General features: G+C 47.5%; 1 protein-coding gene across 1 annotated transcript; it reads right to left on the reverse strand.

The window, feature by feature from the left end:
- Nucleotides 1–3,791: 3,791 nt before the first annotated feature.
- LOC143933512 (uncharacterized) lies at nt 3,792–48,622 on the reverse strand. The gene is made up of 6 exons (XM_077456427.1): nt 48,482–48,622; nt 24,491–24,569; nt 19,522–19,887; nt 11,543–11,818; nt 4,945–4,971; nt 3,792–4,237 (listed from the first exon to the last, which is right to left on the reverse strand). Exons 2-6 carry the CDS (start codon nt 24,534–24,536, stop codon nt 4,062–4,064), a joined length of 891 nt encoding a protein of 296 aa, XP_077312553.1. The 5' UTR covers nt 24,537–24,569; nt 48,482–48,622; the 3' UTR covers nt 3,792–4,061.
- Nucleotides 48,623–72,089: the final 23,467 nt, after the last annotated feature.

Raw genomic sequence — 72,089 nt, forward strand, 5'->3', positions numbered from 1 at the left:
GTGTAACATCATCTTTCACATTACAAAAATATTGCAACAATCGCCATTTTATTCTCTAGATTCTCTGCTAAAAAATATATATAATGTTTGGGGGGCTCTAAGTAATTTTCTAGCAAAAAATAACTTGTAAACACCAAATGTCAGAAATAGGCTTAGGCATGAAAGTGTTTAGGTCTGACCTCATATTATTTGGTTTTGGTACATCTGAAGGAAAATTGTATAATGTATGGCCAGTCTAATTCCATTTTGCTCAGCAAAAACCCCCCTTTTTATTTGCTATTTTTTTCACACAAAAGTGGAGTTACCCTTTAAAGCATTAACTGAACTTGGGGATAAGTAAATATTGTCTACATCCATTGGTTATGTGTATTTCTTCCAGATCTGTGCAGTAATCCAGTGTGAGACTTCCTGTAATAAAGACCGCCCACTGCTGTCCTTTCTCCTTGTGCAGGATGACTGGTCTTGTCTCCGCCCTCTCCTGCAGTTTTCTGCAGGCAGCCTGTAATGGGTTGAGCCTGATGGACCCCTCCCACAGCTATGTTCTCTCTCCTTGTGCAGGGTGACTGGTCTTCTCTCCGCCCCCTCCAGTAGTTTTCTGCAGGCAGTATAAAAGTATGAAATTCCACCCATTATCCACATGTAGAAGAATAATTATATGCATATTCTTTTCAGAAATAGGTTAAATATGTTCCTATATATGTTTAACTACAATATTCCACCCATAATCCCCATGTAGAAAAATAATTATATGCATATTCTTATCAGAAATGGGTTAAATATGTTCCTATGTATGTTTAACTACAATATTCCACCCATAATCCGCATGTAGAAAAATAATTATATGCATTTTCTTATCAGAAATAGGTCAAATATGTGCCTATATATGTTTCTATCTATAATATTCCACCCATAATCCGCATGTAGAAAAATAATTATATGCATATTCCTATCAGAAATGGGGTAAATATGTGCCTATGTATGTTTAACTACAATATTCCACCCATAATCCCCATGTAGAAAAATAATGATATGCATATTCCTATCAGAAATGGCTTAAATATGTCCCTATGTATGTTTAACTATAATATTCCACCCATAATAGTGATACAAAAAGGGTACACCACTTGCCCCCATCTATAGCTGACTATCACGGTAAGAAGCATTGGAAGGCTAACAGCAGTTATAAACAAGGAAAAAAACAAGCTTAACTTACCGACCAGCCCGCAGACAACGAAATAAACCTGTCTAACAGTATGCGTTAAAAGAAGGCGTTTCGTCTGCACACATTTGCAAATGCATGCATAAGCCACAGAGCCTTGTCAAGGTTGGTGTGACTGGTCTTGCCTCCACCCCCTCCAGTAGTTTTCTGCAGGCAGCCTGTAATGGGTGGAGCCTGCTGCCCCCCCCCCCCCAGCTCTGCTCTCTCTCCTTGTGCAGGGTGACTGATCTTGTCTCCACCCCTCTTGCAGTTTTCTGCAGGCATCCTGTAATGGGTGGAGCCTGCTGGGCCCCTCCCACAGCTCTGCTCTCTCTCCTTGTGCAGGGTGAGTGGTCTTGTCTCCGCCCCTCTCGCAGTTTTCTGCAGGCAGCCTGTAATGGGTGGAGCCTGATGGGCCCCTCCCACAGCTCTGCTCTCTCTCCTTGTGCAGGGTGACTGGTCTTGTCTCCGCCCCCTCCAGAAGTTTTCTGCAGGCAGCCTGTAGTGGGTGGAGCCTGCTGAGACCCTCCCACAGATCTGCTCTCTCTCCTTGTGCAGGGTAATTGGTCTTGCTCCACCCCCTCCAGTAGTTTTCTGCAGGCAGCCTGTAATGGATGGAGTCTGCTGGGCCCCTCCCACAGCTCTACTAGATTATACTGCAAGGGGTGGAAGCTGGTCGACCTTACCAGAATGGGTGGAAACTGATTGATTTTACTGCAATAGGGGGAAACTGGTTGACCTTACAGCAATGGGTAGAAACTAGTTGACCTTACTGCAATAAGTGGAAACTGGTTAACCTTAGTATAATTGGTGGAAACTGGTTGACCTTACTACAATGGGTGGAAACAATTCAACCTTACTGCAATGGGTGGAAACTGGTTGATCTTATTGCAATGGGTGGAAACTGGTTGACCTTAATGCAATGGGTGGAAACTGTTTGAACTTACTGCAATGGGTGGAAACTGGTGGACCTTATTGCAATGGGTCGAAACTTGTTGACTTTAATGCAATGGGTGGGAACTGGTTGACCTTATTGCAATGGGTGGAAACTGGTTGACCTTAATGCAATGGGTGGAAACTGTTTGAACTTACTGCAATGGGTGCAAACTGGTGGACCTTATTGCAATGGGTCGAAACTTGTTGACTTTAATGCAATGGGTGGAAACTGGTTGACCTTATTGCAATGGGTTTAAACTGTATGAACTTACTGCAATGGGTGGAAACTGGTTGACCTTATTGCAATGGGTGAAAACTGGTGGACCTTACTGCAATGGGTGGAAACTGGTCAACTTTACCGCAATGGGTGGACACTGATTGACCTTACTGCAATTGGTTTAAACTGGTGGACCTTATTGCAATGGGTGGAAACTGATTGACTTTACCGCAATAGGTGGGCACTGATTGACCTTACTTCAATGGGTGGAAACTGTTTGAACTTACTGCAATGGGTGGGAACTGGTGGACCTTACCTCAATGGATGAAAACTGGTTGACCTTACAGCATTGGGTGAAAACTAGTTGACCTTACTACAATGGGTAGAAACTGATCAACCTTACTGCAATGGGTAGAAACTGGTTGACCTTACTACAATGGATAAAAAATGACCAACCTTACTGCAATAGGTGGAAACTGGTCAACTTTACTGCAATGAATGGAAACTGTTTGACCTTACAGCATTGGGTGAAAACTGGTTGACCTCACTACAATGGGTGAAAATATGTTGGCTTTACTACAATGGGTGGAAACTGGCCGAACTTACTGCAATACAGTGCCTTGAAAAAGTATGCATATTCCTTGAAATGTTCCACATTTGGTCATGTTACATCCAAAAATGTAAATGTATTTTATTAGGATTGTATGTGATAGATCAACACAAAGTGGCACACAATTGTGAAATGGAAGGAAAATGATAAATGGTTTTCAATTTTTTTTTTACAAATAAATCTGTGAAAAGTGTGGTGTGCATTTGTATTCAGCCCCCCTAGAGTCAATACTTTGCAGAGCCACCTTTTGCTGCAGTTCCAGCTGCAAGTCTTTTTTGAGGCTGTCTCTACCAGAAACAAGGCAAGGTACAGTATATTGTGTTTTTTTTTGTACTGATATTCTATTTTTTGTGGCTTACCAGCTACTGTTTGTGTTTATAAAAAATATTTGAGAAGTGGATCCTGAAGAAGCCCCTTTTTTGGGGCGAAACGCTTTGATCCAGACCCATACATCTTCTAGGATTCATCCCGATGTGCGAAATTTATGTCAATAATGTGTAACATAAGATACCCCTTTTGTGAGAATTTATTCCCTCTACTGTTTTAAAATTTTATGTATAAAAAAAGTATTGACTTTATATGGATCAGTAATTATTAGTATTTGGGGACTGTAAAATTAACATTTCCCATGAACCCCCTGTATAGGAGATTCATGGGAAATATTTCTCTTTTCATTGCATTATTATAGGGGATTGTGCCAGAATTATAAAAACAGGTTCGCCCCCCCCCCCCCCCAACATTCTTTTATTAATCATAATTTACATTTGCTGTACAAAGAATAAATGATGGAGACGGCTCAGACGAGGAATAAACCGAAATATCCAAACAAATTCCGATTTCATTTTTAATTATCTAAGAGCACTTAGAAAAATAAAAAATAAAAAATGTTTGGAAGGTCAGCTGAGAAGTACAAGTCCTTTTCTTCATTCGGTGATTCATTTCCAACTGGCACATTGACTTCCTATACACTTTTTGCCATTTTTGTATACATAGTTATCGTCCACATGCAGTAGGCTTATAACATGTAGCCATTATTCACAGTATTTATAAATCCTTTTTTTAGTAGGCTCCTCAATGATTGTATAATCCCAGTATATCCTCTATAAGCAATACGTTCTTTTTAAATCAGAAATGTTTGTATAAAGTGAGCTGTCTGGGTTTGTCCTGAAGATAAATTTGTTCTTAATCCAAACCAGAAGGAAAATGAGGAGTATAAGGAGGGAACTTCCCAGGATGAGACTATATAGAAGTACAGGCTGATGGGCTGTATGCAGACCTGGGTAAAAAAGAAATAAAAAAGAAATACATAAATCAATAAAAAATAAAAATAAAAGATAAAGAAATACATAAATCAATAAAAAAATAATAATAAAGAAATACATAAATCAATAAAAAAATAAAAAGAAATAAAGAAATACATAAATCAATAAAAAAAAATAAAAAAATATAAAGAAATTCATAAATCAATAATAAAAAAAAGATAAAGAAATACATAAATCAATAAAAAAATAAAGAAATAAATAAAGAAATACATAAATAAAAATATATATAAAGAAATACATAAATCAATAAAAAATAAAAATAAAAGATAAAGAAATACATAAATCAATAAAAAAATAATAATAAAGAAATACATAAATCAATAAAAAAATAAAAAGAAATAAAGAAATACATAAATCAATAAAAAAAAAAAATATATATAAAGAAATACATACATCAATAATAAAAAAAAGATAAAGAAATACATAAATCAATAAAAAAATAAAGAAATAAATAAAGAAATACATAAATAAAAATATATATAAAGAAATACATAAATCAATAAAAAATAAATAAATAAAATATAAAGAAATACATAAATCAATAAAAAACAAACAAAAATGTATTAAAAGACCAAGCTCACCTAAAGGCAATCTTTTATTTATAGGTGGGCCATTTCAATAAATGTACATAGACTGAATTTATAGAACAGCTTTTCCTTACCTGTATGGTTCTTGCCAAAGGTTTCACCTAAAACGTGTAAAATGTATGGTTAATAATAAAATGTCACACGCAAATAAAGAAAATGAAACTTTGTAACAATTGTATCTTATGTCATAAGTGCTGGATACAATTTAATGTAATGTAATGTCTGGTCTGTGAGCAAGTGCTCTGCAATCGCCATCTAGTGCTCACAAAAGGTACTTTAATGCCGCGTACACACAATCAAACAATCGGATGGAAAAGTCCGGCAAACTCAAGTCCGCCGGACAATCCCCCCGTGTGTAGCCTCCGGCGGACTTTTTTTACCCGAAAGTACGGCGGACTTAGAAAGTATTTTTGCACTCCAATCTTCCCACGGGATTTGCATTTTGGCGGACAATTCGGCCGTGCGTATGCCAGTCCGCCGTTCTTTTGAAATGAACTGACTTTTCCCGCCCGGAGAAAAGTCCGCTCATTTTGAGCACGTCTCCAGGTAGGCGGGGCCTGCGAAGGATGCGTCGCTGGCCCCGCCACCTGGTATGGACTTAAAGGGAAACCCCAACGACGAAAAAATCGGTGTGGGGGTCCCCCCCAGGTCTACATCAGACCCTTGTCCGAGCACGCTACTTGGCCGGCCAGGAAAGGGGGGGACGAGCGAGCGCCCCCCCTCCTGAGCCGTACCAGGCTGCGTGCCCTCAACATGGGGGGGACTGTGACACCATAATCGGCGGGGACATCATCCGGTGATGTCCCTATATAAGTCGCCACGCGTCGCGTCGGTGCCATTGTGAGCGGAGGATGCGACGAGGCAACATCTGAAGAGAAGAAGAGAAGAACAGAAGAACAGAAGACGGTGACGACAGCGGCGACAGAAGACCGGGCCACCGCCTTTAAAAGAGCTAGAAGAAGGAGTGGTGGCCCGGCAGAAGAACCGAAGAGGGGAACAAGACCCCTGAAGTCGGAAGAAGAGGGCGGCGGCAAGGAAGAAAGCCGGGCTCCTCCGCTAGTAAAAGAGCTAGAAGAAGATAGCAGAGGAGTCCGGCGAGAAGACCCCCAAAGACGGAAGACCCCCGGAGCTGTGTAATAAACTATTTTAACCCTTGTGTGTTGTGTTTTTTTATACTTTATTTTACAGGTGAATGGGTAGGGGTACATTGTACCCCATACTCATTCACATAGGGTGGGGGGCTGGGATCCGGGGCCCCCTTATTAAAGGGGGCTCCCGGATTCCGATAAGCCCCCCGTCCGCAGACCCCGACAACCAACGGCCAGGGTTGTCGGGAAGAGGCCCTTGTCCTCATCAACATGGGGACAAGGTGCTTTGGGGTGGCGGGGGCCGCGCGGCCCCCCCTTCCCCAAGGCACCCCCATGTTGAGGGCACGCGGCCTGGCCGGCCGGGTAGCGTGCTTGGACAAGGGTCTGATGTGGACCTGGGGGGGACCCCCACGCCGATTTTTTCGACGTTGGGTTTCCCCTTTAAGTCCATACCAGGTGGCGGGGCCAGCGACGCATACCCCGCCTACCTGGAGACGCGCTCAAAATGAGCGGACTTTCCTCCGCATGTGTGGGCGAGTCCGTTCATTTCAAAAGTACGGTGGATAGTCCGGCGGACTTAGTACGCCGTATTAGTCCACTGAAAAAGTGCCGTGTGTGGGCAAGTAGCCCGTTCGGAAAGTTCGGCGGACAGTTCCGGCGGGAAGTCCGCCGGATAGTCGGCTACATGTGTACGCGGCATAAGAAGACGCAAAGATATTATTTATCTGTCTATTGTTTGTGCTTTTTTTTTTAATATTTTTATTTTTTTTTAAATGTTGAATCCTGATAATAAAGATAGCATTAAAGTGTACCTTTTTTCATTACTCAGATGACTAAAGTCTTCCCTATGGGCGATCCTATTTTGGTATATCATATAAAAGTGGAAGAGTTGCACTATCAGGTTCCACCAGCAGATGGCAAGTAAAATATTATAGTAAAAAAAAAAAAAAATTCTTGCAAAATTTGGAAAGGCTTTGGTTCCCTGTCAGGTTTTTATTGTTGTCTTGCTGCTTGAGTCTGCTGAATACTGGGACCAGGGGGCAGGGGCGGAGATGAGTGGGTGCTGCGGCTGCACAGAATGGTGCTGCATCTGTAAGAGGAGTTCTGTCCTCTTCTCTGCTGCTGAGTGCTGGGAAGGGGGGCAGAGATGAACCTCTTTGTGGCTGTGCAAAGAAGTGCAGGATCTGGAGGAGGGGTTCTGTCCTCTTCTCTGCTGCTGAGTGCTGAGAAAGGGGGGAGAGGGGGAAGGGTGGCAGAAACAAACCTCTTTGTTGCTGCGCAGAGAAGTGTGGGATCTGGAGGAGGAGTTCTGTCCTCCTCCCTGCTGTCAACTGCTGGGAGGGCTGAAACTAGGGGGGGGGGGGGTTCTGCAGCTGCAGGAGAGGCGCGAGGGCCACCTAAAATGGCCTGGAGGGGCAGATTTGGCCAGTGGGCCTTGCGTTTGACACATATGTAATAGAAAATTCAATCCTTCCTTACTCTACCCAAAGTTAAGATGCAATACTCATCTTCAATCTGGAGCTATCTCTGCTACAAGGTGTTCTCATTTCAGGATGACTGGTGCTGGGCAGCTGAGGACATACTGTGAGTGCAGGGCCTTACAGATTTACCCTCTGAGGGGCAGTGCTGATAAAGTACTGCTCCCAAGATCGTGGGGGACTTCAACCCCCCCCCCCCCACAAACAACATTATTGGGGATTGAGTGGTGTCAGCCCTGCTCAGTTGTCTTTCGCTAAACTACTTAAATCTTCCCACTCTTCTTTCTCTAAAACATAGGCGCTAAAGGGGTCTAGTTATAAAAAAATTGCTGGATGAATGCAATAAGCATTTGCACAGCCATAAGAAATGTTCCCTGTATTCTGTCTTATGGCCTGTACACACGGTCGGACTTTCCAACGGAAAATATGCGATCGGATCATGTTGTCGGAAAATCCGATCGTGTGTGGCCTCTATTGGACTTTTTTCCGACACCAAAGTTTGAGAGCAGGATCTAAAATTTTCAGATTAACAAAATCCGATCGTTTATTCCGATCGTGTGTAGACTTCTGATGGACAAAGTGCCGCGCATGCTCAGAATAAATTACTAGACAAAAGCTATTGGCTACAGGTCTCTTTATAGTCCCGTCGTACGTAGTTTACGTCACCTCGTTCTGAATTATCGGATTTTCCGACAACTTTGTGCGACCGTGTGTATGCAATACGAGTTTGGGCCAAAATCTGTCGGAAAAAATCAGACGGATTTTGTCGTCAGAATGTCCGACGGTGTGTACAGGGCATGGCGGTGGTGTAGTGGGTAGCACTGTTGCCTAGCAGTAGAAAGGGTCACTTGTTTGAATCCCAACCACAACACTACCTGCCTGGAGTTTGCATGTTCTCCCTGTGCCTGCGTGGGTTTCCTCCGGGTACTCCGGTTTCCTCCCACACTCCAAAGACATGCAGGTAGGTTAACCGGTTCCCGACCAGCGCACGCCGATGTACGTCGACAGAATGGAACGGGCAGGCATATTGGCGTACAGGTACGTCCAATCTTCAATGCCGCCCTGCCATCGGGAGCATGCCGGCGGCGGCACATTTCCGCGCTGGTCGGGACCCCCGTGAGTCCGGTCGCGGGACCCGCGGACTCGATCGCCGCGGGCATCCCCGCGATCATCTCACGGGACGGCTGAATGGAGGAAATGCCGTGTAAACAGCATTTCTCCATTCTGCCTAGCAACTAGTGACGCTGATCTCTGCTCCATGTGATTGGAGCAGAGATCAGTGTTCACTAAATGAAAGCCCAACCCCCCCACAGTTAGCAACACTTAACCCCTACACTGCCACCCCCTGGTTAACCCCTTCACTGCCAGTGTCATTTACACAGGAATCACTGCATTTATATAGCAGTGATTACTGTATAAATGACAATGGTCCCAAAAATGTGTCAAAAATGTCCGATGGCTCTCCCACAATGTCGCAGTCACAATAAAAATCGCTGATCGCCGCCATTACTAGTAAAAAAAAAAATTATAAAAATGCTATAAAACTATCCCTATTTTGTAAACGCTATAACTTTTGCGCAAACCAATCAATAATCGCTTATTGCGATTTTTTTTACCAAAAATATGTAGAAGAATACGTATCGGCCTAAACTGAGGGAAAAAAATGTTTTTTTTAATATATTTTTGGAGGATATTTATTATAACAAAAAGTAAAAAATAATGCGTTTTTTTCAAAATTGTCGCTCTATTTTTGTTTATAGCGCAAAAAATAAAAACCGCAGGGGTGATCAAATACCACCAAAAGAAAGCTCTATTTGTGGGGAAAAAAAGGACATCAATTTTGTTTGAGAGCCACGTCGCACGACCGCGCAATTGTCAGTTAAAGCGACGCAGTGCCGAATCGCAAAAAGTGGTCCGGTCTGTAAGTGGTTAATTGGCTTCTGTCTAAATTGGCCCCAGTATATGAATGAATGTGAGTTAGGGGACCTTAGATTGTAAGCTCCTTGAGGGCAGGGACTGATGTGAATGTACAATGTATATGTAAAGCGCTGCGTAAATTGATGGTGCTATATAAGTACCTTAACCACTTCCTTACCGGGCACCTAAACCCCCTTCCTGCCCAGACCAGCTTTCAGCGCTGTCACTCTTTGAATGACAATTGCGCGGTCATGCTAGAGTTTACCCAAATTAAATTTTTTGCATTTTTTTTTCACACATATAGAGCTTCCTTTTGGTGGTATTTATTTACTGCTGGGTTTTTTTATTTTCTGCTAAATAAAACAAAAAGAGACCGAAATTTTGAAAAAAAAAAAAAGTTGTTTCATAGTTTGTTAACAGATAATTTTTCTCCTTCACCGATGTGCGCTGATGAGGCTGCACTGATAGGCGGCAGTGATGGGCATTGATAGGCGGCAGTGATGGGCACTGATAGGCGGCAGTGATGGGCATTGATAGGCGGTAATGATGGGCACTGATGAGCATTGATAGGTGGCACTGATGGGCACAGATAAGGCAGCTCTAATGGGCACTGACAGGTGGCACTGATAAGCACTGATGAGGCAGCACTGATAGGTGGCACTGATGGTTGGCACTGATAGGTGGCACTGATAAGTGCCACTGATAGGTGGCACTGATGGGCCTGATGGGTGGCACTGATAGACACTGGTAGGTGACACTGATAGGCAGCACTGAACTGTGGCACTGATTATTAGACAGTGATGGGCATTGATTGGCAGCACTGGTGGGCATTGATGGGTGGCACTGAGGGCACTGGTAGGTGGAACAGTAGGCACTGGCAGGTGACATTGGTAGGCACAGCTGAGGTTTTCTGAGTGAGGGACTGATGTCCCTCTGACAGAAGCCGGCGATCGGCTTTTTTTCCCTGTCATGCTGACAGCGTGAGGGAAAAGAAAATACCGATTTACTGAGCTTCTGTTTAGATCATGTGATCAGCTGTCATTGGTTGACAGCTGATCGCGTGGTAAGGAGCCAGGAACGACCCCTTACTTGGATCTGGGATCAGCCAAGTCTTGCAGACTCAGTGATCACCGAGCACGCTGCGCGCAACCAGACTGCGCCCTCCCGGCAATTAAGGCCCGCGCCGCAGCCGTCTTTCGGCTATAGCGCGGGCACCAAGTAATTAAATAATTATTATTAATAATAATAATAATAGATTTAAGCTCCATCTAGTGGCTGTAATGTGGTATTTTCCTCATTGAGATACCCCCTATATCAGTGATGGCGAACCTTGGTACCCCAGATGTTTTGGAACTACATTTCCCATGATGCTCATGCACTCTGCAGTGCAGCTGAACACCATGGGAAATGTAGTTCCAAAACATCTGGAGTGCCAAGGTTCACCATCACTGCCCTTTAAATAGACTCCTAAGGATTCTGTGGTCACAAGATAAGAACTAGGAGGGCTAATTAGACTCCTTGAGATAAAAAAAAAAAAGTAGTGTTTACAGGACAGCTCTGATTTTTTATTTTTTTTTGCACTTTTGGCACAGATATAACAAAACACTTTCAACGATTTCATTAACAGACCAAAAGGAAATGAGGGTTTATTGTTTTGCCGCGTACACACGATCGGACTTTCCGACAACAAAACCGTCGATTGTTTGGCTCAAACTTGTCTTGCATACACACGGCCACGCAAATGTTGGCCTAAAATTCCGAACGTGAGAACGCGGTGACGTACAACACATACGACGAGCCGAGAAAAGGGAACCAGTGCGGCTCCTTCTGCCTGACTCCGAGCATGCGTGAACTTTTGTGTGACGGACTTGTGTACACAAAAATTGGAGTTTCCGACAGCAAAGTGAAGGAAAAAAAAAAAAAAAGGAAAAGGAAGGAGAGACGGAAAATTTGAGAACCTGCTCTCAAACATTTGTGGCCTGGAAATTCCGAAAGCAAATGTTCGATGGAGCGTGCACGCGGCCGGACTTTCCAACAACAAGCTTCACATCCGACATTTCCCGTCGGAAAGTCCGACCGTGTGTACGCGGCACTAGAGCCTACACTGTAAAGTTTCCATGTCACTCATTATTTGGGTTTATAAACATTCCACGACAAAATGATGGTAAACCAGAAAAAGCTGAGTGTACCTGCACAGGGGACTTCCGTCCTTTTCCGCGCTACAGTTTCCCCCTTGTATTGGAGAAGACAAGTGAAGGTGGCGTTCTGCGAGGACTGACACAGGGATGTGCTGTTGGGAAAGGTATTACCGATCCAATATGAATTATCTGTATTGGCGAGCCAGCCAGGATCGCCGTCTACCACCGCGCCATTCTCAAGTTCCCAGACGAGAGTCACATTTGCCAAGGTCTGAACGTTTGTTGTACAGATAAGGTCGGTTTCATTGAGACTGATTTCTAGAGGTTCTGTAGAGATGACAACAATAAATAAATAAATAAGGAAAATAAGAACGCCTAGGTTCAATTGAAAACTAAAGAGCGCATTACTTATTAGTTTACCCAACAATAAGTCAGATAAGGACTCGATATGAGGTGTGTGGGCCTTGGCATAGACAGAAAATATTTTTTCCTGGCCTTTAAAATACCACAAAATAGTACAGGGCTCCAAGTGATCTCAGAGGGGGAACAGACACAGAATGAACGGGATGCATTTAAGCTGATAACTCTCCAGTTTTCACAGATTTTGTTGTGGGACTTACTTCTGTTCCTTCAAGTTCTTTATGGACCTTGCTTTGGGCACTGGTGGAGGGGGGGTTGTTTTTCAAGGGTTAGGTTTGGCCCCTTAGTTCAAGTGAAGGGAAATCTTAAGGCGTCAGCATACCAAGGCATTTCGGACAATTTCAGGCTCTCAACTTTGTGGGAACAGTTTGGGGACGGCCCCTTCCTGTTCCAACATGACTGGACCCCAGTGCACAAAGCAAGGTCCATAAAGACATGGATGAGCGAGTTTGGGGTGGAGGAACTTGACTGGTCACCCCAACCTCTCCCATCCAAGCCTGGTCTGGAAACGCATCAAAAACATGCATGCCAAAAAGCATCTGGAACGGATCTGGAGTCCGTTTTTGTGGTCTCTTCTGCAACACAGAGCCTGCTGGCAATTTGTTTTTTTTTTTCTCTTTGGTTCCCCTGGACAGGGCTGGTGTAAGGATTTTTGACACCGTAGGCGAAGCCTCATTTTGCCACACCCCCTTGGCTCCGCCCCTGACTAATCCACCTTTCCAGTGCCCATGTAAACCTCACCTTTTTGATGAAGCGCCCATTAAATGCAGCCCACCAGAGCCCATCAATGCAGCCATATCAGCACCCATCAATGAAGCCTCCCCAACGCCCATAAAATGCAGTCTCACCAGCGCCCATCAATGCAGCCTCGCCAGCACCCATCAATGCAGCCTCACCAGTGACCATCAATGCGCCTCCCCAGCGCCCATCAAATGCAGCCTCACCAGCACCCATCAAATGCAGCCTACTGGTGGCCATCAATGCAGCCTACCAGCAGCTATCAAAAGCAGCCTACCAGCAGCCATCAAAAGCAGTCTCACCAGCGCCCATCAAATGCAGCCTCACCAGCGCCAATCAATGCAGCCTCTCAGTACCCATCAAAAGCAGCTTCACCAGCGCCCATCAATGCAGCCTCACCAGCACCCATCAATGCAGACTCCCCAGCGCCCATCAAATGCAGCCTCACCAGTGCCCATCAATGCAGCCTCACCAGTGCCCATCAAATGCAGCCTCACCAGCGCCTATCAATGCAACCTCAGCAGCGCCCCATCAATGCAGCCTCTCCAGCCCCATCAATGCAACCTCAGTAGCACCCATCAATGCAACCTCAGCAGCGCCCATCAATGCAGCCTCTCCAGCGCCCATCAAATTCAGCCTCACCAGCGCCCATCAATGCAACCTCAGCCGTGCCCATCAATGCATCCTCTCCAGCGCCCATCAAATTCAGCCTCACCAGCGCCCATCAATGCAACCTCAGCAGTGCCCATCAATGCAGCCTCTCCAGCGCCCATTAATGTAACCTCAGCAGCACCCATCAATGCAACCTCAGCAGCGCCCATCAATGCAGCCTCTCCAGCACCCATCAAATGCAGCCTACCAACGCCCATCAAATGCAGCCCACCAGTGCCCATCAATGCAGCCTCACAGCGCCCATCCGTGCAGCCTCACCAGCGCCCATCAAATGCAGCCTCACCAGTGCCCATCAATGCAGCCTCACCAGTGCCCATCAAATGCAGCCTCACCAGCGCCCATGCAATGCAGCCTACCAGCACCAGCGAGTCGGGACACAGACAGTCCTGCACCGCTGACACTATGTGCAAACAGAGTGGCAGCTGCCTGCTGATGCTGAGACTTGCTTGCTGCAGAGAGAAGAGAGTAGGAACCAGTAGCCGGGAGCCCTAGGCAGCAGGGCGTCCTAGGCAGCTGCCTAGTTTGCCTAGTGGTAGCAGCGGCCCTGCCCCTGGAACCCTCACAGTGCTGAGAAGGGGGTGGGGGGAGCCCCATTACCTGGATATTTTTTCATATCCCCGGAAATCAGCTTCAAAAATCTTTTAGAGCCCCAATCAGATCATACATGTTCAGCGCTATAAATAGAAATGACAATTTTTGGTTTCGTTGATAACAATTCTTCTACTTTATTTTAGACGTCTGGTCTCAGGATCCGGCTTCTGTATCAGGGTGATGGAGGTGTGGAAAGACTTGACACAGCTCTAAATCTTTGTTTTCAATCTTTTTTCTCGGAAAGTTACTTTGTAACATCGTTTTTGCAGGGGAAGGAAACCATAAATCACACATCACAGCAACCTACGGGGGAAGGTCAGGTGTTTTGTTTGACTTGCACATCCGGCACGCATATAACAACTCGTACGTCTTTTGGTTTTGGTCCCAAACAAAAGCAACTTTTATAAATATTGCTTATTGATCCGTGTCATCTATCTTGCATGGTTTGGTCATTGACCACCATCTGACCACCCTCCTGCTTCATCCCAGGTTCACACTATTGCGGTGCGGGAGACTGCATGTGATTCGCACAAGAATTGAGACATTCATTTTGCAAATCTCACCGGACCCGTAGGAAAGGTGTAAGCACGTTTTTTTTTTTCCCCGCACTGGAATCCTATCGCAGGGGGTGTGAACAATCGTACATTCAGCCAATCGCACAGCAACTGTTTTTTGACACTCGCTGCGGTTTGCAGGAACGCAGTGCAATTGTGATGCGGTGCGGGACATGCACAGGAATCACTGCGAATCCCGCACAGTGTGAACGGGGACTTTATTAATTAGTCTACTAATTGGTTAGAAGACTTCACTTAAAGGGGCACTAAACTCTGGTTAACAAACAACCCTATTCAAGTGTTTTCCTAACCTTCTATCACGCTCAGCCTCTTCCAAATCTACAAATTACTTTTTTTGCTGCTGTGATCTGACTTCGTCCTGGAGGATGGATACTCTCATCCTCCATGGTCCCACTGTATGTAGGAACATAGCCACAATGTCTTGGTTCCACTGCATGTAGGAACGTAGCCAACCTGCCTTGGTGCCACTGTAAGTAGAAACGTAGCCACCCTGCCTTGGTCCCAATGTATGTAGGAAAGTAGCCACAATGTCTTGGTCTCTCTGTATGTAGGAACGTAGCCACCCTACCTTGGTTCCAATGTATGTAGAAACGTAGCCAACCTGCCTTAGTCCCACTGTTTGTAGGGGCGTAGCCATCCTGATTTGGTCCCATTGTATGTAGGAACATAGCCACAATGTCTTGGTTCCACTGCATGTAGGAACGTAGCTATCCTGCCTTGGTGCCACTGTAAGTAGAAACGTAGCCACCCTGCCTTAGTCACACTGTTTGTAGGGGCGTAGCCACCCTGCTTTGGTCTCACTGTATGTAGGAACATAGCCACAATGTCTTGGTCCCACTGTATGTAGGAATGTAGCCACCCAGCTTGGTCCCAATGTATGTAAGAAAATAGCCACCCTGCCTTGGTCCCACTGTATGTAGAAACTTAATCATCCTGCCTTGCTCCCACTGTATGTAGGAACATAGCCACAATGTCTTGGTCCCACTGTATGTAGGAATGTAGCCACCCTGCCTTGGTCCCAATGTATGTAGGAACTTAGCCTCAATGTCTTGGTCCTACTGTATGTAGGAATGTAGCCACCCTGCCTTGGTTCTACTGTATGCATAAACGTAACCACCCTTCCTTGCTCCCACTGTATGTAGGAACATAGCCTCAATGTCTTGGTTCCATTGTAGGTAGGAACATAACCATCCTGCCTTGGTCCCATTGCTTGTAGGAATGTAGCCACCCTGCCTTGGTCCCACTGTATGTAGAAACATAGCCACAATGTATTGGTTCCACTGTGTGTAGGAGTGTAGCCACTCTGCCTTGGTCACTCTTTATTTGAGAATGTAGCCAATCTTCCTTGGCCCCACTGTATGTAGGAACAAAGCCACCCTGTCTTGGTCCCTCTGTATGTAGGAACGCAGCCATTCTTCCTTGGCCCCACTGTATGCAGGAAAGTAGCCTCCCTACCTTAGCCCCACTGTATGTGGGAACATAGCCACCCTTCATCACATGCCTGACGAAGGGGCCCTGCGCGGCTCCGAAACGCTGCACTATCTTTGTGTTGTGATCATGCAATAAATCGTTCGTTTGGATGCTATTTGTGTTGTTCCATGGTGTACTGGCAAATATCTTCACCATAGCCACCCTGTCTTATTCCCACTGAATATAGAAACGTAGCGACCCTGACTTAGTCCCACTATATGGAGGAACATAGACACTCTGTCTTGGTCCCTCTGTATGTAGGAACATAACCATCCTGCCTTGGTCCCACTGTATGTAGGAACATAGCCACAATGTCTTGGTTCCACTGCATGTAGGAACGTAGCCAACCTGCCTTGGTGCAACTGTAAGTAGAAACGTAGCCACCCTGCCTTGGTCCCAATGTATGTAGGAAAGTAGCCACAATGTCTTGGTCTCTCTGTATGTAGGAACGTAGCCACCCTACCTTGGTTCCAATGTATGTAGAAACGTAGCCAACCTGCCTTAGTCCCACTGTTTGTAGGGGCGTAGCCATCCTGATTTGGTCCCATTGTATGTAGGAACATAGCCACAATGTCTTGGTTCCACTGCATGTAGGAACGTAGCTATCCTGCCTTGGTGCCACTGTAAGTAGAAACGTAGCCACCCTGCCTTAGTCACACTGTTTGTAGGGGCGTAGCCACCCTGCTTTGGTCTCACTGTATGTAGGAACATAGCCACAATGTCTTGGTCCCACTGTATGTAGGAATGTAGCCACCCAGCTTGGTCCCAATGTATGTAAGAAAATAGCCACCCTGCCTTGGTCCCACTGTATGTAGAAACTTAATCATCCTGCCTTGCTCCCACTGTATGTAGGAACATAGCCACAATGTCTTGGTCCCACTGTATGTAGGAATGTAGCCACCCTGCCTTGGTCCCAATGTATGTAGGAACTTAGCCTCAATGTCTTGGTCCTACTGTATGTAGGAATGTAGCCACCCTGCCTTGGTCCTACTGTATGCATAAACGTAACCACCCTTCCTTGCTCCCACTGTATGTAGGAACATAGCCTCAATGTCTTGGTTCCATTGTAGGTAGGAACATAACCATCCTGCCTTGGTCCCATTGCTTGTAGGAATGTAGCCACCCTGCCTTGGTCCCACTGTATGTAGAAACATAGCCACAATGTATTGGTTCCACTGTGTGTAGGAGTGTAGCCACTCTGCCTTGGTCACTCTTTATTTGAGAATGTAGCCAATCTTCCTTGGCCCCACTGTATGTAGGAACAAAGCCACCCTGTCTTGGTCCCTCTGTATGTAGGAACGCAGCCATTCTTCCTTGGCCCCACTGTATGCAGGAAAGTAGCCTCCCTACCTTAGCCCCACTGTATGTGGGAACATAGCCACCCTTCATCACATGCCTGACGAAGGGGCCCTGCGCGGCTCCGAAACCCTGCACTATCTTTGTGTTGTGATCATGCAATAAATCGTTCGTTTGGATGCTATTTGTGTTGTTCCATGGTGTACTGGCAAATATCTTCACCATAGCCACCCTGTCTTATTCCCACTGTATATAGAAACGTAGCGACCCTGACTTAGTCCCACTATATGGAGGAACATAGACACTCTGTCTTGGTCCCTCTGTATGTAGGAACATAACCATCCTGCCTTGGTCCCACTGTATGTAGGAACATAGCCACAATGTCTTGGTTCCACTGTGTGTAGGAGTGTAGCCACTCTGCCTTGGTCACTCTTTATTTAGGAATGAAGCCATCCTTCCTTGGCCCCACTGTATGTAGGAACGTAGCTACCCTGTCTTGGCCCCACTGTATGTAGGAACGTAGCCATTCTTCCTTGGTCCCACTGTATGTAGGAATGTAGCCTCCCTGCCTTGGCCCCACTGTATATAGGAACATAGCCACAGTATGTAGGAGCTGTATGTAGGCACCCTACTTTGTTCCCACTGTATGTAGAAATGTAGCCACCCTGCCTCGGTCCCACTGTATGTAGGAACGTAGCCAACCTGCCTTGGTCTCCACACTTCCTGTCCTAGGTTGACAACACGGCCCCTCCATAGACACAGTGCAGTGAGCGAGCCATTCTTCCTTGGCCCCACTGTATGCAGGAAAGTAGCCTCCCTACCTTGGAACCACTGTATGTGGTAACATAGCCACCCTGTCTTATTCCCACTGTATGTAGAAACGTAGACACCATGCCTTAGTTCCACTGTATGGAGGAACATAGACACTCTGTCTTGGTCCCTCTGTATGTAGGAACATAACCATCCTGCCTTGGTCCCAATGTATGTAGGAGTGTAGCCACTCTGCCTTGATCACTCTTTATTTAGGAATGAAGCCATTCTTCCTTGGCCCCACTGTATATAGGAACATAGCCACGGTATGTAGGAGCTGTATGTAGCCACCCTACTTTGTTCCCACTGTATGTAGAAATGTAGCCACCCTGCCTCGGTCCCACTGTATGTAGGAACGTAGCCACCCTGCCTTGGCCCCACTGTATGTAGGAACATAGCCACAATGTCTTGGTTCCACTGTATGTAGGAGTGTAGCCACTCTGCCTTGGTCACTCTTTATTTAGGAATGAAGCCATCCTTCCTTGGCCCCACTGTATGTAGGAACGTAGCTACCCTGTCTTGGCCCCACTGTATGTAGGAACGTAGCCATTCTTCCTTGGTCCCACTGTATGTAGGAATGTAGCCTCCCTGCCTTGGCCCCACTGTATATAGGAACATAGCCACGGTATGTAGGAGCTGTATGTAGGCACCCTACTTTGTTCCCACTGTATGTAGAAATGTAGCCACCCTGCCTCGGTCCCACTGTATGTAGGAACGTAGCCAACCTGCCTTGGTCTCCACACTTCCTGTCCTAGGTTGACAACACGGCCCCTCCATAGACACAGTGCAGTGAGCGAGCCATTCTTCCTTGGCCCCACTGTATACAGGAAAGTAGCCTCCCTACCTTGGCCCCACTGTATGTGGGAACATAGCCACCCTGTCTTATTCCCACTGTATGTAGAAACGTAGCCACCATGCCTTAGTTCCACTGTATGGAGGAACATAGACACTCTGTCTTGGTCCCTCTGTATGTAGGAACATAACCACCCTGCCTTGGTCCCACTGGATGTAGGAGTGTAGCCACTCTGCCTTGGTCACTCTTTATTTAGGAATGAAGCCATCCTTCCTTGGCCCCACTGTATGTAGGAACATAGCTACCCTGTCTTGGCCCCACTGTATATAGGAACGTAGCCATTCTTCCTTGGTCCCACAGTATGTAGGAATGTAGCCTCCCTGCCTTGGTCCCACTGTATATATGAACATAGCCCTGGTATGTTCTACGGTATGTAGGAGCTGTATGTAGCCACCCTAATTTGTTCCCACTGTATGTAGAAATGTAGCCACCCTGCCTTGGTCCCACTGTATGTAGGAACGTAGCCACCCTGCCTTGGTCTCCACATTTCCTGTCCTAGGGTGACAACACTGCCCCTCCATAGACACAGTGCAGTGAGCGAGCGTTGCCGCCCTAACAGGAAATCCAATAGATTTTCAAATATTGCGCAGCTTTAGCTTACTTACCGTGCATGAGAAGAAAGGTCCCGCTCCCTGACACTGCGCTATTGTTCATACCGAACACCAGGGACACGTGACACACGTAGGTGTCCGTGTGGGCGAGCGTCAGGTTAGTCACACTCAACGACATGTCTGTAGAATGGCTGGGGTGGACAAGACTGACCGAAGATGCACTGCTGATGCTGCTGGTCACGGTCCGCGGAGGGTACAGGTACTTCTTTAACGTTCCATTTAGTCCTATACTAAACCAGTACAGGTTGATCCGCGTCAACTGTTCATCGTTTTTAAGGTGGCAGTTTAAACTGATGGTGGAACCAACGGTGGCAGACAAAATCGAAGGCTGGTCCAAGCCTATGGCACAATACCCGAAGCCTGCAGGATTAAGACATCCGGTTAGTAGAGGTTACAAAGGCCATGGAGGGCAACAAAGCTTTATAGGCCAACTGAACCTTCGGGGTTCATTTAACTAAACGCATGCCAGGCTCGCCAAAACAAAAGGTGTACATGCAAATATATTGGACGGGATGGGGATTTTTAAGGTGTTATATCAATTATCTAGACATGAGCTGTTAACTTGCCAACCGCTACATGCCAATATATACGTTGGCACAATGGCAGCAGTGGGCAAATGGGCGTACAGGCGTGACCGCGCCCGCGCCACTCGATGTCCGCCTGTGTCCCGGAGATTGTGTCGTGGAGCCGCAGAACGGGGCACTTCTCCGGCAAATGGGCGTACAGGCACACCCCCTTTAACCGTCAGGGCTAGAGGGCGCGCGCGCAGCATACAGCATGACCGCGCCCGCGTCACTCGATGTCCGCCTGCGTGTCCCGGAGATCGTGTTGTGGAGCCGCAGAACGGGGCACTTCCCTGGCAAATGGGTGTACAGGCACATCCCCTTTATCCGTCAGGGCTAGAGGGCGCGTGCGCCGCATACAGCGTGACTGCGCCCGCGCCACTCAATGTCCGCCTGTGTCCCGGAGATCGTGTTGTGGAGCCGCAGAACGGGGCACTTCCCCGGCAAATGGGCGTACAGGCACATCCCCTTTAACCGTCAGGGCTAGAGGGCGCACGCGCTGCATACAGCGTGACCGCGCCCGCGCACTTGATGTCCGCCTGTGTCCCGGAGATCGTGTCATCGAGCCGCAGAACGGGGCACTTCCTCATTCTGCCTAGTAACATGACAGAGATCACTGCTCCCTGTTATGTGAAGCAGTGATCGATGTCTTGTCAGTGGTAGCCAATACCCCCCCCCCCCCACAGTTAGAATCACTCCCTAGGACACACTTAACCCCTTGATCGCCCCCTACTGTTTAACCCCCTTCCCCACCAGTGTCATTTACACAGTACCACATGCCAACCAGCACACAACGATATACGTCGGCACAATGGCACGGCTGGGCAAATGGGCGTACAGGTACGTCACCTTTAAGATGCGGCATTGTGGGCGCACGCGCGTGCTCCGTGACTGCGTGTCCTGCGGACTCTATATCCATCGGGTGCCCGCAATCGTGTCACCACGGAGCGGAAGAACCGGGGAGACGCCTTTATAAACAAGGCATTTCCCCGTTCTGCCTTGTGACATGACAGAGATCTACTGCTCCCTGTCATCGGGAGCAGTGATCGCTGTCATGTGAGTAGTAGCCCACCCTGCCACAGGTAGAATCACTCCCTAGGACACACTTAACCCCTTGTTCGTCTCCCTAGTGTTTAACCCCTTCCCTGCCAGTGCCATTTACACAGTACTCAGTGCATTTTTCTAGCACTGATCGCTGTATAAATGACAATGGTCCCAAAATAGTGTCAAAAGTGTCCGATGTGTCCGCCGTAATGTCGCAGTCCCGATAAAAAAAAAAATCACAGATCGCCGCCATTGCTAATGAAAAAAAAAAGGATAATAAAAATGGAATAAATCTATCCCCTATATTGTAGATGTCATAACTTTTGCGCAAACCAATCAATATACACTTATTGCGATTTTTTTTTAACCAAAAATATGTAGAAGAATACATATCGGCCTAAACTGAGGAAGAAATTAGTTTTTTTTTATATATTTTTGGGGGATATTTATTATAGCAAAAAGTAAAAAAAAATAGTTTTTCTTTCAAAATTGACGCTCTTTTTTTGTTTATTGCGCAAAAATGTAAAACTGCAGAGGTTATCAAATACCACGAAAAGAAAGCTCTATTTGTGGAAAAAAAGGATGTCAATTTTGTTTTGGTGCAACATCACACAGCCGCACAGTTGTCAGTTAAAGCGACTCTGTTCCGTCGCAAAAAGTGCTCTGGTCAGGAAGGGGGTCAAATCTTCCGGGGCTGAATCGGTTAAAAAGACGTTTATTACTAATTCATATTGAAATCCAGAGTGAATTATAAACACAGAATGTATTGTTGCATCATCCCCTGGAATATATGGCGTTTCTATGGTCCTTTATGCATGTTCTTCTGCCTGTTTCGACATTTGGCTTCCTCAGGAAGTATGCATATAGGATACTAACAAAAAATATAAATAAACACCAGTAAGATTTACAGCACTTTGTATTAGTTAAAGAGGAAGTAAGCCCCGATGGGTTTTACTTCCTCTTTTTTCCCCTGCAAAGTAAAAGCATAATGGGCTAGTATGCATACTAGCATAATAGCCCATTATGTGGCACTTACCTGCAATAGAAGCCTGCACCAACCCCACTGGAGGCCGCATCCATCTTCACTCCTCTTCCTTTCCGGGGCCGCGGACTCCGGATATGTGACTGGCTGGAGTTGCATGATGTCACTGCCATCCATGTGCACGGGAGCCGTCAATCAGGGCACTTGCTAGTGAAGAAACAGCACGGAGGGCCGTTCCTTCACAGCGCATGTGCATGCGCTGATTACATCATTGGCGCACTACAAGGTAAAATATCTCCTAAACGGTGCATGTTTAGGAGATATTTGCAGTACTTATAGGTAAGCCTTATTATAGGATTACCTATAGGTATAAGTTGCACAGAGGGGTTTCCAACCACTTTAAATGAATAAGTAAATCACATGGGGAAATGCAATAGCAGACATATGCTCCTCACTTCCCTTTTTTTGGGCTCATAATATAACCTGCTAATTTTAGTGGAGCTCCTTTCTGTGTGATTTCGGGCATTGAGGTGGATGGTCCATTGGTGGGTTTTTTCATTGCATTTCCCGATGTGCAGGTAGACAAACTACCGTGGAAGTACTGAGCCAGGTGGCTGGACTGACAGACCAGATACTCCAGCAACGCGTTACTCGCTGTGTCTGCCGCAAGGTGGTCAGTTCAATGAGAGGGCAACACACATCACAAGGGGGTATAGGGGTATAGAAAGTATATTTTAGAGGTTTAGTAGCTGATCTTGCCTAGGGCGTAAAATAGTCTAGCACCAGACCTGAGAAGATGGGATGTTACACTGTGGTAAACATGGCCCAGCTTTTTTGAGATGTGTTGCTGCCATCAATTTCAAAATTACCTTATTTTCTTAACATGTTAATTTTTTTTAGGGGGGGAGAAAGAGAGTGAGGGGAGGGAGAGGCGGAGAGGTAGAGAGAGAGGGATAGAGAGAGGGGGTAGAGAGGGGGAAAGAGAGGGAGGGAGAGAGATATATAGAAAGATAGGGGAGGGGGTAGAGGGGGGAGAGAGAGAGGGGGGGAGAAAGAGAGTGAGGTAGAGAGAGAGGGGGGAGAGAGGGAGAGAGAGGGGGTAGAGAGAGGGGGTAGAGAGGGGGAGAGGGTAGAGAGAGGGGGTAGAGAGGGTGGTGAGATAAAGGGGGCAAAGGGAGAGGGAGAGAGAGATGGGAGGAGAGAGAGGGGGAGGTGGTAGAGAGAGGGGGTAGAGAGGGGGGAGAGGGAGAGGGAGAGAGAGAGGGATAGAGAGAGGGGGAAAGAGAGGGAGGGAGAGAGATATATAGAAAGATAGGGGAGGGGGTAGAGGGGGAGAGAGAGAGGGGGGGAGAAATAGAGTGAGGTAGAGAGAGAGGGGGGAGAGAGGGGGGTAGAGAGGGGAGAGAGATAGAGAGAGAGAAGGGGGGAGAGGGTAGAGAGAGGGGGTAGAGAGGGTGGAGAGATAAAGGGGGCAGGGGGAGAGAGAGAGAGAGATGGGGGGAGAGAGAGGGGGAGGTGGTAGAGAGAGGGGGTAGAGATGGGGGGGAGAGAGAGAGGGGGTAGAGAGGGGGAGAGAGAGAGGGGGAGAAGGGAGCGAGAGAGGGAGGGAGAGAGGGGGGAGAGGGAGGGAGAGAGAGAAAGAGAGAGAGGGGAAGAGATAGAGTAACTGAGATAGTTTAGAGAGGGAGAGAATATGGAGAGAGAGAGGGGGGGAGAGATAGGGGGCAGGGGGGACGAGAGGGAGAGAGAGGGGGAATACAGAGGGGGAGGAGAGAGAGGAGTAGAGAGAGAGAGGGGGAGAGAGGAGGGGGAGAGAAGTTAAGGGGGAGGAGAGAGAGGATCTGCGATGGAGAGAAAGAGAGAGAGAGAGAGAGAGGGAGGGGAGAGAGGGGGAGAGAGAGAGAAGGAGAAAGAGAGAGGGGGAGAGAGAGGGTAAGAGAGGGAGGGGGAAGGGGAGGAGAGAGAGGGAGGGGGGAGAGGGGGAGGGGAGAGAGAGGGAGGGGGAGATAGGGAGGGGAGAGAGAGGGAGGGGGAGATAGGGAGGGGAGAGAGAGGGAGGGGGAGATAAGGAGGGGGAGAGAGGGAGGACCAGTCAAAACAGGTATCCACCCCCTCTCTAAAAAACAAAAATCCACCGGCTGAAGAGAAGGGGGGAGATAAAGCAAAAAGGCTTCCACTTTCGGATGACAGTCCACTTTAAAATCTGAGAAAATAGGTTTGCTTTCCCCATAGCAGACACAAACTCTGGAGCCCCTGGAGCACCATACGATATAGGATTGCCTGAAGAAGAGGGTAGCCTGCCTCCAATGCTTAAACTACAATCTATTTAGTTGTCCAATAAACGGTATCACCCTAAACCCAAATTTCTACTTACCGAAATACAAAGCAAAAAGTACAGCAAGCAGGTTCTGAGACGCCATCACTTTCCTCCGAATTCTTCTCTACAATGTGGCCTGAAATAGAATAAGAGGGACACATCTTATATTTACAATTGACATTTCGTACTGAAAGTTTTGGTTACAGAATCACAGAAGGGTCAGATTCTTCCAGAGATTTAGGAAAATTCATCAGAATGTTTAAATATATTTTTCTTTTTAACTTAGGTACAGACCCTTTTACCAGACCGTTCAATGCAACAATTCAATTCCAATAATAGTATGTAAGCGGGTTGAATTAGCCAGATAGGTGCTGTCCTGGAGGGTAGGAGTTAAAGGGGTTGTAAAGGTTCATTTTTTATTTTCTAAATAGGTTCCTCTAAGCTAGTGCATTGTTGGTTCACTTACCTTTTCCTTTGATTTCCCTTCTAAATGTTTTTTTCTTTGTCTGAATATCTCACTTCCTGTTTCTCCTCAGTAAACTTCTCACCATCATCCCAGCTGGTGGTTAGTCAGCCAGAACAGCTTACTGAGGAGGAACAGGAAGTGAGAAATTCGGACAAAGAAAACAAAGAAAAAAAAAAACATTTATAAGGGAAATCGAAGGAAAAGATAAGTGAACCAACAATGCACTAGCTTAAAGGAACCTATTTAGAAAATAAAAAACGAACCTTTACAACCCCTTTATTAGAGAAATAGACAGGGAAAGCTTGTTTGGTTGTACTTCTCCTGTGGGTCACAGGAGTGCAGTTCGCAGGCTGAAGTCCACAGTTTGCTGATGTCACAGAGTCAGTCCAGACTGGGGAAAGATCATGACAACGGAGTCAGGATCCACACACATGCCTGGACCGGCACACGGCTCAGCCAGGCACTGAGAGCAGTGGCGTAACTAGAACCTTCAGGGCCCCGATGCAAGAAACCATGAAGGGCCCCCTGAACCCCAGCCAGGGCCCTTCCCTTCCGAGTCCAGCGGTGGAACTCCAGGGTGTGGTCACAGGTATGACCTTTGTGAGCCCTGTAGTTCCACCACTGGTATCAGTAGTTTTTTTTATTATTTTTTTTTTAGATTTTTAGGTGCCCCATTGGGGGACTGTCCCTAGGTAGGATGGGGTCCCTGTCCCCAGAAGAGATTAGGTCCTTTTCTCCAGGGCAGATGAAGTTACTGCCCCCAGGTGAGAAGGGGTCCCTGTCCCCAGGGGAGGTGGGGATCCCTGTCCCCAGGGGAGGTGGGGGTCCCTGTCCCCAGGGGAGGTGGGGGTCCCTGTCCCCACGTGAGAAGGGGTCCCTGTCCCCAGGGGGAGATGGAGGGGGTATGTAATGGTTTGTGGGGGATGGGGTCCTCTCACTCACCATGACCAAGCTGTAGGCCACGCACTCATCCATGCTGGCTTGGGCTCCATCCAGTGTGCTGGACGGGCGATGAGCATATCTACCAGAAAGACCTTTCATCATCTGTGTATGACGGGGGAGGAGGGGGGCTGGCAGACAAGCCTGCAGTGTCCTCCGGGGGGCTCTCATAGGGCTGCACTGCATCTGTGTGCTTAAAGTTTGTTTACCCGGGAGAAGTATGCAGTGCAGTGTGGGCCGGACTCGGGGGGGGGCGGGACTCTGGCTGGGGAGAACAGACATCGGACTGAGCGGCAATGCATGGAGCAGGAGAGGGGTACTCTTAGGAGTCGGCCGAGGACACAGGTCATGCGGGGAATGCACAACTAAAGAGCAGCCAGGGCGATAGTCAAGCATGGAGCTCTGCTAGTCACCCTCCACCTCCAGCCACCCGTGTGCATGGTGCACTGGTACCCTTAGCTGCCTATGCTGCTGCCGGCCATATGTAGAGGGGGCTGCATGCGGCCCCCTGCATCACAGGGCCCAGTTGCGGTCGCGACTGCTGCACACCCTATAGTTACTCCCCTGATTGAGAGCCTGAGCCAGCGACTCCTGCCCCTTCCACAGCCCAGCGCTTGAGGGAGTGATGGAGGGGGCAGAGCACAGAGCTTGAGACAGCCCTCGGCTCTCTGCTCGGGGAGCTGTGAGAACCAAGTGATCGGCTGTGTTTGATCACTCGGTTCTCAGTTTAGAGGTGACGGGGAACAGATGCAGCATCGGACCGATGCTGCATCCACCTAGGTAGGTATGATTCTTAAATAAAACGCAAACCCATACTTCTCTTAGTACTTCCTTTCCTGGTTCTTTGGTCTTTTTGGTGGGTTTTTCCCTGGGTCAGACCCACTAATCCAGTGGTATATAAATATGGGACAATGGTCCAATACCCCTATAAAGGTAGCCAGGAATAGTTTGGAGAACCCCCAGCAGGGCCGCTGATAGGCCAGTATAACTGGCCCTGTTGTACCGGGCCTGGCCAGCAGTATATATCCGTTGGACCCAATTTTCCAACATGTTGGAAATATTTCCCGACCAACTGGGCCGGTCGGACATACTCCGATCATGTGTAGAGAATTTTGATCGGACAAAGGGCCACGCATGCTCAGATCAAATTCCTACATCAAAGCTATTGGCTACTAGCCTGAATGTAGTCCCATCGTAACGAAATTACGCCATCACGTTCTGAAAGATCGGATTTTTAGCCAACTTTGTCTGACCGTGTGTATGCAACAGTTTTGGACAAGATCCGACGGACAAAATCCGACGGATTTGGTTGTGGAAATCTCCGACTGTGTGTACAAGGGCTTAGGACTCCCTGGCCAATCAGGGTTTAAAGCGGGAGTCCGCCGGCACTCCGCGTTTTTTTTTTTTTAAAGTCAGCAGCTACAAATACTGCAGCTGCTGACTTTTAAAATAGTGACACTTACCTGTCCAGCGCGCCCGCGATGTCGTCACCTGAAGCCGATCTCTAGATCGACACTCGAGTGCTGCCGCCGCCATCTTGGGTATGGGAATCAGGAAATGGAGCCTTTCAGCTTCATTTCCCGGTTCCCTACTGCGCATGCGTGAGCCGCGCTGCGCAATGAGGACGGTCCCCGCTGCCTCTGGGATCTGTGTGTTTCCCAGCAGGCAGCGGGGCACTTGCGGAAGGGGGCGGGCACTTGCGGAAAGGGGCGTAATGTACGCCCCTTTCCGCAGAGAGCTAGCCCGGAAGTGGGTGCAGTTACCTGGATTATCCAGGTAACTGCACCCCCCCTCCCCCCTGAAAGGTGCCAATTGTGGCGCCGGAGGGGGGGAGGAATCCGATGAGCGGAAGGTCCATTTTAGGGTGGACCTCCGCTTTAAGACCCACTTCTTGTTCAGCCGGGAGGAGAAGCCCCTGCTCTTCCCAGATCCTCCTGAAGCGAGGAGCACCGGCCCTACCCCGGATCTGTGTGAACTTCCTCCTCACAGTAAGGCCTCTAAACCCTTGCCTTCCAGTCTGTCTACTGGGCGGGATCGGGGGTTGGCGCGGGAGGCAGTTTTGTCTGCCCTCCTCCCCCCCCGCCAAAATATTGAGCACCAGCTCCCACTGGAGAGAGCTGAGATCGGTGATCAAAAGACAGAGAATGACACCCACGAGAAGCAAGGAGATGATTTATCACCATCGGGGTGTCAAGTCATCAGGACCCTAGGTTTCGTCCCAAACACATCTGCATGAGAGTGCCTATGAAGCACTGTCATTTCTTGGACTTCCCATTTACAGGTATGCAGGGACAGCACAAGCCCGTAGTAAGGAGTAAACTTGGAAAATATGTAAAATAAATATACAAACTCACGCTGATGGAGTGACAAAAAAGGTAAAATCAGTAAAGTGAAAAAATTGCAGCTGCTATACACAAAGTGCTAATCACTTGAAAACCATAAAACATATAAATACAGCGCTCGCAAACATACTAAATGAAAGTGAAAAAATATATGTGAAAAATATATAAGATGAACCAACACAAAGTCCAAAACAAATGACTGAAGGTGCTCCAATCCAAAGTGAATAAATGAAAACTTCAGGTGCGCAACACCCCCTTAAGAGTCCCCAATCGCCAGATCCACGTGGCCCCCAGCTTTTCAGTCTGGAGGGTCAGTTAAGGCTTGGTATGGATGTCTTTAGGATGGTGTGTGGAAAGCCAGGTCAGCAGATCCAGGGTTCCTCAATGAAGAGAGACAGATAGACCCGGACCCAGAAGTAAAAAAGGAACACTGCAATCCACAGGTGGCCTGGAGCCACTTTTTTTTTTTGTTGGGTCTGCTCCAGGCCACCTGTGGATTACAGTGGCAATTGACGGGCACAGTGCCTGAGTTTGGCACAGTGGGTGCGTTTGATGGCACAGTGGCGGCATTTGATGGCACAGTGACCGCGTTTGATGGCACAGTGGCTGCGTTTGATGGGCACAGTGGCTGCATTTGATGGGCACAGTGACTGCGTTTGATGGGCACAGTGGCTGCTTTTGATGGCACAGTGGATGCGTTTGATGGCAAAGTGACCGCGTTTGATGGCACTGTGGCTGCGTTTGATGGCACAGTGGCTGCGTTTGATGGCACAGTGGCCGCGATTGATGGCACAGTGGCTGCGTTTGATAGCACAGTGGCTGCGTTTTATGGGCACAGTGGCTGCATTTGATGGCACATTGGCGGCGTTTGATGGCACAGTGGCTGCGTTTGATGGCACATTGGCGGCGTTTGATGGCACAGTGGCTGCGTTTGATGGCACAGTAGCGGTGTTTGATGGCACAGTGACCGCATTTGATGGTACAGTTGCTGCGTTTGATGGCACAGTGGCGGCGTTTGATGGCACAGTGACCGCGTTTGATGGCACAGTGACCGTGTTTAATGGCACAGTAGTGCGTTTGATGGCACAGTGGCTGCGTTTGATGGGCACAGTGGCTGCATTTGATGGGCACAGTGACTGCGTTTGATGGGCACAGTGGCTGCTTTTGATGGCACAGTGGATGCGTTTGATGGCAAAGTGACCGCGTTTGATGGCACTGTGGCTGCGTTTGATGGCACAGTGGCTGCGTTTGATGGCACAGTGGCCGCGATTGATGGCACAGTGGCTGCGTTTGATAGCACAGTGGCTGCGTTTTATGGGCACAGTGGCTGCATTTGATGGCACATTGGCGGCGTTTGATGGCACAGTGGCTGCGTTTGATGGCACATTGGCGGCGTTTGATGGCACAGTGGCTGCGTTTGATGGCACAGTAGCGGTGTTTGATGGCACAGTGACCGCATTTGATGGTACAGTTGCTGCGTTTGATGGCACAGTGGCGGCGTTTGATGGCACAGTGACCGCGTTTGATGGCACAGTGACCGTGTTTAATGGCACAGTAGTGCGTTTGATGGCACAGTGGCAGCGTTTAATGGCACAGTGACCGCGTTTGATGGCACTGTGGCTGCGTTTGATGGCACAGTGGCCGCGATTGATGGCACAGTGGCTGCGTTTGATGGCACAGTGGCTGCGTTTGATGGCACAGTGGCTGCGTTTGATGGGCACAGTGGAGGCGTTTGATGGCACAGTGGCGGCGTTTGATGGCACAGGGGCTGCGTTTGATGGCACAGTGGCGGCGTTTGATGGCACAGTGGCGGCGTTTGATGGCACAGTGACTGCGTTTGATGGCACAGTGGCTGCGTTTGATGGCACAGTGGCTGCATTTGATGGCACAGTGGCAGCGTTTGATGGCACAGTGGCGGCGTTTGATGGCACAGTGACCGCATTTGATGGGCACAGTGACCGCGTTTGATGGGCACAGTGGCTGCTTTTGATGGCACAGTGGCTGCTTTTGATGGCACAGTGAATGCGTTTGATGGCACAGTGGTGGCATTTGATGGCACAGTGACTGCGTTTGATGGCACAGTGACTGCGTTTGATGGCACAGTGGCGGCGTTTGATGGCACAGTGGCGCATTTGATGGCACAGTGACCGTGTTTAATGGCACAGTAGTGCGTTTGATGGCACAGTGGCAGCGTTTAATGGCACAGTGACCGCGTTTGATGGCACTGTGGCTGCGTTTGATGGCACAGTGGCCGCGATTGATGGCACAGTGGCTGCGTTTGATGGCACAGTGGCTGCGTTTGATGGGCACAGTGGCTGCGTTTGATGGGCACAGTGGAGGCATTTGATGGCACAGTGGCGGCGTTTGATGGCACAGGGGCTGCGTTTGATGGCACAGTGGCGGCGTTTGATGGCACAGTGACTGCGTTTGATGGCACAGTGGCTGCGTTTGATGGCACAGTGGCTGCATTTGATGGCACAGTGGCGGCGTTTGATGGGCACAGTGACTGCATTTGATGGGCACAGTGGCTGCTTTTGATGGCACAGTGGATGCGTTTGATGGCACAGTGGCTGCGTTTGATGGCACAGTGGCTGCGTTTGATGGCACAATGGCAGCGTTTGATGGCACAGTGACCACGTTTGATGGCACAGTGACCACGGTTGATGGCACAATGGCAGCGCTTGATGGCACAGTGGCCACGATTGATGGCACAGTGGCGGCGTTTGATGGCACAGTGGCGGCGTTTGATGGCACAGTGGCGGCGTTTGATGGCACAGTGGCTGCGTTTGATGGCACAGTGGCTGCGTTTGATGGCACAGTGGCTGCGTTTGATGGCACAGTGGCTGCGTTTGATGGGCACAGTGGCTGCATTTGATGGCACAGTGGCTGCGTTTGATGGCACAGTGGCTGCGTTTGATGGCACAGTGGCCGCAATCGATGGCACAGTGGCAGCATTTGATGGCACAGTGGCTGTGTTTGATGGGCACAGTGGCTGCATTTGATGGCACAGTGGCTGCGTTTGATGGCACAGTGGCTGCGTTTGATGGCACAGTGGCGGTGTTTGATGACACAGTGGCTGCAATTGATGTTTTTTTCCCCAGAATTTTTCAGTTTGTGCCCCCCCCCCAAAAAAAAATGTTGAGCACCAGCCACCACTGCCTGCATGCGATGAGCAGAAATGTATGCACACACGGTCACACCTGTAGGTGCGAACCAAGCCTAATACTGAGTGCTAACAGGAGACAAAAGGAAATGAGTTGTACAGTTTGTTAAAGTATCATACAGGAAATGTAAAGGCAAAATGTGTCAATATGTAACCATTTATATTAATCCCCACTTGGTAAAACAAGATTTTGTGTGGTGAATAAAATACTGCAAACATGACAAAATCAAACGATTTTTACTGAAATTTTAAGTAAATGAAACCTCTCAGTTTTGCTCATTCCTGGCAGTTTCTATATATTAATATTATTATTTTACAGGATTTATATAGTGCCAACAGTTTGTGCAGTGTTTTACAACATGAAGGGACAACAGAAGATTTTGCCTCCAGAAATAATTTAAAGTTTGGGCACCATCATCCTAAATTTGAGACAGTGAAAAGGAGGGAGGGGATTGAAGAACATATTTGCCCTCAATCACCCAAAGTTGATTGGACAATTGCGGTACCTAGTAATACAAAAAAGCATGAATAAAAATGACATTTATTAGAAAATATACAGAACATTCAAAAAAATTACAGCAACAACATCAAAACAATTGTTACAAATACCAATACAATAAAATTCTTGGGTAGTAGCCCCCACAGGTATGTAGGGGTACAATTGGTGTTGGTATAGACGTGAACCTCGACTAGTTTCGCGGCAAATGCCGCTTCCTCAGAAGGCGTCAACCCAAACATTTGAAGAAGATACAATACAGAATTATAATAACAAAGGATCAAAAATACATGTTTTTTGATCATTTGTTATTATAATTCTGTATTGTATCTTCTTTAATTGTTTGGGTTCACGCCTCCTGAGGAAGCGGCATTTGCCGCGAAACTAGTCGAGAGGAGGAGACAAGGGAACTGGCGAGCAGCAAGTGTTGGGAGGAGCGGAGGGGACGGTTTGGATGATATTTGGAGGCAAGATTGGTGATGTAGCAAAGGGGCAGAGTTGCAAATGGCTTTGTATGCTATTGTTCGTGTTTTGAATTTTATTCTTTGGGCAATAGGAAGCCAACAGAGGGATTTGGCAAAGAGGGGTGGCGGACGCCGAGTGGTTGGTAAGGTGAATGAGTCTGACAGTGGCATTCATGATAGACTGAAGAGGGGGTTGCCTATGGAGCAGTAAAACAATGAATAGGGAGTTACAATAGTCAAGGCGAGAGATAACGAAGGAGCGAATAAGTTACTTAGTGGTTTCAACCGTTAAAAAGAGGCATATACACTATATTATCAAAAGTATTGGGACACCTGCCTTTACACACACATGAACTTTAATGGCATCCCAGTCTTAGTCCGTAGGGTTCAATATTGAGTTGGCCCACCCTTTGCAGCTATAACAGCTTCAACTCTTCTGGGAAGGCCGTCCACAAGGTTTAGGGGTGTGTCTATGGGAAGGTTTGACCGTTCTTCCAGAATCGCATTTTGAAGTCAGGCACCGATGTTGGACAAGAAGGCCTGGCTCGCAGTCTCCGCTCTAATTCATCCCAAAAGGTGTTCTATCAGGTTGAGGTCAGGACTCTATGCAGGCCAGTCAAGTTCCTCCACCTCATCCATGTCTTTTATGGACCTTGCTTTGTGCACTGGTGTGCAGTCATATTGGAACAGGAAGGGACCAACCCCAATACTGTTCCCATTAAGTTGGGAGCATGAAAATGTCTTTCTCACTGCTAGAACACCTTTGGGATGAATTCGAGTGGAGATTACAAGACAGGCCTTCTCGTCCAACATCAGTGCCTTACCTCACAAGTCACAAATGCACTTCTGGAAGAAGAATGGTCAAACATTCCCATAGACACACTCCTAAACCTTGTGGACAGCCTTCCCAGATGAGATGAAGCTGTTATAGCTGCAAAGGGTGGGCCAACTCAATATTAAACCCTACGGACTAAGACCGAGATGCCAATAAAGTTCATGTGCGTGTAAAGGCAGGCGTCCCAATATTTTTGGTAATATAGTGTATGTATACAGACTAGGGATGAGCCGAACACCCCCCGGTTCGGTTCGCACCAGAACCTTCGAACGGACCTAAAATTCGTACGAACTTTAGAACCCCATTAAAGTCTATGGGACTAGAACGTTCGAAATTAAAAGTGCTAATTTTAAAGGCTAATATGCAAGATATTGTCCTATAAAGGGTTTGGGGCCCCGACTCCTGCCGCAGGGGACATGGATCAATGCAAATTTTTTTTTCTAAATGGCTGTTTTTTCAGGACTACTGATTTTAATGATGATTAAAGTGAAAAAAAAAGTGAAATATTCCTTTAAATATTGTGCCTGGGGGGTGTCTATAGTATGCCTGTATTACAGAAACAGAACAACACCAGCAATAAGGGGTAGCATCAGGGCCGCTGATAGAAATCATGGGGCCCCGTACAGCCTACCTGACGGGGCCCCCTTCAGTTCCACCCTGGTCCCTCCTCCAGCCCCACCCCTCGCCCCTCCCCAGATGGTCAGAGACTGCAGATATAGTACAGGAGATGGTCAGGGACTGCAGACATTCCACAGGAGATGGTCAGAGACTGCAGACATACCACAGGAGATGGTCAGAGACTGCAGACATAACACAGGAGATGATCAGAGACTGCAGACATACTACAGGAGATGGTCAGAGACTGCATACATACTACAGGAGATGGTCAGAGACTGCAGACATACTACAGGAGATGGTCAGAGACTGCAGACATACTACAGGAGATGGTCAGAGACTGCAGACATACCACAGGAGATGGTCAGAGACTGCAGACATAACACAGGAGATGATCAGAGACTGCAGACATACTACAGGAGATGGTCAGAGACTGCAGACATACCACAGGAGATGGTCAGAGACTGCAGACATACCACAGGAGATGGTCAGAGACTGCAGACATAACACAGGAGATGATCAGAGACTGCAGACATACCACAGGAGATGGTCAGAGACTGCATACATAGTACAGGAGATGGTCAGAGACTGCAGACATACTACAGGAGATGGTCAGAGACTGCAGACATACTACAGGAGATGATCAGAGACTGCATACATAGTACAGGAGATGATCAGAGACTGTATACATAGTACAGGAGATGATCAGAGACTGCAGACATAATACAGGAGACGATCAGAGACTGCATACATAGTACAGGAGATGATCAGATACTGTATACATAGTACAGGAGATGATCAGAGACTGCATACATAGTACAGGAGATGATCAGAGACTGTATACATAGTACAGGAGATGATCAGAGACTGCATACATAGTACAGGAGATGATCAGAGACTGCATACATAGTACAGGAGATGATCAGAGACTGCATACATAGTACAGGAGATGATCAGAGACTGCATACATAGTACAGGAGATGATCAGAGACTGCATACATAGTACAGGAGATGATCAGAGACTGCATACATAGTACAGGAGATGATCAGAGACTGCATACATAGTACAGGAGATGGTTAGGGATCGCAGACATGATTGATTCAGGAGATGGTCAGAGACTCCGTTTATGGCTGAACCCAGTGTACAAGTATATAGTATCACAGGGCTGATCCACTCTATTTAAACCACCTCTGCAAAATAAAGTCAGTGATTTTTCTTTGAAAGTACAACCAAGTGACAGAAGACAGCTTCACATCCAATTTCCAAAATACTAATTTTCTTCCAAACAGTGAACTGGTCAGGATTACTGAGGACAGTAACCAGTTAATGGGTCTGTGAAGCTTCTAGCCTGATTCAGAAGTAAATCCTTCTCCAAAAAATAATTAAAATATCAAACAATCTGTGCAGCACACAGAGCTCTGGCTAAATAGTTGATTATAAGCTGAAATGGTTAAAAGCTGCTGCAGAGTCTTCCAGGAATCTTATCAGTGTGATCAGGCAATGTGCAGGTCAGGTTAGGCAGATAAAAAAAAAGTAACCAGCAAGACAAGAGGGAGGGGAGGCTGATCGATAACCTGTACACTGGCTGATCACATAGATATCTGGAAGACACTGCAGCCGGCCAGTTACATGTAACTGTGCTCCAGATCCTGTTACCTGCAGAACTTGTATAGCTCTAGTCATATGTCCTTGTGTCTCCCTCCTGGCTCTCCCCCATTCAGCCCCACTCCAGCATTGTTTACAGTTAAAGGTGAGGCTGAAGAAGGGGAGGGCTACACTTTTTTTTTTTTCGTTTTTTTTTTTTTTAATTAGTTACTATGCATTCTTTCATCCCTGTTTATATTGCCTGGGCCCCCCCTGGTGGCTGGGCCCGGTACAACAGGGCCAGTCTTACTGGCTTATCAGCGGCCCTGGGTAGCATCAGGTGTATACTGCGCAGGAGGCAGACAACACCCACTTTAACATCGCTAGGTTCCCAAGCAAAAATTTTGCTCTTTCCCTGCATGCCAACGCATTATACAAGGTCACCGCGCTGGCGGCTTTATATAGTGTAGGGCATGTACTAAAACCACCCTGAGCTATAATTGGCCACAGGCATCCTGCCTGTGGCCAATTATGGCTCTCCTCACTGCCGGCGCTGTGATTGGCCAAGCATGCGGGGTCACAGTGCATGCTTGGCCAGTCATGATAGCGTAGTGCATTGTGGGCCGTTGGCGCCACACGAATATGGTGCGAACGGTCCACAAAGTTCTGAATCGCCAAACAGGCGAATGGCCCATGCTCGAGTCGAGTCTATCTTGTATATATATATATATATATAGTATGTAACTATTTCATTAGCAAACTATGCAGCTTCTATGGTTAGCAATTTGGTAAATCATTTCAGATAAAAGAAATGACTGGTCTTGTCTCCGCCCCCTCCTGTAGTTTTCTGCATGCATCCTGTAGTGACCTCTGCTTTTTAGGAGAGCTTGTGTCCAAGAAAGAGGCGGAGTACCTACCTGTAGAAACAAAAATGCCTTTTAACCACTTGCTTACTGGGCACTTAAACCCCCCTCCTGCCCAGACCAATTTTCAGCTTTCAGCGCTGATGCACTTTGAATGACAATTGCGCGGGCATACAACACTGTACCCAAATGAAATTTTTATCATTTTTTTCCCACAAATAGAGCTTTCTTTTGGTGGTATTTAATTACAGCTGGGAGTTTTATTTTTTGCTAAACAAACAAAAAAAATGCAAAAAAAAAAAAGCAAAAAAAAATCATGTTTAATAGTTTGTTATAAAATTTTGCAAACAGGTCATTTTTCTCCTTCATTGAAATGCGCTGATGAGGCGGCACTGGTGGGCACTGATAGGCTGCACTGGTGGGCACTGATAGGCACAGTTAAGGCGACACTAATAGGCACAGATAAGGTGGCACCGATAGGCACAGATAAGGCGGCACTGATGGGCAAAGATGGGCACAGATAAGATGGCACTGATAGGTGGCACTGATGGGTGGCACGGATGGGTGGCACGGATGGGTGGCACTAAGGGGCACTAATAGGTACCACTGATAGATGGGACTGATGGGCACTGATAGGTGGCACTGATAGGTGGCTCTGATAGGTGGCACTGATGGGCGGCACTGATGGGCACTGATGGGCACTGGTAGATGACACTGATGGGCACAGATATGTGGCACTGAGGTGCAGTACTGTTGTTGAGGCAGATTGTGGGCACTGATAGGTGGCACTGTGGGCACTGATAGGTGGCACTGTGGGTACTGATGTATGGCACTGATTTATGGCACTGTGGGCACTGATGTATGGCACTATGGGCACTGATGGGTGGCACTGCTGGGTGGCACTTTTATTAATAACTGGCTGGTACTGGCAGGGGGCAGGTGGGCACAGATAAGTTGGCCGTGATCGGGACTGATGTTCCGTTCACGGTCACCGGTGATCGGCTTTTTTTTTTCTCTCCTCGCGCTTACCGGCTCTGTTTTGTCACATGATCAGCTGTCATTGGCTGACAGCTGATCACGTGGTAAGGGGTCGGGATCGACCCCTTGCTCGGATCCGTGATCAGGCGAGTCGCATAGAGGCCACTCATGCACAGGACGATGTCAATAGACGTCGTCCCGGCAAAGCAGGTCCGCGCTGTAGCCGTCATTCGGCAATAGCGCGGATCTCTAGTGGTTAATTGAGGGGCATATGATGGGGCACAGCATAATTTTGTTTGGGGGGGGGGGTCAGGGCCCCCTCTGGTCCCCCCTTAGTGAAACCATTGGTGGGTGGAGCCTGATACAGGATAATTAATCATACGGGATAATTAAATAACAGAGAATAGGGCAAGTTTCGTTGAAACTGTGCGGGTATGTGTCACATTCGATATTGTTTGATACGTAAAGCTTTGTGCTTGAATTTGTCATTCTAAATCTTTCACTCGGGAGGCGCTTGAAAAGCACTCTATAAATGGTCGATCAGCCATTCTGAATAAGGATTGCAGAGGATAGAAAATGTCTATGATCTATCACAGCTAGATTTTGGCCTGAGAATAGAAAGGGGAACAAAATCTGCACAAAAAGAGGAATTATTTCCCAAAAAGTTACAGCTAAAACAACCTTCACTTCCACCTGGAGATGTGAAACTGTTTACTTCTCCAAGAACATAGTACTTTTCTATAATAGATATTTTTAAACTATTTATATTATTAAAAAGCTGCCAATAACCTTCAGTTCCTCGGCTGATGTGATTTGTCTAGAAGGCATAAATTGGGACAAAATCTTAGGAACAAAGAACACGGAGGAGAGATGGGTTTGCTTTAAGAGAATATTAAATAAGGGCATTAGGCAATGCATCCCATTGGGGAATACATTTAAAAGAGTGAACAAAAGTCCTGGATGGCTTAACTCCAATGTAAAAATGCATATAAAAGCAAAGGAGAAGGCCTTCAAAAAATACAAGGTTGAGGGATCATCATCAGCATTCAGACGTTATAAAGAATGCAACAAGAAATATAAGGGTGCAATAAGGACAGCTAAGATAGAACATGAAAGACACATAGCAGAGGAGAGAAAAAGAAATCCCAAGAAATTCTTTAACCACTTCCCACCCGGCCAATGCACATATACGGCCGGGTGGGAGCCGTCTACTTCTGATAGGACGTTCAGGAACGTCCTTCAGAAGGAGCGGGATCTCGCGCGCGCGTGCCCGCGCAGCGGCGCGATCCCGATGTGCTCGTGTCACCTGGACACGGTGCATCTCAGATCGGCAGGAGGGCTCTGTGATTGGCCCTCCTGATCACATGACGGCCGTGTCCAATCATGGCCGTCATGTGATGTAAACAAACAGCCGGTTGCTAGGCAATCGGCTCCTCCTCTCCTCACACAGAAGTCTTCGCTGAGGAGAGGAGAGCAGATCGCTGCAGCCGGCTGATGATCAGTGAGTATGAGGCCGCGTACACACGGGCGGACTGTTCGCCCAACTTTGTTCGTCAAACAGTTTCGGCAAACAGTCCGCTCAAAATTAGCATGGACGGACATGGCCACACACGGCACTTTTTGAGCGGACTGTTTCAGCGAACTGTTTGCCAAACAGTTCGCTCAACTTTTGAAATGAACGGACTCGCCCACGTAAGGCGGAGGCAAGTCCGCCCATTTCGAGCGCGTATACAGGTAGGCGGGGCCCGCGAAGGAGACGTCGCGGGCTCCGCCGCCTGGAATGGACTTAAAGGGGAACCCCAACGCCGAAAAAAATCGGCGTGGGGGTTCCCCCCAAGTCCACAACAGACCCTTGTCCGAGCACGCTACCCGGCCGGCCAGGAAAGGGGGGCGAGCGAGCGCGCCCCCCCTCCTGAGCCGTACCAGGCCGCGTGCCCTCAACATGGGGGGTGCCTTGGGGAAGGGGGGGCCGCGCCGCCCCCCCCCACCCCAAAGCACCTTGTCCCCATGTTGATGAGGACAAGGGCCTCTTCCCGACAACCCTGGCCGTTGGTTGTCGGGGTCTGCGGGCGGGGGGCTTATCGGAATCCGGGAGCCCCCTTTAAGAAGGGGGCCCCCGGATACCGGCCCCCCACCCTATGTGAATGAGTATGGGGTACAATGTACCCCTACCCATTCACCTGTAAAATAAAAGTACCCAAAAAAAAAACACAACACACGAAAAAAAATATTTTATTGCACAGCTCCGGGGGTCTTCCGTCTTCGGGGGTCTTGTCCCCCTCTTCGGTTCTTCTGCCGGGCCACCGCGCCTTCTTATAGCTCTTTTACAGGCGGTGGCCCGGTCTTCTGTCGCCGCTGCCTTCCGTTCTTCTGTCGCCGCCTTCGGTTCTTCTGCCGGGCCACCGCGCCTTCTTGTAGCTCTTTTACAGGCGGTGGCCCGGTCTTCTGTCGCCGCTGTCGCTGTCGCCGTCGCCGCCTTCCGTTCTTGTTCTTCTTGTTCTTCTTGTTCTTCTCCAGGAGATGTTGACACGACGATCTCTTCGGCCGGAATGCCAGAGCCGCCCTGCGCTGCCACTTATATAGTGACAATGGGGCGGTGTCACATGGTATATGTCACATGGGTTGGTCACATGGGTTGATGTCACATGGGGACTATGACATCGTAAGGGGGCGGGGTCACCATGTGACCAACCCATGTGACATATACCATGTGACACCGCCCCATTGTCACTATATAAGTGACCGCACAGCGCGGCTCTGGCATTCCGGCCGGAGAGAGCGACGTGTCAACATCTCCTGGAGAAGAAGAAGAAGAACAAGAAGAAGAACAAGAACGGAAGGCGGCGGCGGCGACAGCGACAGCGGCGACAGAAGACCGGGCCACCGCCTGTAAAAGAGCTACAAGAAGGCGCGGTGGCCCGGGAGAAGAACCGAAGGCGGCGACAGAAGAACGGAAGGCAGCGGCGACAGAAGACCGAGCCACCGCCTGTAAAAGAGCTACAAGAAGGCGCGGTGGCCCGGCAGAAGAACCGAAGAGGGGGACAAGACCCCGGAAGACCCCCGGAGCTGTGCAATAAAATATTTTTTCTCGTGTGTTGTGTTTTTTTTTTTGGGTACTTTTATTTTACAGGTGAATGGGTAGGGGTACATTGTACCCCATACTCATTCACATAGGGTGGGGGGCCGGTATCCGGGGGCCCCCTTCTTAAAGGGGGCTCCCGGATTCCGATAAGCCCCCCGCCCGCAGACCCCGACAACCAACGGCCAGGGTTGTCGGGAAGAGGCCCTTGTCCTCATCAACATGGGGACAAGGTGCTTTGGGGTGGGGGGGCCGCACGGCCCCCCCTTCCCCAAGGCACCCCCCATGTTGAGGGCACGCGGCCTGGTACGGCTCAGGAGGGGGGGCGCGCTCGCTCGCCCCCCTTTCCTGGCTGGCCGGGTAGCGTGCTCGGACAAGGGTCTGTTGTGGACTTGGGGGGGACCCCCACGCCGATTTTTTTCGGCGTTGGGGTTCCCCTTTAAGTCCATTCCAGGCGGCGGAGCCCGCGACGTCTCCGTCGCGGACCCCGCCTACCTTCACACGCGCTCGAAATGGGCGGACTTTCCTCCGAGCGGGAACAGTTTGCTCATTTCGAAAGTGGCCTACACACGGGCGGACTGTTCGCTCAAACAAGGTTTCAGCGGACAGTTTTTCGGAATTTCCGAAAGACTTTGTCCGTCCAACTGTCCGCTGAAACTGTCCGCTGAAACTGTCCGCTGAAAGCCCACACACGAGCGGACTGTCCGCCCAAACACTGTTCAGCGGACAAGGTTGGGCGAACAGTCCGCCCGTGTGTACGCGGCCTGAGCTGTTTTTTACAGCTTTTTACTCACTGATCATCAGTCTAGTGTAAACACACAACACACCACACAGTATAAACACAGTCCCCACGTATGTCCCCAAAACACACACGTCCCCAAAACATACATGTCCCAAAATAATAAAAACACATGTCCCTAATAATAAAAACATGTCCCCCACATATGTCCCACTAAAATCACATGTCCCAATGATTATCTGCACACATATGTACGTGATCACCTGCACACATATGTACATGATCATTTGCGTACATATGTCCGTGATCACACAAACCAATTATTATACAAACAGAATTTTTTTTACCAAAAACATGTATTATCAGAATACATTTTGGCTTAAATTTATGACAAAATTTGATTTTATTGGATTTCTTTTAAAATAGAAAAAAGAAAATATTGTTTTTTTTCCAAATTTCCGCTTTTTTTGCGCTTATATCGCAAAAAAAAAAAAAAGTGAGTCGTGAATAAATAACACCAAAATAAAGCTCTATTTGTGTGAGCAAAATGATAAAAATGTCATTTGGGTACAGTGTAGCATGACCGCGCAATTGTCACTGAAAGCGCGAGAGCGATGAAAGCTGAAAATTGGGCTGGGAAGGAAGGGGGAGAAAGTGCCCTGTATTGTAGTGGTTAAGAATATAAACAGTAAAATAGGGAGGACAGACCATATTGACCCAGGGGCGGACTGACCATTCGGGCACTCGGGCACTGGCCGAGGGCCCCGTGCCACTAAGGGGCCCCATCAGGGTTGCCAGCCTCAATAAAACCAGGGGCAGTATGTAAAAATCATTTTTTTTTTAAATCCCAAGATTATAGCTGCTTCGCATCTCCAGTCCCTTTTCAGTGTGTGTATGTGTATTCTGTGTGTGTATACTATGTGTGTATATTGTATGTCTGTGTGTGTATACTGTATGTGTGTTTGTGCATACTGTGTGGCCCCATAATCTTCTCCTATTGCCCAGGGGCCCCATAATCTCCTATTGCCTGGGGGCCCCATAATCTTCTACTATTGCCCAGGGGCCCCACAATCTCCTATTGCCTGGGGGCCCCATGAGTTGTCAGTCTGCCCCTGTATTGGCCTCATAAAGAATGAGGAAGAACATTTGGTTACAAAGGATGGGGAGATGGCGAAGGTATTGAATTTATTCTTCTCCTCATTCACGAGGGAATCGAGGGGCTCCATCCACCCCCCTGATCCCATCCAGGCTCCATCCACCTCCCCTTGATACCATCCCCGCTCCATCCACCCCTCCGATCCCTTCCTGGCTCTATCCACCTCCCCTCAATCCCATTCAGGCTCCATCCACCTCCCCCAAATCCCACCCTGCCTCCATCCACTCCCAGATCCCATCCCTGCTCCCACCCCGATCCCATCCTGGCTCCATACAGCTCCCCCTGATCCCATCTAGGTTCCATCCACCCCCTCGATCCCATCCTGGCTCCATCCACCTCCCCTTGATACCATCTCGGCTCCATCCACCCCCGATCCCTTCCTGGCTCCATCCACCTCCCCCCATCCCATTCGGGCTCCATCCACCTCCCCAAATCCCACCCTGCCTCCATTCACAACCAGATCCCATCTCTGCTCCATGCTCCCCCACCCCAGATCCCATACACCTCCCCCAATCCCATCCCAGCTTCATCCACCCCCCCGATGCCATCCTTGCTCCATCCACCTCCCCCATCCCACTCTGCCTCCATCCACTCTCATATCCCATCCCTGCTCCCTCTCACCCCCTGGATCCCATCCTGGCTCCATCCACCTCCCCTTGATACCATCCCGGCTCCATCCACCCCCCGATCCCTTCCTGGCTCCATCCACCTCCCCTCAATCCCATCCTGGCTCCATCCACCTCCCCTTAATAACATCCTGGCTCTATCCACCCCCTGATCCCATCCTGGCTCCATCCACCTCCCCTTGATACCATCCTGGCTCCATCCACCCCTGTGATCCCTTCCTAGCTCCATACACCTCCCCCCAATCCCATTCGGGCTCCATCCACCTCCCCGAATCCCACTCTGCCTCCATCCACTCCCATCCCTGATCCATCCTCCCCCACCTCAGATCCCATGCCGGCTCCATACACCTCCCCTGGTCCCATCCCAGCTCCATTCACCCCCCTGATCCCATCCTGGCTCCATCCACCTCCCCTTGATACCATCCCGGCTCCATCCACCCCCCTGCGATACCTTCCAGGCTCCATCCACCTCCCCCTAATCCCATTCGCCATCCACCTCCCCCGAATCCCACCCTGCCTCCATCCACTCCCAGATGCCATCCCTGATCCATCCTCCCCCACCCCAGATCCCATGCTGGCTCCATACACCTCCCCGATCCCATCCCAGCTCCATCCACCCCCCTGATCCCATCCAGGCTCCATCCACCTCCCTTTGATACCATCCCCGCTCCATCCACGCCTCTGATACCTTCCTGGCTCCATCCACCTCCCCTCAATCCCATTCAGGCTCCATCCACCTTCCCCGAATCCAACTCTGCCTCCACCCACTCCCAGATCCCATCCCTGCTCCTTCTCACCCACCCTGATCCCACCCTGGCTCCATACAGCTCCCCCTGATCCCATCTGGGCTCCATCCACCCCCTCGATCACCATCCTGGCTCCATCCACCTCCCCTTGATACCATCTCAGCTCTATCCACCCCTGATCCCTTCCTGGCTCCATCCACCTCCCCCAATCCCATTCGGGCTCCATCCACCTCCCCCGAATCCCACCCTGCCTCCATTCACTCCCAGATCCCATCTCTGCTCCGTCCTCCCCCACCCCAGATCCCATGCCGGCTCCATACACCTCCCCGATCCCATCCCAGCTCCATACACCCCCCGATGCCATCCTTGCTCCATCCACCTCCCCCCATCCCACTCTGCCTCCATCCACTCTCATATCCCATCCCTGCTCCCTCTCACCCCCTCGATCCCATCCTGGCTCCATCCACCTCCCCTTGATACCATCCCAGCTCCATCCACCCCCGATCCCTTCCTGGCTCCATCCACCTCCCCTCAATCCCATTCAGGCTCCATACACCTCCCCCAAATCCCACCCTGCCTCCATCCACTCCCAGATCCCATCCCTTCTCCCTCTTACCCACCCTGATCCCATCCTGGCTCCATACAGCTCTCCTCGATCCCATCCCAGCTCCATACACCCCCCGATGCCATCCTTGCTCCATCCACCTCCCCCCATCCCACTCTGCCTCCATCCACTCTCATATCCCATCCCTGCTCCCTCTCACCCCCTTGATCCCATCCTGGCTCCATCCACCTCCCCTTGATACCATCCCGGCTCCATCCACCCCCTGATCCCTTCCTGGCTCCATCCACCTCCCCTCAATCCCATTAAGGCTCCATCCACTCCCAGATCCCATCCCTTCTCCCTCTCACCCACCCCGATCCCATCCTGGCTCCATACAGCTCTCCCCGATCCCATCTCGGCTCCATCCACCCCCTCGATCCCATCCTGGCTCCATCCACCTCCCCTTGATACCATCCCGGCTTCATCCACCCCCCGATCCCTTCCTGGCTCCATCCACCACCCCTTAATCCCATTCGGGCTCCATCCATCTCCTCCGAATCCCACCCTGCCTCCATCCACTCCCAGATCCCATCCCTGCTCCATCCTCCCCCAACCCCAGATCCCATGCCAGCTCTATACACCTTCCCCCGATCCCATCCCAGCTCCATCCACCCCCCGATGCCATCCTTGCTCCATCCACCTCCCCCCAATCCCACTCCGCCTCCATCCACTCCCATATCCCAATCCCATCCTGGCTCCATACAGCTCCCCCGATTCCATCTCGGCGCCATCCACCCCCTCGATCCCATCCTGGCTCCATCTATCCCCCGATCCCATTCTGACTCCATACATTCCCCGATCCCAACCCAGCTCCATCCATTTTGGCAGGTTAAGCAGCTCCAATGCACTAGTCTGCTTGGTGCCGGCGGGGGGGGGGGGGGGGGGGGTGGGGGCGGTGATACCATGTTTTACCGCACCGGGTGACACCAACCCTAGTTACGTCACTGGGTCAACTAACTTCATTGAACTCCTAAACCCCCCCCACCCAAATCTAATACTAATCATGTATGATAGACATGCCGACCTGTGTATCACATATGCTCACCATGGGGCTCACTAGCTCATGGGTTGGCTGATAACATTTACCTTGGATGATTTCACACTATTTATAAAGCAGTGTTTCTCCACCATTTTTCACTCTTTAAAATTATGGACAATCTGGAGGCACCCTCCAAAATTATGGATTAATCTGGAGGCATCCTCCAAAATTATGGACAATCTGGAGGCATCCTCCAAAATTATGAACAATCTTGAGGCATCTCACTCTAAAATGTAAAAACTATTCCGATCATTTTACATAATGCAGTAATATCAGTACATATAGGAAACCCAACGTTAACCACCTCCCACCCGCCATATAGTAAAATGACGGGCGCAAGATGACTCTCTCGTTCTGGGATGACATCACATGACATCATCCCACTTTGGCACACAGCACGGCTTTGAGAGTGCACCGTGTCCCTGGACACGGCGCATCACCCATCTCGGTAAAGAGTTGTTGACGAGGCCCTTTACCCATATGATCAGCTGTGTCCAATCACAGCTCATCACATGTAAACAAGGAAATGCCGTTATCAACTCTCCTCTCCTCACACTGACAGAATGTGAGGAGAGGAGATCCGATCATCAGCATTTCCTCACAGGGGAGATCTGCACAGATAATCAAGGCACTGATCATCAGTGTAACCCCTAACAGTGCCCATCAGTGATGCTAGTCAGTGCCCATCAGTGATGCCAGTCAGTGCTGCCTTTCAGTGCTAGTCATCAGTGCAGCCCATCAGTGCCACTTACAAGTGCCAATCAGTGCCGCCAATCAGAGCTTATAAATGTTGCCTATCTGTGCCACCTATCGGTGCTCATCAGTGCTGCATATCAGTGCCCCCTCATCAGTGCCACCTTATATGTGCCTGCCCATGCCACCTATCAGTGCCCATCAGTGCTGCATATTAGTGCCCCCTAATCAGTGCCATCTCATCAGTGGCCATCAGTGCAGCCTATAAATGTCAATCAGTGCTGCATATTAGTGGCACCTCATCAGTTCCCATCAGTGCCCATCAGCGCTGCCTCATCAGTTCCCATGAGTGCTGCATATTAGTGCCACCTCATCAGTGCCCATCAGTGCAGCCTCATCAGTGCCCATCAGTGCTGTATATTAGTGCTCTCTCATCAGTGCCATCTCATAAGTGGCCATCAGTGCCCATCAGTTCAGCCTATCAGTGTTCATCAGTGCTGCATATTAGTGCCCCCCAGCAGTGCCATCTCATCAGTGGCCATCAGTGCCCATCAGTGCAGCCTATCAGTGTCCATCAGTGCTGCATATTAGTGCCACCTCGCCACTGCCCATCAGGGTCAGCTCATTAGTGCCCATCCGTGCCACCTCATCAGTGCCCATCAGTGAAGGAGAAAAATTACTTGTTTACAAGATTTTATAACAAAAACATATTTTTTCAAAATGTTCGGTATTATTTCATTTTTTTTTTGCAAAAAATAAAAAACCCCAGTGGTGATTAAATACCACCAAAAGAAAGCTCTATCTGTCTTAAAACAAAACTGATAACAATTTTGTTTGGGTACAATGTTTCATGACCGCACAATTGTCATTCACAGTGTGACAGCCCTGAAAGCTGAAAATTGGCCTGGGCAGGAAGGTGATGAAAGTGGCCGGTATTGAAGCGGTTATGCCGCGTACACGCGATCAGAATTTCGGCCAGCAAAAGACCGATGAGAGCTTTTCATCGGAAAATGCGACCGTGTGTATGCTCCATCTTAATTTAGCTGCCCAAATTCCCGCCAGCAAAAATTTGAGAACATGTTCTCAATTTTCCAGATGAAAAAACTTTCGTGTGTATGCAATTCCGACACGCAAAAACTCACGCATGCTCAGATTCAACTACGAGACGGAAGCTATTGGCTACTGGCTATTGAACTTCCTTTTTCTAGTCCCGTCGTACATGTTGTACATCACCTGTGTACAGCACATTGGAATTGTCATGGTTATGCAATAGAGTTCGTCTGCTTACCTGTCTCCATGTGTTCATCTCTAGAGACCAGCCGACCCTCACCTGACTGTTTTTGTAATCCATCCTCTGGCATGACTCCACCCTAGCTCCTATCAGAGAACTCTATATTAACCTGTGCACTGCAGGCCAACCCTGCTGATCAACCTTTGTGTGTTAGCTTCCTGTTACCTGCCGTGTGCTCTTCTGTTGTTTTCCGTTACAGACTTTGGCGTGTCCTTGACTATCCCTGTTTGCCTGTGATCCTGACCTTTTGGTGTGTCCCTGACTATTCCTGTCTGCTTGTGACCCGACCTTGGCTTTGTCCCTCACCATCCCTATCCTCCTGTTGCCTACTGTGGGTGTGAGCTGGGGGACCCTGGGGGTCGCGACCTGGAGCCAGTTGCAGCCAAGTCCATCCTCACCACTAGAGGCTCTGGTGAACACCTGCTGGTTCTTAGACTCCGCGCCCCAGGGAATCTTACGCTCTAACCCCGGTGGGATCCATCTTGGTAGTTCTGGCGGCCCTGCCTTCCTATCACCTTGAACCCCGGTCCGCAGCAGTCAACCGTAGGGTCCACAACCTTGCGGTGCACTCCTGATCCCTATGGTGTGCATCTGTCACCTGGCCTCAAGGTGACCTGACAGGAATTTGGTGTGACCGCGTGTAGGTAAGACAGCTTGAGTGGAATTCCGTCGGAATTCCATCGGGAAAACCATCAGACCTTTTTCCGACCATAATCCTGATCGTGTGTACGGGGCATAAGAGGTGATTTATTCTCCAAAGCAAATACACTTTTGCAACCTGGTACTGACAAGTATTCCAATGTTCCTCTTGTCCCTCAGTTTTTCTCCATCACTCAGCTAATGAGACCCCGAAGCTGATGGAGAGAAGAAAAGAAGGGTCAGTCGAGGATGATACCCAGGTGACGGACATCCTCCTTATCAACTGATGATGTCAATGGTTGTTAGGAGGTTGGCAGCTAAAAGGTTCTAACGGTGTACCATGGAATCCTGTGGCTTTGTGTAACTAAAAGGCAGGTCTCATCCACCCTCCGGCTTGTATACAAATTTGGGGCAAATTTTAGTCATTTTTGCCAGGGGCACCCCTGAAGAAACTTGAAGGCACTATTTAAGAAACCTGAAGGCTCTCCCGAAGAAACGTCAAGGCACCCTGGTTGAAAGATACTGCTATAGAGTGATTCCCTAACCAATGTTTCTCCAATCTTGGGTTGTAACTGCCTCATACGTTCTTTTACAATCGGTATGACTTTTGACTTATGTAACTTTCTAACTTTCTTAATAAAAGTCAAGTTTTATAAAAAAAAATTAAAAATTGGATGTTTCTCGTCTTACCTGGTAGCTGTATCCTGTATGGTAGGTTGTATTTCGACTCTGAAGGCTTGTGGTTTGTCTTCTTATACTGTGACATGAGATACGGGTCTGTTCAGGAGGAAGTCTTAGCGCTGAGTGCTGATTGGTACTTTGACTAGGACGTAGTTATGTAACAAATGTTCAGAACAGGATACATGTGAATAAAAAAAAAATGTTTTTATGCCCTTTTGGATGGAGCGTGGAAGGGTTTGGCGATTTTATTGCTGCCCGTGTCCCTCTTGGGGAGAGTTGCACTCAAGTCAAGGGAGATCTACTCAGCAAGGACAATGTTATATTTCTGTATGTACATTCCTGTCTGGTGTGAGAGATCCGGCTTCAAATGGTAGAGTATTAACCTCTTCAGCCCCGGGAAGATTTTACCCCCCCCCCCTTCCTGACCAGAGCACTTTTTGCGAATTTGGCGCTTTAACTGACAATTGCGTGGTCGTGCGACATCGCACCCAAACAAAATTGACTCCCCCCCACCCCACAAATAGAGCTTTCTTTTGGTGGTATTTGATTACCTCTGCGTTTTTTATTTTTTGCGCTATAAACAAAAAAAAGAGCGACAATTTTGAAAAAATAAAAACAATATTTTTTACTTTTTGCTATAATAAATATCCCTCAATAATATATTTAAAAAAATAATAATTTTTCTTCAGTTTAGACCGATACGTATTCTTCTACATATTTTTGGTAAAAAAAAAAGCATATATTAATTGGTTTGCGCAAAAGTTATAGCGTCTACAAAATAGGGGATAGTTTTATGGCATTTTTTATTATTTATTTTTTATTAATAATGGCGGCGATCTGCGATTTTTATCGGGACTGCGACATTATGATGGACACATCGGACACTTTTGACACTCTTTTGGGAGCATTGTCATTTATATAGCGATCTGAGATATAAAAATGCACTGATTACTGTGTAAATGACACTGATAGGGAAGGGGTTAACCACTAGGGGGCGATGAAGGGGTTAGGTGTGTCCTAGGGAGTGACTCTAACTGTGGGGGGGAGGGGCTTCAACTCACATGACAGCGATCACTGCTCCCGATGACAGGAAGCGGTGATCTCTGTCATGTCACTAGGTAGAATGGGGAAATGACTTGTTTCCATAGGCACTTCCCCATTCTGCGGCTCTGTGACACGATCACCAGGAGACCGGCGAACATCGAGTTCACGAGTCCCGCAGGTACGGTCACGCTGTACGCGGCAGGCGAGCGGCCGCTAGCCCCGCCATTTAAAGGGGACATGCAGGTACGCCTATTTGCCCACCGCTGCCATTGTGCCGACGTATATCATGTGTAGAGAATTTTGATCGGACCAAGTGCCACGCATGCTCAGATCAAATTCCTACATCAAAGCTATTGGCTACTAGTGTGAACGTAGTCCCGTCGTAACGAAATTACGTCATCATGTTCTGAAAGATCAGATTTTTTCACAACTTAGTCCGACCGTGTGTATGCAACAGTTTCGGACACAATCCGTCAGACTAAATCTGACGGACAAAATCCGACGGATTTGGTTGGCAGAATCTCCGACCGTGTGTACAGGGGCTTACAGAAGTGCATTTGTGAGGTCAGGCACTTATGTTGGACGAGAAGGCCTGGCTCGCAGTCTCCGATCTAATTCATCCCAAAGGCATTCTATCGGGTTAAGGTGCAGGTCAGTCAAGTTCCTCCACCCCAAACTCGCTCATCTATGTCTTTATGGACCTTGCTTTGTGCACTGGTCCAAATCATTTGGTGGAGGGGGGATTACGGTGGTGGTTACTCCTTCGGGGGTTGGGCTTGGCCCCTTAGTTCCAGTGAAGGGAACTCTTAAGGCGTCAGCATTCCAAGAAATTTTGGACCATTTCATGCTCCCAACTTTATGGGAACAGTTTGGTAATGGCCCCTTCCTGTTCCAACATGATTGTGCACCAGTGCACAAAGCAAGGTCCATCCTTCCCACCCCCCTCCCCCCCACCCACACCAAATCCCCACTCCCAGCACAAACCTACCCCCCCTCCAAATTACCCCTCCTAGCACAAATCCCCCTAATCATCCCTACTTGCACACCCCCCCCAAATTCCCTCCCCCTCTACCATATCATCCCTTCTAGCACAAACACCCCAACCCCCCCCCCCCTAGCATAAATCCTCTTCCCTATCCCCCCCCCCCCAAGAACAAAAACTCCTAGAACAATTTTTACCCCATTCTGTCCCCCAAGTTCCCCCACCCAACACAAATACACTCCCCCAATCTCCTTGTGCCCTCCCCATCTCACAATATACCACAGTGCCCACCCCTTGTCCTGGCCACTGCGTGCAAGGACTAAGGCTGGTCATACATTATACAATTTTCCTTTAGATTTACCAGAACCACATAATAGGATGTCAAACCTACACACTATACATTTGTATGCAATCAGGCAGGCCCTTGCACTACATAGTTGAAGGTCAATCCAAAGGAAATTGAATAAGATAACCGAAACCTAAGCTTTGGTTATCTTCCATCACCATGGATTTGGCTAGCCTAAGCTTTGGTTATCTTCCATCACCATGGATTTGGCCAGCCTAAGCTTTGGTTATCTTCCATCACCATGGATTTGGCTAGCCTAAGCTTTGGTTATCTTCCATCACCATGGATTTGGCCAGCCTAAGCTTTGGTTATATTCCATCACCATGGATTTGGCTAGCCTAAGCTTTGGTTATCTTCCATCACCATGGATTTGGCCAGCCTAAGCTTTGGTTATCTTCCATCACCATGGATTTGGCCAGCCTAAGCTTTGGTTATCTTTCATCACCATGTATTTGGCCAGCCTAAGGTTTGGTTATCTTCTATCACCATGGATTTGGCCAGCCTGAGCTTTGGTAATCTTCCATCACCATGGATTTGGCCAGCCTAAGCTTTGGTTATCTTCCATCACCATGGATTTGGCCAGCCTAAGCTTTGGTTATCTTCCATCACCATGGATTTGGCCAGCCTAAGATTTGGTTATCTTCCATCACCATGGATTTGGCAAGCCAAAATGTTGGTTATATTCCATCACCATGGATTTGGCCAGCCTAAGCTTTGGTTATCTTCCATGACCATTGGATTTTCCTGGAACTAACAAGACTGCACTCACTGGAGCAATATGTAATCTACACTCATTTTGGCACCATCTTTTTCACTATATACAGAACAAGTATATGCACATCAAGTGACCTGACCCTTCACGGGTTCCATACTGGCTCAACAGCTGACCCAGACCTTCAACTCATCAATGGCAGGTCAGGTATTTTCTCTCACTTTTTCCACTTTAAGCTGTAAAGGAAGGTGTCCTGTATTGTGATGTGTGTGTGGGTTGTATTGTGGTCTCTGTGTTTTGATCCTCATAAATGTTTTTGAAAGCTTTTCAGGTACTTTTCTTATGAGAAATGTGTCACTTATCACCACATACAGAAAAAAAGTCTTCATGATTCCACCAGCCTGATGGAAAATAATGATTCAGATATTTTGATTACCATTATCAGCCAAAAATGAACGGCAATAAAGAACAAAAACATATCTGAGAAGCGCGGTCCCGCCCACCCCCACCCTCCCATAGGTGGCGAGTTTCCGTTTGTGGAGAGGGTGGGGGGCTGTTATTCGTTAAGAAATGACTATATAATTTATCACTGGACTTTAAAATACCGCAGAACTGAAAGATAAATCAAAAGTTACACAAATTTACCATTTATCGTCAATACAAAGTTTCTTCCCATAAAACAAAGAATAAAAATAGCTTGGGCCCCATTCACATTCATCACTTTAGTGTCCACAGTCGTATGACAAGTCGCAGAAGTGTGAATGGAGCCTATGATTTTCAACTCCACCTAGTGGTCATAAAACTGTATTTTCCTGATTAATTCAATTCTGGATGAATGAAAAACATTCAACCTGGATGGAAATAACATTAATTGTACCTTCTGTTGCACAGAATTCACAAGACATAGTTACATTGGTATATACACTCACCGGTCACTTTGTTAGATACACCTGTTCAATTGCTTGGTAAAACAAATTACCCCAAAATGTGCTTCTGGAAGAATGGTCAAACATTCCGATAGACACACTCCTAAACCTTGTGGACGGCCTTCCTAGAAGAGTTGAAGCTGTTATAGCTGCAAAGGGTGGGCCAACTCAATATTGACCCCTACGGACTAAGACTTCTTCCTCCTGCTATAATTATAGAATCCTTTAGAATTCAGGGAGAAGATCAGAGTAGCAGCCTGTGAGACACTGAGCAGACCTAAACAATCAATCAGTCAATCAACCCCTGCTCCACTGATTACAGAGGAACTAAATAAATGTACTTAACAGCCAATACGACTTTAGAAGAGTGCTACCTATACATAATATATATGTATAATGTATAATAATACAAAACAGATGTTAATCTGTTGTAAGACCAGTGGCGGCCTGGCTCTTAGGGGTGCACTGGTGTCGGCCCCCCCATGCATGTGTCCAGCCCCCCTGATCTACATAATGGGCGCTGGACCATCAATTCCAATGGGGTGTTTTTATTAAGCACATGACTAGAGCCAGAGGCTCTAATAGGCTTCAAAAAAGGGTGAGCTCGTGGGCGCAGAGCACTGCACCCGAAGCCCACCCATTTGTGTGAGATAGTGAATGAATATTCACTATTTTCACACTAAATCTACTCCCCGCCAATCAGGAAGCGGGTCGTGAGACCTGTTACCCAATTGGCAAAAATGGCAGGCAATCACCTAGCGCATAGGAGGAAGAGAGTGGAGACGTGTGGGGGGAGCTGCTGAAGGAGTGGACGCTGCTTGTGCCTCATCACCCGCCACCTAGATGGGGCCTGCCCTCTGTACTGAAGGGGACACCGGAGTGGATGCCCGCATCTCGCCACCTAGATGGGGTCCGCCCTTCGTGCTGGAGGGGACACGGGAGTTGGTACCCGCATCTTGCCACCTAGATGGGGCCTGCTCACCGTGCTGGAGGGGACACCGGAGCCGCTGCCTGCATTTTGCCACCTAGATGGGGCCCGCCCACCAATGCAGGAGGGCACAGCGGAGCTGCTGCCTGCATCTTGACACCTAGATGGGGCCCCACACACTGTGCTGGAGGGGACACCAGAGCCGCTGTCCGCATCTCGCCACCTAGATGGGGGCTCTCCCACCGTGCTGGAGGGGACACGGGAGCTGCTGCCTGCATCTCGCCACCTAGATGCGTCCTGCTCACCATGTTGGAGGGGACATGGGAGTCTCTGTCAACATCTCGCCACCTAGATGGGGCCCACCCATCGCATTGGAGGGGACACTGAAGCCGCTGCCTGCATCTCGCCACCTAGGTGGGGCCCGGTCACCATGCTGGAGGGGACACCGGAGCCACTGCCCGCATCTTGCCACAGAGATGGGCCCGCTGACCATGCTGGAGGGGATACCGGAGTAGCTGCCTGCATCTCGCTACCTAGATGGGGCCTGCTCACTGTGCTGGAGGGGACCAGAGCCACTGCCCGCATCTTGTCACCTAGATGGGGTAAGAACCGGCTAGTGCTGCGCCGCCGGTGGGGTGGCACTAGGTGTTTGTTTGCCACCCCCCCAAAAGTTCACCACTCCCCACTGTGTAAGACCATATAAAATATAAAATAGGGTCCCCAAATCATTCGGGAGATCAAAACTAAAACATCAAGAGCCGTGTATGAGGCTTCTCCCTGATTGGGTACGCCAGGACTGGGCCCCACCTACAAGCCAATAAAAGGATTCTTTGGAGATTAATCTGCAGCCCCCTTGTTGGGGGCCCCATTATTAACCACTTGATCAGGGGAAGGTTTTACCCCCTTTATGATCAGAACATTTTTTTTCTGTTCAGCAATGCACTACTTTAAAGTAGACATGTGCACTGTTGAAAATGTGTTTGTTTTCCTTTCATTCGTTTTCCTTTTGTTTTGTTTATTTCATTTTCGGGTCATTTGTTGTTATCGAAATTCGGCAACGTACAGGTACGTGCCTGTACCTGCCGCACGCTTGCAGTATAATTAGTGTCAGGGGTTGGCTGGAAGAGAACAGGACAGTGGTGGCCCGTCCATAAGCAGTCCCCCTAATCCATGCGCCCGGCCCCTAATCTCCATGCAGGGCACGGGACACATGGATTTCAATGTTTTTTTTTTTAAGCACATGATTAGAACCTGAAGCTCTAATTGGCTTCAAAAAAGGGTGGGCTCGGGGCCACCCTGAGCACAACCAGTTGTGTGTCATTGGCGAATTTAGATTTGCTAATATCTTCCTGCTTCTCCTCCTGGCCAGGAAGCTGGTCCTGAGACCCAATTGGCCAGGGAGTCTTAGGACTCCCGGCCAATCGGGTCTCAGGACCCGCTTCTTGTTTGGGAGGAGAAGCAACAGCCTCTTCCTGAAGCCCCACTGTCAGGGCTGGGCTCAGCCCTTCCTTCTCTGAGCTGGCCGATCAGCTGTCCGCTAATTGCCAGCTCCCATCTCTCTCCACTGTTACTTACCTGTTGATGATCCTGCTCATCAGTCCTGCCTACTTAAGCCAGAGGGGCTCTGCCTTCGCCTTGGTCACATCACAAGAAACTATCACATGTGTTCTCCTGTGTTCCTGTTTAAAGACTGGCTTTTCTGACATCCCTTCTGGCTCCAGATCCTGCTTGCTGTTCCACAACATTGATCTCTGACTTCTGGCTTGGCTGACTATCTGTTCCGGTTACTGAACTCTGGCTATGTTTTGACTACGTTTGTTCTTTTTACTTTTATTATTAAACAAGTGTGATTTAACTGTACTTCGGTCTCGGCCTGATTTCATGGTTTCTGACACCTACCCCGGATTCAGCTCGCCATCGGTCTCCTCCCCATACCTGTAATGCCGCGTACACACGAGCGGACTGTATGGCATACTTAGTCCGCCGAAACACATTTCAGCGGACAGTCCGCTCGTGTGTGGGCTTCAGCGGACTTTTTCAGCATGCAGTCCGGCGTACTAAGAATTTCGGTTTTTTCAAAATTCTGTCCGTCGTACTCGCATTTCGGCGGACAATCCGGCCGTGTGTATGCCAGTCCGCCGTACTTTTGAAATGAGCGGACTTTTCCCACCCGGAGAAAAGTCTGCTCATTTCGAGCGGGTATCCAGATAGGCGGGGCCCGCGAAGGAGATGTCGCTGGCCCCGCCGCCTGGTATGGACTTAAAGGGGAACCCCAACGAAAAAAATCGGCGTGGGGCCCGCCCCAAGTCCACAACAGACCCTTGTCCGAGCACGCTACCCGGCCGGCCAGGAAAGGGGGGCGAGCGAGCCCCCCCTCCTGAACCGTACCAGGCCGCGTGCCCTCAACATGGGGGGGTGCCTTGGGGAAGGGGGGCCGCGCGGCCCCCCCACCCCAAAGCACCTTGTCCCCATGTTGATGAGGACAAGGGCCTCTTCCCAACAACCCTGGCCGTTGGTTGTCGGGGTCTGCGGGCGGGGCGCTTATCGGAATCCGGGAGCCCCCTTTAATATGGGGCCCCCGGATACCGGCCCCCCACCCTATGTGAATGAGTATGGGGTACAATGTACCCCTACCCATTCACCTGTAAAATAAAAGTACAAAAAAAACACAACACACGAGATAAAATACTTTATTGCACAGCTCCGGGGGTCTTCCGTCTTCGGGGGTCTTCTCGCCGGACTCCTCCGCTATCTTCTTGTAGCTCTTTTGCTAGCGGAGGAGTCCGGCTTTCTTCCTCGCCGTCGGCCTCTTCTCCCGACTTCGGGGGTCTTGTCCCCCTCTTCGGTTCTTCTGCCGGGCCACCGCGCCTTCTTATAGCTCTTTTACAGGCGGTGGCCCGGTCTTCTGTCGCCGCCGCCGCCTTCCGTTCTTCTTCTTCTTCTTCTCCTTCTCCTTCTTCTCCAGGAGATGTTGACTTGACGATCTCTCCGGCCACAATGCCAGGGCCGCGCTGCGCGGCCACTTATATAGGGACAAGGGGCGGTGTCACATGGCTTTATGTCACATGGGTTGGTCACATGGGTTGATGTCACATGGGGACTATGACATCGTAAGGGGGCGGGTTCACCATGTGACACCAACCCATGTGACATAAAGCCATGTGACACCGCCCCTTGTCCCTATATAAGTGGCCGCGCAGCGCGGCCCTGGCATTGTGGCCGGAGAGAGCGTAGAGTCAACATCTCCTGGAGAAGAAGGAGAAGAAGAAGAAGAAGAAGAAGAACGGAAGGCGGCGGCGGCGGCGACAGAAGACCGGGCCACCGCCTGTAAAAGAGCTATAAGAAGGCGCGGTGGCCCGGCAGAAGAACCGAAGAGGGGGACAAGACCCCCGAAGTCGGGAGAAGAGGCCGGCGGCGAGGAAGAAAGCCGGACTCCTCCGCTAGCAAAAGAGCTACAAGAAGATAGCAGAGGGGTCCGGCGAGAAGACCCCCGGAGCTGTGCAATAAAGTATTTTATCTCGTGTGTTGTGTTTTTTTTTGTACTTTTATTTTACAGGTGAATGGGTAGGGGTACATTGTACCCCATACTCATTCACATAGGGTGGGAGGCCGGTATCCGGGGGCCCCCTTATTAAAGGGGGCTCCCGGATCCCGATAAGCGCCCCGCCCGCAGACCCCGACAACCAACGGCCAGGGTTGTCGGGAAGAGGCCTTTGTCCTCATCAACATGGGGACAAGGTGCTTTGGGGTGGGGGGGCCGCGCGGCCCCCCCTTCCCCAAGGCACCCCCCATGTTGAGGGCACGCGGCCTGGTACGGCTCAGGAGGGGGGGCGCTCGCTCGCCCCCCTTTCCTGGCCGGCCGGGTAGCGTGCTCGGACAAGGGTCTGATGTGGACCTGGGGGGACCCCCACGCCGATTTTTTTTGGCGCTGGGGTTCCCATTTAAGTCCATACCAGGCGGCGGGGCCAGCGACGTCTCCTTCACGGGCCCCGCCTACCTGGAGACGCGCTTGAAATGAGCGGACTTTCCTCCGCGTGTGTGGGCGAGTCCATTCATTTCAAAAGTAGGGCGGATAGTACGGCGGACTTAGTACGCCGTATTAGTCCGCTCAAAAAGTGCCGTGTGTGGGCAAGTAGCGCGTTCGGAAATTCCGACGGACAGTCTGGCGTACTTTTCCGCCAGACTAAGTATGTCATACAGTTTGACCGTGTGTACGCGGCATAACGCAGCACTGCAGCATAAGGTAAGGCTATGGATCGCGTGCTGGGCGGGGGGTGGGGGGTGCGAGTTGATCGCCACATTCCCGAACGAACATGGGGGGGAGGTGTGTGGTGCGAGTGCTGCCCCCCACAAAATTGAGAACCAGCCCCCCCCCCCACTGAATCAGGGACACCATCTTTGAAATGGGGACAGAGTAGGGGACCATTTTTGTTTTTGGGGACAGCCTTCTAAAATAAGGGACTACCCCCATAAATCCGGGTCGTCTGATCGCTCTAAACTAGATCCCTATTTGCAAACTTAATTTTAGTTATCTGTAAAAATAGATCTTCATTCTAAGTGAAACATAATGCAACAAAATGTATATCAGTCTTGGAGATGTAGAGTATTTAGAACAAAGATTGGTCAATGTAGACATGAGTAATGAGACCCCCCTCATGCAGGCACTACCTTGGTCACAATGCTGGCCGTACTTTATTCCTAGAGGTCTCACTAGCACTTTAAGAACGAGCAAGAGTAATTTTGACTGACTACGTTGCAAAATTACAGATTTTATTGTTGACACAGTTTCACTTCTCAGTTTTGCTCTTTAAGTTATTTTAAGGTTAAAAATCTGCTCATTAGGGGGTTTTTGTTTCATCTACAGCTCTTTGTATTTTTGTTTTTCATATTACAGTGCCTTGCGAAAGTATTCGGCCCCCTTGAACTTTTCAACCTTTTGCCACATTTCAGGCTTCAAACATAAAGATATAAAATTTTTATTTTTTTGTGAAGAATCACCAACAAGTGGGACACAATTGTGAAGTGGAACGAAATCTATTGGATATTTTAAACTTTTTTAGCAAATAAAAAACTGAAAAGTGGTGCGTGCAAAATGATTCGGCCCCTTTACTTTCAGTGCAGCAAACTCACTCCAGAAGTTCAACGAGGATCTCTGAATGATCCAATGTTGTCCTAAATGACTGATGGTGATAAATAGAATCCCCCTGTGTGTAATCAAGTCTCTGTATAAATGCACCTGCTCTGTGATAGTCTCAGGGTTCTGTTGAAAGCGCAGAGAGCATCATGAAGACTAAGGAACACACCAGGCAGGTCCTTAATACTGTTGTGGAGAAGTTTAAAGCTGGATTTGGATACAAAAAAGATTTCTCAAGCTTTAAACATCCCAAGGAGCACTGTGCAAGCGATCATTTTGAAATGGAAGGAGTATCAGACCACTGCAAATCTACCAAGACCTGGCCGTCCCTCTAAACTTTCAGCTCAGACAAGGAGAAGACTGATCAGAGATACAGCCAAGAGGCCCATGATCACTCTGGATGAACTGCAGAGAACTACAGCTGAGGTGGGAGAGTCTGTCCATAGGACAACAATCAGTCGTACACTGCACAAATCTGGCCTTTATGGAAGAGTGGCAAGAAGAAAGCCATTTCTCAAAGATATTCATAAAAAGTCTCGTCTAAAGTTTGCCACAAGCCACCTGGGAGACACACCAAACATGTGGAAGAAGGTGCTCTGGTCAGATGAAACCAAAATCCAACTTTTTGCCCACAATGCAAAACGATATGTTTGGCGTAAAAGCAACACAGCTCATCACCCTCAACACACCATCCCCACTGTCACACATGGTGGTGGCAGCATCATGGTTTGGGCCTGCTTTTCTTCAGCAGGGAGAGGGAAGATGGTTAAAATTGAGGGGAAGATGGATGCAGCCAAATACAGGACCATTCTGGATGAAAACCTGTTGGAATCTGCAAAAGACCTGAAACTGGGACGGAGATTTATCTTCCAACAAGACAATGATCCCAAACATACAGCAAAATCTACAAAGGAATGGTTCACAAATAAACGTATCCAGGTGTTAGAATGGCCAAGTCAAAGTCCAGACCTGAATCCAATCGAGAATCTGTGGAAAGAGCTGAAAACTGCTGTTCACAAACGCTCTCCATCCAACCTCACTGAGCTCCAGCTGTTTTGCAAGGAAGAATGGGCAAGAATTTCAGTCTCTCGATGTGAAAAACTGATAGAGACATACCCCAAGCGACTTGCAGCTGTAATAGCAGCAAAAGGTGGCTCTACAAAGTATTAACGCAAGGGGGCCGAATAATTTTGCACGCCCCACTTTTCAGTTTTTTATTTGCTAAAAAAGTTTAAAATATCCAATAGATTTCGTTCCACTTCACAATTGTGTCCCACTTGTTGGTGATTCTTCACAAAAAATTAAAATTTTATATCTTTATGTTTGAAGCCTGAAATGTGGCAAAAGTTTGAAAAGTTCAAGGGGGCCGAATACTTTCGCAAGGCACTGTATGTATTTTCTGTGTGTTGCTGCTGCTTTAATTTTTTTTTTATTCGATTTTTTTCACTGTCTGTTTTTTTTTTTTGTGAAAAAAAACAAAAAAGAAGTTAATGAAGGACACTTTTCTGGCATAGGAACAGGTGCCGGAGAGAAGTTTAAGGGAGCTTCTGTAGGCTTCGGGAGCCATTTAAAGCCCATTGCAGCAAAAAGTGTTTCATCTTCTGCATTTACCAAAATTTTACAATTTTTCAAAATTCCCCTAATTTTTACTGAACATTTTACTAAAATTTTAGGGAAAACTAAATCTTTTCACTTCTTAATTCTTATTTTTCTTCCTTTCCACTCCGTTACCTATCAGCCAATGTAAAATAGCTGCCAATTCCTGATAAGAAGATTTTCCCTCGTTCCTCTCCCGATGTAGCGCTGGATAGTTGCCGAACATTAGTCCGGTCCTCTGTGAACTGGAATGCGGGAACTAAGTCGTGTGAGAGCTCTGACCCAGAGACCCAGCCCCAAAACATATATAAGACCATTTCTTATGACTATACTCATTGTAGGGGGGTCTGGGAACATCCGTTCTCAAAGTTATCATGGTCCTGGGCAACCTGAAGAAACGGGTAAGGCCCAGGAACCACCACGGTTCTTACCACTCTATGCCCTTGTACACACGGTCTGAGAATCTGTCGGAATGAGTCTTATCGGTCCGTGTCGTCAGATAATCCGACTGTGTGTGGTATGCATCGGACTGATTCCGTCCGAATCTCCGTCCGACTCAATTTTTCAACATGTTGGAAATATTTCCCGACCAACTGGGCCGGACGGACCTAATCCGATCATGTGTAGAGCATTTTCATCGGACCAAGTGCCACGCATGCTCAGATCAAATTCCTACATCAAAGCTATTGGCTACTAGCCTGAACGTAGTCCCATCGTAACGAAATTACGTCATCACGTTCTGAAAGATCGGATTTTTCCCCAACTTGGCCCGACCGTGTGTATGCAACAGTTCCGGACACAATCCGTCAGACTAAATCCGACAGGCAAAATCCGACGGATTTGGTTGGCAAAATCTCCGACCGTGTGTACGTGGGCTAAAAGGGATTGAGCGAACGTAGATCTGCCTGGATTACTTTTATCGAAAAGCCAACCACCGGCTGAAAAAAGGGACAATATAACCGTGGCTGTAACTGCAGCCTTGAGCTGGTCTTAACCACATAAAGCCCAGAACGTTTTAAAACAACCTAAGCACGTGAAAGGGTTAAGCAAGGCAGCAGGAAGCTTGAGAAAGGTAAGTATGAGTAGCGAACAGGAGCATCTTTACTTTCAAAAGTAGAGAATGCCAGAGCATATGGCACTGATTAAAAGTCTGCGGCATTCATAGAGACTAATGCCCCATACACACGGTCGGACATTCCGACCACAACATCTGTTGGATTTTTTCCAACGGATTTTGGCCGAGACTTGTCTTGCATACACACGGTCGCACAAAGTTGTCGGAAAATCCGATCGTTCGGAACGAGGTGGTGTACAAAACGTACAATGGGACTACGTAGAGGCCAGTAGCCAATAGCTTTTGTCTCTGAATTTTTTCTGAGCATGCGTGCCACTTTGTGCATCGGAATTCTCTACACACCATCGGAAAGATTTTAGATCCAGCTCTCAAACTTTTTCCGTTGGAAATTCGGACAGAAAAAGTCTGATAGAGCCCACATACGATCGGATTTTCCGACAACGTAATCCGAGTGGACTTTTTTCCGTCGGGATGCCCGACCGGGTGTATGGGGCATAACATGTTTTGGGTGGAAAGCTCATAGCTCATGATTAGGCTTTCAGGATGAAACACTTTAGCGGTCTTGTCTCTGGTAACTGCTGCTGACTGTCTGTTTTAGCTTAAAAACCTTCATCATGAGCTATTAGCTTTTTAGTTAAAATGTGTTAGCAGTCTTATCCCTGTTAAATACGGAAGACTTTGAATCAATAAATGATTTCAGGTTTACAGTCCGGCTCCGATATGTACTACTTTTGGATAGATCTAATGGGTGTGCATGAGTATGGGTAACCCAACCGTTGACCTAACGATCCATGTTAGATGTTTACAGTTGGGCTCTGGCATTCTCTACCATTTGGATGGATCTAATGGGTATGCTGGAACACAGTTGTTCAGATGATAATATATCAGAATAGAATATCAGCATCAGCATAGGCAGTCTTGAAGGGATGTGAAATTTCAAAAAAAAATTATTCGGTTACATCAGCTTCAGGTGCTTGGTAGCTGTGGGTTATCCAAGACTGATTCATCTTGATGAAGGTCAGTCGATCAACTGAGTCGGTGGACAGGCCAGGTTAATGGCTGCTTGTCTTAACCTCTTCAAACCCAGGACGCTTTAAAACCAGTGGGGTGGCTGGTGTTGTTTTCGGAGGGGGGGGGCAGCAAACATCATCCATCCACTGCCAACTCCCCCCCCTCCCACAGTTGGGTCACGGACGGAAACTCCAAGGGCCCACCCCCAGTTGGGTCACGGACGGCAACTCCAAGGGCCCACCCCCAGTTGGGTCACGGACGGCCACCCCTCACCCCCGGTAGAATAGAAAGAATAAAATAATATAACCGTTTTTCCAAATGTCGATTTTCAAATAGAATAAATTCAAATTTGAATTGAATAGAAAAGAATAGAAAGTAAAAGAATAGAATAGAAAATAAAAGAATAGAATAGAACAATCAATAGAATAGAATGGAATAGAAAGAATATAACCATCTTCCAAAATTCTATTTTCGAATAGAATGGATTCAATTACAAATGCAATTCAAATGGAAATAGAAAAATTTGGACAGTTTCGAATTAACGAAACAAATTAAACAAATTCAACTCATTTAATGAAACAAATTTATGTAAATAAGGAATCGAAACTAAATTATTTTTTTCTTTTCCGTTCTGCACATGTCTACTTGTCAGCGGCTGGTTTGGAGGCCTACATTACTCTCTGCAGCAGGTCTTGTCCCCTCCCTCAAGCCTGTGATTGGACAATGAAAGGAGAAGCAGCAGAATAATGAGCTCTGCTTTCCGTCACTCTGCTCTCTCCCCTCCCTCCCTCCTATCAACATGTTAGCACTACTGATTGGCTGCTTGTGCTGCTTCTCCCTCTCCCAGTCAGAGCTCTGCTCTGTAAGGGGCTGATACCAGGTCACGTTCAGGTACAGGAATACAAATTTAACAATTTATTTTATTTTTATTTAAATTCACCACAAAGAAATTCGAAGACCACGGCGAAACGCGTTCTTTATTACAGTAAATTGACTGATTTATTTTATTTTTTTATCAAGTCATTCACAATATTTGTAATTTTTTTTTAATCGTCTGCCACCGCCATCTTGCATTCCTTCTCTGGAATGCATTTTGTATATTTGTTAGAATAAAATATATACCCCGGGGCACAATAACAGGCCGACACTAATAGTTTAGGACATGGAATTTGAGGACACAGTTCTGGAAAGCAGTAAGGTGGGCAGACAGAGCCCTTCTTTACAACGGTGTTTTTCATCATACATGGGGGAGCTGCAAAAGAAGGTAATGCAAACATTATTTATGAGGATTGATATCATCAGCACAATGCCGGGACATCTAGTGCTCAGGGAGAACATGCCAAATTGCTCCCCCCCCCCTCAGCAAAAATCCCACCCCCCCAAAAAAAATTAATAAAACCAAGTACCACCCTGCATGCTTACCCCCTAAGAATAAATTCTCCCCCCTCCTAGTACAAAGCCACCTCCTGCTAAAATCCTCCCTCCCAGCACAAATCTTTGCTTTCTCATCCCCTCAGCTTAAATCCTCTCTCTCCCCCTATGCCCCCTTCACAAACCTCCTCCCCTCAAAAAAATTCCCCCTCCTAGGACAAATCCTCTGCCCCTGAATTTCCCCTCTGAACACAAATCCTCTTCTCCCATTCCACATCCCCCCCCTCCCAACACAAATTTCCCTCCCACAATTCCCCATCCTAACATAACCCCCCTGCCCTCCCCCGCCAAAGGAAATTCCCCTCCTAGCACAAATACCCCATAATCATCCCTACTAGCACAATCCCCCCCCCCAAAAAAAAAGTCCCCCTCCCAGCACAAATTCTCCTCTCACAATCCCCCATCCTAGCATAACCCCCCCACCAAAATAAATTCCCCTCCTAGCACAAATACCCCGTAATTATCCATAATAGCACAATCACCCCCCCCCCCCCCCCCCAAAAAAATGTCCTTCTCCCAGCACAAAGTCCTCTCCCACAATACCCCATTCCAGCATGACCCCCCCCCACCCCGCCAAAAGAAATTCCCCTCCTAGCACAAATACCCCATAATCATCCCTACTAGCACAACCCTCCCCCCCAAAAAAAAACAATCCCCTCCTAGCACAAATTGTCTGTCCCTCAAATTTCCCACTCTGAACACAAAATTTTCCCCACTTCAATTCTCCCCTTCCCAACACAAATTCCCCTCCCACAATCCCACACCCTAGCACAAATCCCCCCCAACCCCCGCCAAAAGAAACTCCCCTTCTAGCAGCACAAATACCCCCCAATTATCACTATTAGCACAATTTCCTCGCTCCCCCCGCTTAAGGAAAATGTTCCCCTCCTGGCACAAATGGTCTGTCCTTCAAATCTCCCCTCCGAGCACAAATCATTTTCACCCACCTCAGTGCTCCCAACACAAATTTCCCTCCAACAATCCCCCATCCTAGCACAACCCCCCCTTTCCAAAGGAAATTCCCCCTTTTAGCAAAAATACGCCATCATCATTACTACTAGCACAATCCCCCTCCCCCCCAAAGAAAATGTTCCCCTCCTAGCACAAATGGTCTGGCCCTCAAATTTCCCCCTCTAAGCACAAATCCTCTTGCCCCCACCCCAACAACTCTCCCAGCACAAATTTCCCTCCCACAATCCCTCATCCTAGCACAAATCCCCCCCCCGCTGAAAGAAATTCCCCTTCTAGCACAAATACCCCCCAATCATCCCTCCTAGCACAAATGTTCTTCCCTTCAAATTTGCCCTCCGAGCACAAATCCTCTTCCCCCACTCCAAATCTCCCCCTCCCAGCACAATTCCCCTCCGACAATCCCCCATTCCAGCACAACCCCCCCCCCCCCTCACCAAAAGAAGCACTAGCACAATCCCCCTCCTCAAAAGAAATCCCACTCCCTATTCTAAGTTCCTGGGTCAGTACACCTGCTGTGACCATTATAAAGGGTTCCCACCACCCCTGTGCTGACTTCCTGAGTCAGTACACCTGCTTCACCCAATATGAGGAGTTCCCACCATCCCTGTGCTGAGTTCCCGGGTCTGAACACCTGCTGGGCCCATTATGAGGGGTCCGCACCATCCCTGTGCTGAGTTCCCGGGTCTGAACACCTGCTGTGCCCATTATGAGGGGTCCGCACCATCCCTGTGCTGAGTTCCCGGGTCTGTACACCCGCTGTGCTCATTATGAGGGGTTCCCACCATCCCTGTGCTGAGTTCCCAGGTCTGTACACCTGCTGATCCCATTATGAGGGGTTCCCACCATCCCTGTGCTGAGTTCCCAGGTCTGTACACCTGCTGATCCCATTATGGGGGGTTCCCACCATCCCTGTGCTGAGTTCCCGGGTCTGTACACCTGCTGTGCCCATTATGGGGGGTTCCCACCATCCCTGTGCTGAGTTCCCGGGTCTGTACACCTGCTGTGCCCATTATGGGGGGTTCCCACCATCCCTGTGCTGAGTTCCCAGGTCTGTACACCTGCTGTGCCCATTACGAGTGGGTACCACCATCCCTGTGCTGAGTTCCCAGGTCTGTACACCTGCTGTGCCCATTATGAGGGGTTCCCACCATCCCTGTGCTGAGTTCCCGGGTCTGTACACCTGCTGTGCCCATTAGAAGTGGCTGAGGGGGCCATGATCTTCCTGCATTGCATGGAGAAGTAAAGAGACCCAGTGATGCTGGGTTAAAAAGAGACCCAGTTTGATACTGGGTTAAAAATAAGCAGCGGAAAGATTTTATTGACAATTTTCATTAGCCTGCTGATGACGGGAAAAGGAGGAAACAGGGCAGGCAAAATATAATCAGAATAATCTTTTTACTTACATGGTGGCTTCGGGTAAACCGGCTGGCTTTCAGATTCTTCTGGAACAAAAACAGACTGATTACACGTCTCAAGATACATTAATGTATATTTCCCTATCTGTGCGGAGAATACTAAAATATGGATATGATATGCAAATATGAGTGTACACAGAAAAAAACAAAAACAAACAAACAACAAGATGAAAGCCACAAAATTACCCTCAGTGAAATATTAAACTCATAGTATATACTATGTAGCCACTGAAAAAGGTTCCCAATAGACATGTGTAGTTCGTTTCGTTCTGAATCGAAAATTTGGACAAATTTTTCATTGTTCGGAAATTTGGATGTGTCCGAATTACCGAATTACAATGGTAATAAATTATAACTAATCCAAAATAACGATTCGAAATTTGGACAAAATTTGTTTCGAATTCGAAAACAAATTCAAATCGAAATCAAATTCGAAAATATTGGAAATCGGATTTTCCAAAAAAGAAATACAATAAAATAGAATATAAAATAATAAATCAATAGAATAAAAAAGAAAGAATAGCAAAGACTAGATTATAATTTAATAGAATAGAATAAAATAAAACAGAATATGACCATCAGAATATTCCTAAATTTAAATTTAATCAATTTGAATTTGAATCAAATAGATTAGAATAGAATTAAAAACAAATGGAATCCAAAATGATATAAAATAATATAATGGAAAATAAGAGAATAGACTAGAATAGAAAAAAACAATAACATAGAATAAAATATAAAGAAAATAAACATCTTCAGAAATTACATTTTTTAATGGAATGAATTTGAATAGAAAAGATTAGAATAGAAAATAATAGAATAGAAAACATGAGAATAGAATAGAAAATAATAGAAAAAACAATTAATATAGAATAGATTAAAGTAGAAAGAATATAACCGTAATATTCTTTCTATTTTATTGTATTGTATTGTATTCTATTTATTTTCTATTCTCTTATTTTCTATTCTATTATTTTCTAATATTTTCTATTTTTATTCTAACCTTTTCAATTCGAATTCATTCTATTCTTAATTCGAATTTTGGAAGATGGTTATATATTTTTTTCTATTTTGAACAGAAAATAGAGTGGTAACAGGAACAGAATGAAATAACAAAAAACAATGGTAAAACAATGTATGTATTTTTATATATATTTAGGTTTTCCACAAATACAAAAAAAAAAAGACAACATTATATGACCCTTAAGGATCTTGTAAAATGAAATTTATATTTTAATTTTATATTTACATGTTCAGCCTTAATGATTATATAATATACCTATTAATATATATATATATATATATATATATATATATATATATATATATATATAAAAGTATAAAATAAATGTACCTAGTATGAAGAAGAACAAGAACAGAAGCAGCATATTCAGGTGAAACTTCATAGCTACTAATATCTAGAAAACAGAAACAAAATTAATAAATACATGTTGGTTATATCTATATACTGTACACTAGGGATGCACCGATACAAATTTTTTTTTTTTTACGATAATTTTTTTTAGTACTCGCCATAACCAATTACCGATACCTACCGCAACTTTTTTGTTTACACTTCAGCTGTCAGCAATGGTACAAAGCATTGAAAAGGTATTCACAAATTAAATAAATGTATTATTTTTTAAAATTTTGCGCTTTTTTCAATGTGAAACGTGTAAATATATGTTAAAGGTGTAAAAATATTAACCAACAAAGCAAACAAAAAAAGTTTTCATTATTAATAGTTTATAAAAAAAAGTGAAAAAAATAAATAAAAGTCAGCAGGCAAATAATAATGAAATTAAGGAGAATAAGGAGTTAATAAGATTGATTGGGGTAAATTAATTGGGGTAAATTTGCCCACAGTGCCACCCAGCAGTGCCCACAGTGCCACCCAGCAGTGCCCACAACAAAGGTGCTGCACCCCAGTGCCACATATCCGTGCCCATCAGTGTCATCTACCAGTGCCCATCAGTGCCGCCCATCAGTGCCGCCCATCAGTGCCCAGCAGTGCCACCTATCAGAGCCGCCTATCAGTGTCACCTATCAGTGCCCATCAGTCCCATCTATCAGTGGTACCTATCAGTGCCCCTTAGTACCACCCATCCGTGCCATCTTTTCTGTGCCCATCTTTGCCCATCAGTGCCGCCTTATCTGTGCCCATCGGTGCCGCCTTATCTGTGCCTATTAGTGCCGCCTTAACTATGCCTATCAGTGCCCACCAGTGCAGCCTATCAGTGCCCACCAGTGCAGCCTATCAGTGCCCACAGTGCCACCCAGCAGTGCCACCCAGCAGTGCCCACAGTGCCACCCAGCAGTGCCCACAATCTGCCTCAACAAAGGTGCTGCACCCCAGTGCCACATATCCGTGCCCATCAGTGTCATCTACCAGTGCCCATCAGTGCCGCCCATCAGTGCCGCCCATCAGTGCCCAGCAGTGCCACCTATCAGAGCCACCTATCAGTGCCACCTATCAGTGCCCATCAGTCCCATCTATCAGTGGTACCTATCAGTGCCCCTTAGTGCCACCCATCCGTGCCACCCATCCGTGCCATCTTATCTGTGCCCATCTTTGCCCATCAGTGCCGCCTTATCTGTGCCCATCGGTGCCGCCTTATCTGTGCCTATTAGTGCCGCCTTAACTATGCCTATCAGTGCCCACCAGTGCAGCCTATCAGTGCCCACCAGTGCAGCCTATCAGTGCCGCTTCATCAGCGCACTTCAATGAAGGAGAAAAATGACCTGTTTGCAAAATTTTATAAAAACTATTAAACATGATTTTTTTTTTTTGCATCTTTTTTTGTTTGTTTAGCAAAAAATAAAACTCCCAGCTGTAATTAAATACCACCAAAAGAAAGCTCTATTTGTGGGGAAAAAATGATAAAAATTTCATTTGGGTACAGTGTTGTATGCCCGCGCAATTGTCATTCAAAGTGCATCAGCGCTGAAAGCTGAAAATTGGTCTGGGCAGGAGGGGGGTTTAAGTGCCCAGTAAGCAAGTGGTTTAAAAAAAAAAGAAAAAAAAGTAATTATTTCTTTAATTGGGGCTGCCATTCTTTGCGGCACTTAAAAATAGTATTACTTGCGTGTCTAGGATGCTATGGAAGGAGAAACAAGAGCAACTCACCTGTACAGAGACACGGGTGACCTTCTCAATATTGTCGCTGCTGATGTTATATGTTCTGCAGATTGCCTTTATATATATATCAGGAATATAATAATATAATATACCTCCCATTGTTCACTTATGCCACATCATCAGCAATTACACTTCTTTATTTACACATCCCACTCTCTCTCTTGCTCTCCCTCTCTCGCTCTTTCTCTCTCTCTCTATGTACAGTGCTGTGAAAAAGTATTTGCCCCCTTCCTGATTTTTTATTTTTTTTGCAACTTAAATGGTTCAGGTCATCAAACAAATTTTATTAATATGAGTGAAAGTGTGGGGGGGGGGGGGGGGGGAAACACTGCACTACCACAATAGAAACAGCAGCTACCACTCAAACAAACAAAGTCAAATACAATATAGAAACAAATAGTGTAGCGCTAAAATTGTATAAAAAATTTGTGTGCATGAAGAAAAGAAACAAATAAATAATAATAAAAAAAAAAAGAATAATAAGGAATATATATAAGGAAAAAAGGAATATATATTACAACAATTGGATTATACCATCAGAGCTTTTTCCAACGAGAATTCCGATCGTGTGTACGCGGCATTAGAAATGGCTTTGTAACCCTTTTCCAGACTGATACATGTCAATGAATTTGTTTCTAATCTGTTCTTGAATTTTTTTTCGATCGTGGCATGATGTGTTGCTTTTTTAGATCTTTTAGCGTGCTTCACTTCATCAGACAGCTTCCTATTTAAGTGATTTCCTGATTCTACAGGTCTGGCAGTAATCAGGCCTGGGTGAGGCAAGTAAAATTTAAGCTTTCCAAAAAATGTGTCGAATTATGCCTCGTACACACGATCGGACATTCCGACAACAAAATCCATGTTTTTTTTTTTTTTTTTTCGACGGATGTTGGCTCAAACTTGTCTTGCATACACACGGTCACACAAATCTTGTCGGAAATTCCGAACGTCAAGAACGCGGTGACGTACAGCACGTACGACGAGCCGAGAAAAAATGAAGTTCAATAGCCAGCGCGGCTTTTCTGCTTGATTCCGAGCATGCGTGGCACTTTGTACGTCGGAATTGTGTACACATGATCGGAATTTACGACAACGGATTTTGTTGTCGTAAAATTTGAGAACCAGATATCAAATTTTGCGCGACGGAAGTTCTGATGGAAACTGTCCGATGGAGCCTACACATGGTCGGAATTTACGACAACAAGCTCCCATTGAACATTTTCCGTTGGAAAATCCGACCGTGTGTACGGGGCATTACAGTTCATTCATGATTTAGCAAGGGGGGGGCAGTTACTTTTTCGCAAAGGGCCAGGCAGGCTTGGACAGCTTTTTTCCCTTTATAAATTAAATCGCCATTTAAGAACTGCATTTTGTATTCACTTGGGTTATCTTTGTGTATTAATAACATTTATAGAACAAATAGTGTAGCGCTAAAATTGTATAAACAACAATTTGTGTGCATGAAGAAAAGAAACAAATAAATAAAAATAAAAATAAAATGAATAATAAAGGGCTATATAATCCAACAATTATTGTGCATTATAGTGCAAATTAAGCTTTGAATGCTAGAAAGGACTTTTATCAGTTCATCCAACTATACACTGTCCTCTTATCGTGCTGAATATAGAGGTAGGGAAAAAAAGCAATCTTCTCATCCCAAAATGTAAAGAGAGGAGAGGATGGAATCAACAACAACAGTCTATTTGACTGAAGCGATGTCTGTAAACAATCTTCTATAGATGTAAGTTGGGTGCTCTTACCAATGTTGTTGGACCCACCTGTCGTACGACAGTGGGTCGAAAAGGTTTGTAATCACAGCAGGTTGCAAATCATTTAAAAACTGCATTTTGTATTTCTTCTGGTTATCTTTGTGTGATATTAAAATTTGATGATCTGTGTCATTTAAGTGTGACAAATATGCAAAAAAAAAAAAAAATCAGGAAGGGGCAAATACTTTTTCACATCACTGTCTTACATACAGTATATAGAGGATTCCCATATTATTTCGGGTTAGCAATACTGACTAGACATGGGCGCCATCAATACATTTGTTTTGTTCCGTTTAATTTTGTATTAGCCGTTAATTCGTATTTCGTAATTTGTGTCCGAAATTCAATTTGGATTCGTACGAAATACAAATTTTTGTAACAATTACGAACGTTCGTTATGATGAATTTAAAAGAAATACCTACTCATTATACTCATTATGAGGGGCTCCCACCATCCATGTGCTGTGCTAACTTCCTGGGGCTGTACCCCTGCTGTGCTCATTATGAGGGGCTCCCAACATCCCTGTGCTGTGCTGACTTCCTGGGGATTTAACCACTTCCCGACCAGCGCACGACGATGTACGTCGACAGAATGGCACGGGCAGCCATATTGGCGTACAGGTACGTCCAATATTCGATGCCGCCCTGCCATCGGGAGCGCGCCGCCGGCGGCGCGCTCCCGCGCTGGTCGGGACCCCCGTGAGTCCGGTCGCGGGACCCGCGGACTCGATCGCCGCGGGCATCCCCGCGATCGTCTCACGGAGCGGCCGAATGGAGGAAATGCTGTATAAACAACATTTCTCCATTCTGCCTAGCAACTAGTGACGCTGATCTCTGCTCCATGTGATTGGAGCAGAGATCAGTGTACACTAAATGAAAGCCCAACCCCCCCACAGTTAGTAACACACCCCTAGGAACACTTAACCCCTACACTGCCACCCACTGGTTAACCCCTTCACTGCCAGTGTCATTTACACAGGAATCACTGCATTTATATAGCACTGATTACTGCATAAATGACAATGGTCCCAAAAATGTGTCAAAAATGTCCGATGGGTCCCCCACAATGTCGCAGTCACAATAAAAATCGCAGATCGCCGCCATTACTAGTAAAAAAAAAATAATAAAAAATTATTA

This window comes from Lithobates pipiens, unplaced genomic scaffold (assembly GCF_037356315.1).
Source record: "Lithobates pipiens isolate NorthernLeopardFrog02 unplaced genomic scaffold, aLitPip1_a1.2 Scaffold_27, whole genome shotgun sequence".
In the NCBI taxonomy this organism is placed as follows: Eukaryota; Metazoa; Chordata; class Amphibia; order Anura; family Ranidae; genus Lithobates; species Lithobates pipiens.

What these genes read in the sequence shown, in the direction of transcription:
- LOC143933512 (XM_077456427.1), bottom strand. Translation starts at nt 24,536, where the DNA reads ATGGCGTCTCAGAACCTGCTTGCTGTACTTTTTGCTTTGTATTTCG. An exon ending in ACTTTTTGCTTTGTATTTCG is followed by an intron (nt 19,888 to 24,490) that starts GTAAGTAGAAAT and finishes TTAATCCTGCAG; the next exon opens with GCTTCGGGTATTGTGCCATA. An exon ending in GACCTTTCTTCTCATGCACG is followed by an intron (nt 11,819 to 19,521) that starts GTAAGTAAGCTA and finishes TCATCTCTACAG; the next exon opens with AACCTCTAGAAATCAGTCTC.